Source organism: Nelumbo lutea, chromosome 7 (assembly GCF_056320005.1).
Source record: "Nelumbo lutea isolate HS-2025 chromosome 7, American lotus-T2T, whole genome shotgun sequence".
Classification (NCBI taxonomy): Eukaryota; Viridiplantae; Streptophyta; class Magnoliopsida; order Proteales; family Nelumbonaceae; genus Nelumbo; species Nelumbo lutea.
Window position 1 is genome coordinate 54,692,492 of NC_142690.1, and position 72,089 is coordinate 54,764,580.

General features: G+C 38.2%; 1 protein-coding gene across 3 annotated transcripts; it reads left to right on the top strand.

Annotated features, from left to right (window-relative positions):
* The first annotated feature begins 5,723 nt into the window (after positions 1-5,723).
* LOC148846451 (DEA(D/H)-box RNA helicase family protein) lies at positions 5,724-52,471 on the top strand. Of its 3 annotated transcripts, none has more exons than XM_088954650.1 (15): positions 5,724-5,901; positions 6,289-6,416; positions 9,826-9,971; positions 10,307-10,430; positions 10,597-10,666; positions 20,749-20,811; positions 33,561-33,635; positions 37,139-37,258; positions 46,304-46,345; positions 46,488-46,562; positions 47,196-47,342; positions 47,443-47,580; positions 51,204-51,315; positions 51,407-51,495; positions 52,181-52,471. In XM_088954650.1, exons 3-15 carry the CDS (start codon positions 9,836-9,838, stop codon positions 52,289-52,291), a joined length of 1,302 nt encoding a protein of 433 aa, XP_088810776.1. In that variant the 5' UTR covers positions 5,724-5,901; positions 6,289-6,416; positions 9,826-9,835; the 3' UTR covers positions 52,292-52,471. The 3 variants fall into 3 exon arrangements, with proteins under 3 accessions (XP_088810776.1, XP_088810775.1, XP_088810778.1); XM_088954649.1 differs by having other exon boundaries at positions 5,765-5,901; positions 6,276-6,416; XM_088954652.1 differs by having other exon boundaries at positions 5,789-5,901; positions 6,268-6,416.
* Positions 52,472-72,089: the final 19,618 nt, after the last annotated feature.

Consider the following 72,089-nt stretch of genomic DNA (forward strand, 5'->3'; position numbering starts at 1 on the left):
GTCACTCAAATGGTTCCAGATTTACCTTGAGCCATCATTTGATGAAAAACCATTGAAAAAGTCAAAAAACCGTCGACCCGTTTGACCCAGGCAACGGTTAGCAGTTCAGTATTTTATAAATTTTGTTTTTTTATTTAAAAATAAAAATAAAACAAAAATAAAATGCCAAATATATCATAACATTTAACCTTCGAAAGTCTTGAAAGGAAGCACCCGCTGGCGACTAAAGCTTCGACTTTCGAGTCTTTCACTCTTTATCAACCGCTTCTTGAAAGGAACGGCACAAGTGACTATCTTCGCTGCATCTGCCGGCAACCATTGTGGACTCCAACCTCCGGCAACTATCTTCACTATGGCTGCCGGTGGCCAACGTGATTTTTAAGGTAACTAAGTGAGTTGGCGACCACTTTCAGTTCAGAACCACCATTATTCGGCTCAGAACTTTAGATTTTAGTTCTTATCTCTCATTCAGCCATTTCAATGATTTTTAATTAACTCTTTTTTTTGAAATACTATGATTTTTCAAGGAACCGAACCATCATTTGCATAGTGACCACTCCATTGGAGCCGAGAGCCACTGCAGAATCTAAGGTTGAGGCATCCCTTGTTTTTCAATTTTGATTTGAAACTTGAACTGGTATATTTCTTTCTTATTTGAACTTTTGAAGCTTAAAGCCTTAAAATTTGGATTTTAATATTTTATATAATGCATCTTGCATTATTGGTACTTGGTAGTAATAATTCTAAAACAGCATAGAGAAACAAGATTTTTTTTTGCCACATTTAGTTGGCATACTTTGTAAAATTTCTCAGTCAAAAATGAAAAGAGACTCTTTAGCTAGTTTTCTGAAATCTGATAATGTTCTGTCAGGTATGACTGGGATGCTGCAACAACCGCTGGTTTTCTACGAAAATATAATCTTTCAGGTAACCCTCAACTTCCCCCTTTATTACCATTGTTTGTTCTGTTTTAATTAAGTTCAATTGGATTAACTGTTTTTATTTTCAGATCTAAAAGAGCTGTTTTTATTTTACTAGAATTGGCTAAAAATATTTGAATTTATATTTTCTTTTATGTCAGTCATTTTCAGATCTGTTCGTTCGGATAAGAGTTATGTTTCTGAATGAAGTATTTACTCTTTCTGTTGCCTAAAATTATAGCCTTGGTGTAATGACTGCCTGATGTGTTGGGTTGTAGACTTTATTAGGAAATGCTGAACCATTAACTTGTTTAAGCCTTTTGTTCCTCATTTTGTTTTTACCTCTTCTCTTCGTTGTATTAAAAGAAAAACGAGCAGCTCATACTTTTTTGATTGGAATTTTCTTTTTGTAAAGCAATAGAAATTTATATATGGGAATGAGTATAGGCTCAGATCTGGTTATCCTTGTACAGATCTTCGTTGTACAGGGCTATTGGGGAAAAATGGGGTCACTGTAACTTTGGAAGAGAATCTCTGAGGCGCGTCTAAAGACACTGTCTTTAGAACGTTATTTGCCCCCACTCAGTTTTATTGAATTTGTTGTTGGGTTGTAGGCAAATTTATTCTTAGGATACAACAGAGCCTTGGGTGAGAATCTGTAACCAACAAAGTTGAAGAATCTCCAAAGAAACCTTCTGTGAGACTGTAGCAGACCGGATTGAGAGAGAGTGTGTGTGAATTTTGAAAATTGTGTGTTTTAGAGTCTGATTCATGCTCCTTAAATAATTTGTGAAGAAGTATGAGGAAAATGTAGGTGTTGGTTTAGAAAAGGCACATTGAACAGTCACAATGTATTGTGACTGTTTAAAAAGTAGTTATCAGTTAGTTACTATTGATTTTGAATTGTGCCTCTTGATCACACCCGATCGAATCGTGACCGTTGATCTCATCAATGGTGATCAACGGTCAGCAACACACCAAAACCAAAACCGCCCATTGCGAGCCACGTGGGTGCGAGCAAAGTGCACCTCTAAAGCGCCGCACACATGTGCGTGCGTTGCGTGGTATCAAATCCCCATACTCTCCTCTACTAATACTAAGGAGTAAAATCAGCTCCTATTGAAATACTAAAAACGAAACTTGTAATTTTCCAATGTGGGACAAGTTCAAAACTATGTTTTGTAAGAAAAAAACCAATTTTTCAATCAAGTGTGCAAGTTCAATTTCTCATGTAATTCATTGATCAAACCCATTGGATTTAATCTCTTATGAGATTAAAATCCAACAATCTTTTTTTATTGGAATTTTCTTTTTGTAAAGCAATAGGAATTTATATATGGGAATGAGTATAGGCTTAGATCTGGTTATCCTTGTACAGATCTTCGTTGTACAGTGCTTTGTACTTTTTGAATATTTTTAATGAAAGAAAAAAAAAAGGATGCTATGTGGTGGAAGGTATGTTCATCTGGATGCTGGTATTTTCTGTATTTTTTCGACTTTTTTTCTATACTTTTTGGTATTTTTCTATATATTCTTTTTTATATTTTCAGTATTGTATTATTTTTATGTTTAGATATTTTTATTTTTTCATATATTATTCTTTTTCCTGTATTTTCTTTATTTTCTTTATTTTTTATGATACTTTTTATTATATATAAATATTTTTTTAATTTATTTATGACACCACGGATCAAATCATTCGACCCGAACAGTTGAACCATCGAACCGAAAAATGGTACCCAGAACAGTTTCGTTTTCAAATCGGTTTTTAAAACCTTGATAATGCAAGATGGATGAAGTGATGAACAACTTCGGTGAAGGGAGTAGTCCATTTGATTACGGAGGACGGAGGTAGAAATCTAGACGAGGTGGAAGATGGAGGAATCCTATTCCTAAACTCCATCGTTCCCAAGAGAGGAATCCTATTCAAAAATTTCATAAACGTCATCATCTCAACAATATAAAAACCCCAAATGTGGGCAACAATTTGAAAGGATTGAAGCTAGGGCTGTTCATAAGAATGCCCAACCCGACCAAACCGACCAATTCGGACCGACCCAACCCGAGTCGGCCGGGTTTTCATCAGTACCGATCGATTTCGGGTTGGACAAATATATAAACTGATATATCGGGTTGGTTTTGGTTTTCTTGTGTGAAAACCGAAACCAACCCGACCCGAACCGAACTAGTCTTCTACTAGTTCGGTAGTTCCTAGTTTGAGTAGTTTCCTATTTAACTATAACTAGTCTTCTACTAGAACTAGAAGGCCCATTAGGCAATTACAATTGGAATAGGCAATCTATCATAGTTTCTAACTTTCTATAATCTTTTACACCAAATAGGCAACTCATTAGGCAATTACAATTAGAACTCAATTAGGTGTCCTTTTGTACAAGAGCAAAACCGAAACCGACCCAAACCAACCCAACCCAACTCAAACCGACCAGGTCGGTTTGGCCTATCAGTGGGTTGGTTTCGGTTTCCACCTCAGGTAACCTGACTAGGTCGGGTCGGTTGGAAAAACCCCAATAAACCGACCCAACCCGACCTGTGAACACCCCTAATTGAAGCAATTGGACTGCCATAAACATCTACATCTCGTAATACGTTATTTCTTAAAAAACAAATGCAAGTGACCAGTAGGAATGGCAGCTTACCTATTTCCCAGATGGGATGGGGAAATTTTTCTTGTGGGGATGGGATGAGGAAATTTTCATTCTCATTAGCAGGGATGGGGCAAGGATGGGGAGAACATTCTCTGTCCCGTGAGATCCCCACTAATATATATGTATATATGTACACATACATCTATATATTAATATTTTTAAAAATATGATTGAATATGTTTGGATCTTTTCTAATAGGATTGTAAATTTTAATTATTTTTATTTTTAAAATAAAATTAAAAAGAAAAACAAAAATGATTAACATTACAAAAGATCACGGGGAATGGGATCCCCGCAGGGATGGGGTAACGTTGTCCTCGTTAGTGGGGATGGAAATTTTCACAGGAACAGGGCCCGCTCCATTGCCATTCCTAGCTAGTGACCAGCGAGGGAAAAGGTGGGGAGATGAAATGGGTTTGAACTTCAAACCAATGTGGACCTAGAAAACCACATTATCGTTCTAGAGCTAGACCCCGACATGGAGTTGCCAAACCAGTTCCCAAAAGAATATATCTCCGATCTCACCAAAATTGCCATCGACACAACAAAGCCACTATGGGAACTCCATCTCTTCAATGTGAAAACCTCGGAGGCGGAGGCCATGGGTTTTTTTTGAATCCATCACTGGTGATGGCATGACCCTCGTATCTTTACTGTTTATGTGCACCAAGGTTCAAAGTATTGACACAGGTCGATACGTCAATAGCGTATCGACCTGTATCGGTACTTTTTATTTAGGTTTTATTTTTTTTTTCAAAACCAGTTAAGAGAGGTCAGTTTAAGGTCCGACTACCCTCTAAACCAGTGTTTGACCCAATACAACCCCTGGAGGGGCATATCAAGAAGCTATTGGCACGATACATACTTTGAACCTTGATGTGCACTTGTAAGAACCCCGATCCAAGAGCATTGCCGACGATTCCAGTATAGAAAAGAGTAGCTACAAGGAGCTCGTAGTTCCTATGGGTCCTCTTTTCGGTATTGCCTATTTTGCACGAGACCGGATTTGCTCCTCACACAGGGCACATCACTCACGCCTCACACACACATTGTACCATGCATTGGAAACATCTCACGTATTTATATGTTATTCTTCACGGGAGATGTTCCCAATGCATGGTGGATGTGCATGTGAGGCACCCCCCGTGTGAGGAGCAGATCCCGTTTCATTTTGCACTTGCTCTAAAGTTGTCCATGTTGGTGTTCATAAAAAACATGGATATGGCTCACAAGCGATTCATGGAAAACATGGATATGGTTCGCAAGCGATTCATGCATCTGATTATGAGTCTTGATGATATTAACTTGGTGAAGAATGAATTGAAAATGGTGTGCTACTAGCCACATGAACATTGTTTGTTGGGATAAAACCACAATTCTTCATTCTCATTCTCCATTTAGCTCAGGCTACCGACCCTCAGGCTTCCAGCCCTTACGGCTATGCGCATTGTGAGTGAAGTGTTTAAATGATGCTTTAGGGGTAATTTCGTAAATGTATATATTTTCCGTCTTGGTCAGTGACAAAAGGGAGGTTTCTGTTGAGTTTCTAAAAAATTTAGGAGAGGTATTTTGGTATTTATTACAATGAAATTATAAGAGAAGTTTTTATGACTGTAAGAAACATTGGGCGAGCTTTTTGTATTTTACCCAAAAGAAAAAAAACCAAAATAAAAAATTTTCTTCCCGGCCCTTTTGCACTTATCTATATTTTTAAACATCTCAATCGTTATATTTAAATATTAATATAATTTTTACATGTTTTCTTCAATTTTATATATTTTATTTTCTTATTTAATAAAGTTTCTGTATAAGTTCACCATATTTTGATTAATTAATTAATTACTTGGTTGTCGAATAAATGAATCATGTTTGGGTTAATCCAAACTCATACTAAACCCGATCCATTTAACATCCCTACTTAAAATATGTTTGGAAGCTTTTTTTATTTTGTGGCTGTTATAACATTGAATTAATTTCATTGCCATTAACGTTTATTTTTGGAGAAAATTTCGGATAGATACTCTGTAATTTACACTGAGTACCAATTTAGTGTCCGAACTTTAAAACATAACAATCAAATATCCGAACTTTCATTTTGTGACAATTTAATACCGGCGTAACTCACCGTCAATCACTCCAATTTATTAATTCGAGGGTAAAATTGCCTTTTTCGAATAGTTTGTCAGAGCCGTTTATCCATACCGAAAACCCTCGATCTTCTATTCTTCTTCCTATTTTCTTTCGAACCTAAGTCCAGTCACCATCCCACCACCGAAGCCTCCATCTCCGCCGACTGCAAGTACCGTCTACGCCAGGTAGTCTCTCCCCTCCTCCTCTTTCTTCTTCCTCCCGCCGGTGGACTCTGTTCACAGCGTCCCTCCAACGCCGCCGACCAGTGTTCTCTGCTTTTTTTTTTTCTTCTTCTTCATCACTTTGGCGGCTGTGGCGGTGCTCTGTTCACCGCGCGACAGACTCTCGCCCTCTCCTGGTCTTCTTCCCTCTTTCTTTCTCCTCCTCCTCCTCCCACCACCTGAACCCTGAAAAATGTGAATCGACTAAATCACTAAATTCTTTCTACATTATGCAACATTTAACATTAATTCTTTGCGGTTTATTTTATTAAAATTTTTAACATTTAATTTTTTTAATTAATGAACTTGAAATTAATTAATAATTCATAGTTTTGTAGCTTCTGTTTACAGGTTTGCTCAAATTGAAATTCCAATTTGATATTCGCTTCAGGCTTGGAATTTGATCTTTGCTTAAAGCTTTCAGTCCACCAAATTCGGCCAAGATACAAGACAGTCCACATAGTTGTTCAGTCTTGCAGGTTAGCTTTAAGTCCTCTTGAAAGCTTGAAATAGAAATTTAAATTTTAAACTTGAATAAATTGATTTCATATCTTGAATTTAGGTGATATTGATACTCAAATAACTGAAAATTGGAATTGAATTTAAAACAGTGATAGTGATAGTGTGATACTAAAATAGCTGAAAATTGAAATCAATTTTAGTAAAATCAATTGAAAATTGCATTATAATATTTGAATTGATATTCTTGAAATGCCTTTGTGATGGTAATTTCAGTTAGATTTTGAAATAAAATAAAAGTTGTTAACTTTTTTAAATTAAAAATTTAAAATTGTGGGAAAATGGAACATATTGTATTAAACATTGAAAGTTTGAAGTGTTATTTCTATTTTGGATTATTTTTCTTTTTTTGATGAATAATTTTGGATTAGTTTTCCCTCATATTTGGTATTTTTTTTTGAATTTTATTTATTATTATATATTTCTATTTATTACATCAGCACAGTTTGACCTCCAATTCAACCCCGGTTGGACCTCTGACCCGTGAACCTCTGCCTTTACCAGGTCGATGCCCGGTCTGCTTCTCTGAACATTGGAACTGACTCAAACCCAATCTGAGCCAACAAATTTATTATATTCGGGTCCATCGGTTCTAATCTGATGGACCCAAGAACTAATGGTTCAATTATGGATCTAAAAGTACAAATCCTATAGACCCAATGGACCCGAGAACTATCGGTTCCATTATGGATCTAAAATTACAAATCCCATAGGGTCTGATTCGGTTCTGGGACTTTGACATTTCTTGTTGGTTTGGACCAATTCTACCCTGTCTTGACCCATTGATAGCCCCATGAATTGAAATCCCATTCCTGTTGGGATCAAACCCCCTCAAACCCTTCTCGTTACCAGATTCCTGCTTTCCAATCCTCTCTCCCTTTTCTTTCATCATTCCCTCCTTGGATGGCTAAAGTTTGAGGAACCAAACTAAACTGAAACTCCAATGAGGTAAGTCACGCCGGTTATCAAAGCAACAGTATCAAACTCGAGCAGAGGTATGGGAAGCACTTATAAGTTTAAGAAGGGTGGAAACACTGGACATGAAAGAAGAGGAAGTTGAAGGAGATTCAAGAACAATTATTGGGTAGCTAAGTGGCAAACAAGAGGTAGCTTGGAACTACAGACATGTTATAAGAGAGCTACAAAATATAATAGAGGAGCTACAAGCAAAAATGAAATGGGTTTTACAGGCTGCAAATGGACTGGCAGACAAATTATCAAAGCAACGGTATCAAGGGATCAATTATATCAGGGCCAAGTTGGTTAAGGGCTGATGTATTTTCTTTGTATGGAGGTTAGCTGATGCTAACCTTCCTATACAGGTCTTTTTTATTTTTTGGTCAATAACTGCAGATTCATTAAATTAGAAAATTATGTGTACAAAGTAAAATACAAAGATTGAGAGATAAACTCTCTTATCTCTGCCCAAATGTTAAATTTATACAATTGCACTCAAAACAAATTTTCTCTTCCCACCCCTTGCTTTGCCAACACATCTGCAAAAGAGTTTGCATTTCTCTTAACCCATTATGCTCTCACTTCCATATCCTTGATCAACCAATTGAACTTGTTCTTCTCACTGTTGGAGTTCCACAGCTTCATTTCTCCACTTGTTAACCACCCCACTACTAGCTTTTGCATGTTAAAGAATAAATAATACCTATTCAGGGACCTCTTCTAATAGCTTAAGCTTTTAGGCTAATAGTTCCTTGATATGGTATCTGAGCCTATTTGACCAAGTGGTCTAGTGTTCGATCATTGTTGCCTCCATTATAATTAAGGGCCCGTTTGGTTCACATTTGGAATCGGAATCAGAAACAGAATGGGAATCCTTCGGAGTTGGAATCGGAGTGGTCTATTCCCATAGTCCGTTTGGTTCAGACAAGAATGGGAATGAGAATTCGAATAAGCAGGAATAGGATTTCATTCCCAAGGGAGGGGTAGGGAATGACCATTCCCTCAAACGGGTGAATGCCATTCCAGTTGGAATGGGAATGGGATTCCAATTCCGCCTAACCATTCCAATTCCGTTTCCAGACCCCTATTCCCCGTGAACCAAATGGGTCCTAATTAAATTTCAGCACAAAGTATGGGTGGGCCTGTGCTTGTTCACGCTTCAAGTCTAGTGGACTTATGTGTTAGGGGGTGTGTTAAAGAATAAATAATTCACATTCAGGGACCTCTCCTAACAGCTTAAGATTTTAGGTTGAGCAGTTCCTTGGGATTGAGTTGTTGTACTCACTATTATATTATTAATAAAATACAATACTGTTAGTCATAAAAAGGGACATCATTCAATCTATTTCCCCCTTTCAAGTCATTGACTGGAAGTAATGTTTTTGAACTCGGTCTGTATTCATCTTTCTAAAATCTCACCCTAATGCCAACTTCCAATGCTATTTACCTAATAACGCTTTGTTAAAACCCCATATTCTTCTTAATTCTTATTGGTCTACACACTTTATCCCACTTAATCAAGCAATTGTTCTCTTTGCTACCTCCATTCATAAGAATTTACACTTTCCAGTTGTTCCACAACAACTGACAAAGGTTACGACCATACCTAGTCTACCCCTCCCAAGACCCCAGACAGCTGGGAGCAACATTGGTTAATGGCCTTTTAGAAAGGAGATGTTGAAATGCAAAGTATTGAATAAATAGATTCATGATTCAGTCTCCAATCTCCATTGAATGAAGAATTGTCAAAATGAAAATTGGAGACTTTGCAGCAAAGCATGGATACTTGGTTGCACTCTTGACTGTAGAATAAGGTGGAGTTGCTCTATGTTCTTACATACACTAGTTGAGTGGCACGTGCAAGAGGAGAGAGAGCAGAAAGGAAGAGAAAGAGAGAGAGATGAGTCGGGTGTGGAGGGAGGGAAATTAATGGAGAAAGAGAATGGGGATAGGAAAACAGATGGATTAGATTTTTCCCATGCTGTCTGGAGTCTGGACATGAAGCCAAGGCATGTATCAGCTTTATATGGTCAAGATGAATGAACAGGGTCAGAAATAGGGCATAGAGGAGGAGGAGGGAGAGATTAATAGGGTCAGATAGATGAAAATAAAGAGGGGGGGGGATCTAAATGGATTAGACTTTTCCCATGGTGGTCTGGAGGCAAAGCCATGGCTGTTATTTTATTTTATTTATTTATTTTTTGATAAGAAAAGCCATGGTAAGTATTGCCTTATATAGTAAAGATCAGTGAAAAGGGCCTGAAATGGGTGTTCACCCTCTCTCTCTTTTGTACCTTCTCAAGGTTTGTTGCTTCTATAAACTTTGTTCTTGAAAAGGTTCTAATTTTGTCCCTAATAGGCTAATACTTCTATATTCTGCTAATCTTGGTTCCACTTTTTATTTGGTTTCAGTAATTCTGAAATGGAGGAAAGCAACGAAGAAGTAAAGACATTCAAGGGTCTGGGTGTATGTGATGAACTGGTGGAGGCCTGTGAAAAATTGGGTTGGAGAACCCCTTCAAAGATCCAGGCTGAGGCAATTCCTCATGCTCTTGAAGGTTTGTCAAATGATTTTGGTTTTCTGCCCTCGTTATTTATTTGTATACATTTTTATCTTATTTTTTGCATTTTCCATGGGTTATGTAGCTGTTAAATTTTTTCTTCCTTTTTTTAACAAGTTTCCTTTCTGTTCTTTTGATGGGTTTCGGTTAGTATATTAAATTGGTATTAATGCATTGACTGGAAAGAAAGTGCATTGTGTTTGAATTCTTGTGTGAATAGCCAATTTAACTTTGCAGGCATTTTTATATCATTCAACAATCAACCCATCTAATGTGTTTGTTAATTTTATTCTAATTTGTGAATTCTGTGTTTGATTGGTTCTGTGTATTAGGAAAAGACTTGATTGGGCTTGCACAAACAGGTTCTGGTAAAACTGGAGCTTTTGCTCTCCCCATTGTCCAAGCCTTACTACAGGCTCCACAAGCATTCTTTGCCTGTGTGCTCTCCCCAACAAGGTTTGTTCTGCAGACAGCTTTGATTCCTCATAGAAATCTTGTCCCTTTGAGTTTGGTGTTTTTGATTAACAAATAGTCTTGTTTTTGTTTTTTTTTTTTTTTGATAGCAACAACAAATAGCCTTGTTGTTGTCTTAATTTGAATTTTCCTCTTCTTTTTACTCCAGGGAACTTGCAATTCAGATTGCTGAACAGTTTGAAGCTTTGGGATCTGGCATAGGTCTAAAGTGTGCAGTGGTTAGTCTTGTTTTCTTTCTTTTGTGCATGAACTTTGAAGTGATGAGCTTGACTCTTACATTATTCATTGCAGTTCAAACTACAGAGCATATGATTTTGGTTCCTCAACTTTTAAACTCATTTATTTAATTAATTATATTGTTACCTATTATGTTTTAGCTTTAACATAGTAGGAATGTGGCTTTACAAGCCTTTACTTATCAATGACAAGGACTTAAGGATATTGGCTAGGGTGTGGGTGGTTGGGACCATGGTTTGAAGTTTCAATTTTGTTAGGAATTTAAGCATATGCAATAGTTAAATTCTAGTTTCACTTAGATACCCCTCATAATTTCAAGAGTCAAATTGATGAGAATCTTGCAGTAATATCCCAACAAATAGTTACATATCTAATATGCAATCATATCAAAGAAAACAGAACAAAAAGAACTTGGAATGGTAAACAGTTTATGCAGTGAAGTGGTGGAAGTTGGCGAGACAGACAGAGAAGCTTGGTGAGAGACCGAAGGTTCTACACGCGAGTCTGCTTGGAAGATTCATTGGCCTGGATTTGGATGAAGAGAAGGTGGAAGCTTGGGTGGGATTTGAATTGGGGAAGGAAAGGGTTGTGGGTGCTAAAAAACTGAATGGAGGCTTGTTTTTGTTTATTCCATGACAGAAATCATGCAGAGTATATGCTGGAGCCAGAAGAGAGAAAGAACAGGGACTGCGATTTAAAATGAAGTTGGTGGTTTCCAGCAGCAGGGATGATTCAAAAAGGGAGAAGGAAAGCGATGTGGATTGGGTATTCCACTCCATGTGTGGTGTACCTTGACTTTTAAAGCAATCAGCGATTTGTGCAGTAAGTTCTTGAGCTTTGATGATGGAAACAGGAAGTGGGAAAAAATGACGTGGCAAGAATACTAGTGGAGATAGAACACATTTCAGATCTCCCAGTTTCTGTGGTGCTTTACTACGTAGGTGAAGAATACAAGCTGGGGATTTTTGCGGAAGGTGAAGAATATGCGTTCTTTAGGGCTGGAAAAGGAGGCAATAGGTGAGGTGAAGATTGGGATGTGGAAGAGAAAGGGAAGAGGGGAATAGAGCTCCAGGATCAAAGGCTTGAGATGAAGGGGAAGGTGAAAGGTCAGTCGGAGGTTGAAGACGATGGAGAAGGAAGACAAAAGGGTAGGGAAGTAATTTCGGGAGGGTTGTGCTTTAGTGGGACACATGGAAGCTGGAGGCAAGAAACAATTGAATTCAGGGGTTTCTAAGGTGGGAAGGCCAGACGTGAGTGGCAATGGTTGGTCTTCGGCCTCCTTAGCAAGTGGATTTGGAGGTTCTCAGCTGAAAGGGAGGCCTGGTGGAGATCCCTCATAGCAGATAAGTATGGGGTGGAGTGGGGTAACTGGAGAGCTAGGGATCCTCCCCTAAGTTGGGGTAGTTCCCCTCGGAAAGCTATCATGAAAAATTTTTCTGTGTTCATGGAAGGGATTTCTGTCAAGATTGGTAAAGGGGATAGAACAAAATTCTGGAAGGACCCCTGGTGTTTGGATGGGACTCTAGCTGAGTCTTTTCCTCTACTTTTTCAGTGTGCTTCTAACCAAGAAGCTTCTGTGGCTGAGTACTGCTGTTCGACTGGTGGGTCTCTTACTTGGACTCTTTAGGAGGGATCTATTTGATTGGGAATTAGGAGAGATTGTGGATCTGATGGCTCTTCTTCAGAAGCAGAAGATTGATCTGCAGTTGGAAGACAATGGTGTTGGAAATGGAATTCGGATGGTGAATTTACTGTCAAATCCCTTGCCTCTAAAATTTGCTATTTGGGTCTCACTGATTTTCCTTCTTCACAGATATGGAATCCTATAAGTCCATCAAAAGCCAACTTTCTGATTTGGATGATGGCCCTTGACAAATGTCTTTCCAGAGTTAATCTGGTGAGGCGGGGCATCCAGATTATGGATCTTTCCTGTATTCTTTGTGGGCACCATGCTGATTGACAGATCATTTGTGTATTCATTGTCCGTTTTCCTCTCAGATTTGGGGACACTTTCTCAAAGCCTTGGATTTCAGTTGGGTAATGCCTAGATCGGTTAAGGAGCTTCTCTGTTGTTGGAATGTGAAAGGCCTTAGCAAGAAAGAGAGCCTGGTGTGGAGGACTATTCCTGCTGCTGTCTTATGGTCCATTTGGGCTGAGAGGAATAGTAGAATTTTCTGTAATGAAGCTAAAAGTCCTGAAGATATCATTCAGAGAGCTATGGGCAAGCTGATTTCTTGGGTGTTTGTATCTGAGGAATTCAAAAGTCTGAAATTGTCTTCTTTCCCTTGCTCTAATTCCTGGTGGAGAATGTAACTGCTGTGGTTTTCAGGCTGCCCTTTTGGGTCTGAACCCAGCTTGTATGTGCTTTTGATTTGAATAAAATTACCTTACCTTTTCCAAAAAAAAAATGCTAAGTTCAAAGTTAGAGATGCTCGAAGGAAAAATTTAAGAACTTTAAAAAGATAAAGTTTAAGTTTTCAAAGTTTGGAAGAAGGGCCTGTTTCAAAGATCGAAGAAGGAAAACTGAGGAGTGGGTTTGGAAAATTGTTAGAGATGACTGCAGAGAAGGCAAATGTGCTTTCGATGCCAGAGATCTCTCGAAGCTACAAATTTGAGCATTGAAGCTTTGTTGGCTGTGAGTTGCCGCACGTGGCTAGTGATTCAAGTCCGCACAGTGTGGGTTTTTCTATGGCAGACAAGGAGGAGGGTGACCTGACCAGCAGTTAGGTACGTCTATAAACTTAAGTTTTGGCTCTATTTGGGTTGTGCTTCAAGGAGCGTTTCAGGGAGGGAGTTGGGATTAACTCTGTTGGCTGTAGGTTTAGAAGGGAGGAGAAAGGAAAATAGGATAGATTTGGTAGGAAAAGTGTAGGGAGATGTAAGGGGAGAAGGGACTGATAAAGAGGGAGTTGGGGAGATAGGTGAGAGGTTTGAGAAAGTTCGGATGGAAGTAAGTTGTGACCCTAAGGATGTTGGTAAGGAAGGAGAGAATGGTGCAGTAAGAGGCTGTGAGGACTTTTCAAGAGCTGAAGTGGTTGTAGGAGGTTGGGAGTTGATTTGGATCGGAAAAAGGAGTTTCGAAAATTCAGATGTTTTTGGGGAGAGTTGGAGGTGGTACCCTTGAGTTTCAAATAAATTTCATTCCGGTGCCATTCTTTTGCCGGTATCTCGCTTGGGGTAAGTTGGTCAACCAGGTAATTGACCGACTTTACTATGTTCTCGCGCCGCTATAATGGGTTCCTTGGAAAGCGAATTTTTCAGAGAGTATCGGTTACTTGGGTAACTAATACTCTCTTGGAGGGTGGGTAAGCTTACCCACCTGCCAAAAATGTTAATCCTCTCTCCTCTCTTTGCTCTGGTAAGTGAAAGCGTGTAAGAACGTTGACACCGATGTTACCTGGTGTTGGCTTGATGACTTTTAGGAGGTGCAAATTTTTTTCTCAATGATATCAAACTCCTCTAGGGCTGCAAGTCAGGCCAGGTTAGGTCAGGTTGAGGCCAACCCTAGCCCAACCCTAAGTTCTAAACCCCCAACCCTAACCCTAACCCAACCTGACCTACCCAACCCTAACTCTAACCCTAACTAAATTCCTTCAACCCTAATCCAACCCAACCTTCTTCCTGTCCCTTATAATCTCATAGAGCTTCTTAACCTCAGATCTTAACTCAACTTTCACTACATATATTAATCCTATGTTTTATTAGTATTTGTTTGTTGATATTTTTATTGGTTCTTCAAGTACAAAATTCAGAAAAAAAATGTTTGAAAAGACCATAGTTTATTATGAGTTATGACTTCATCTTTTATGGTTTTAGCATAAAACCATAAAATATGTTGTTAAGGTTTTAGCATTTCCAATTAGGATTAACCGAAGTGATTATCTTAAAGGAAATAAGTGATAGTATGTGGTAGGGGCTATACAACTATCATGCATCTAAACAAATCAATGTATGATATATCATATATATAATATTTATATATGACATGTACTAGAGATGGGTTCAGGTTGTGTTGGGTTTCCCGAGGGGTCAACCCTAACCCAACCTGAAGTAAAGTCGGGTTCATAAATTTCAACCCTAACCCTAACCTGAGCATCGACCCGATCCAACCCAACCCAGCCCCAAGTTGCAGCCTTACACTCCTCTGTGTTGGCTCGATGACTTTGAGGTGGAGTTTGGTAGAGGATGGTAGACAAAGGGCGCTGATTTGACTTAGGGGGAGTTGAAGAGTCAAGGGAGTGATTCTGTGGAGGTTGAAGATTGAGGGTTTTTTGGGAATGAAGAGAAATTGTGGTGATAAGCTGGTTGGGTTTTCTAATGCTTGTTTAAGGAGGGGGGCTAAAAGAAAGGAATGGTCTGTCAAGAGTTGATTATGGGGGTAAGTCTCTACAGTACAAAACCAATGTAAGGGGGGAAGTCAAGAGGTTGGGAGGGGGAGGCTTGAAAAAGGAAAGCAAGGGGTGATTGTGGAATTGAGGAGGAATGGTGTTTGTGTGGGGCCCATTTTCCCAAGAAGTCAAGGTTGAAAGATGGGTGGGGTGAGTTAAAGGTTTTTAAGAGGGATTATTTGGGGAATTTCAACTTGGGTCTCCAAAGGTTGGGCATTTCAATTTTTTTCTTTTGGGGGGGGTGGGGGGTGGGGGAGGTTTTGTCAAAAGGCAAAGTCTGTTAAGGGGGAGTGGGTTTGGGTTGTTACGGGGTTTGAGGGTGGAGAAATTCCAAACTTGAGTTTGAAGCATGTTGAGTTGGTGGAAGGTGGTTGTCTTGAGCAGTTGTCAGAGAATTGTGCTTCAGGAGCTTTTGCAGGTGAAGATGTTGGAGAAGGCTCAAATGAAGTCTCATGTGAGGTCATCTGGCATGGTCTGGGTGGTGCTGTTTAGACTAGAGGTTGATCTTTGGTTGATCCTTTGGGCCATTCTTAGGTTCTTGAGTTCTCGGAGCTTGATTTTAATTCAGTTTCTTCTCAAGCTGTGGTTCCACAACATTGTGAAGTCTCAGGAGGGGATCTTGAGCCTAATCCTGCTGGTACAGAGGAGATTAACTTGCCATCTCATTGGAGTTCAAATAATGTTGAAGTTGAAGAAGTGATTATAGGAAAGGTTGTAGTTGATTTGGGTAGAAAGAAGGATTTGTTGACTTCAGAGGTCCAAGGTGAAGGATTGGTGGTTGTGAAGAAACCCAGAGGTCTAAGTAAATTGCATCAGGTGCCGCGAAGGTCTTCTCGCATTTGAAAGTGGGGTGGTTGGGGCTGGTCCTAGCAATAAATACAAAAGAGTTAATAAGAGAAGAGGCACAAGCATGAAAGTCAGTAATCGGAAGGTTCTTGGTGGGGTTACTGATGATAGCCTGAGGGTTGCTGTGGTGCATTTGCATGAAGAGGAGGTGGAGATTGAATGTGAAGATATTAGGAAAGATGATCAGATGAATGAATTGCTGGAAGGAGAATGGGAAGGATGTCTGGATGTGAAGAATCTTGTGGATAGGGATGTGAAGATTGGTAAGGCTTTGGGTTTATTTTCTTGGGTGGAGAGGTGTTCACTAGAAATGTTTTTGAAGAGCCTGAGAAAAGTAGGGAGGAGAGGCATAAGAAGAACAATTTGAGGGAAGGGGGAGAGGCGTGGGATGAAGCAGGAAGAGGATCTTGTCGGGAAGGAATGATCTTATCTTTGGGGGCTTTGTTGGAGTTGTTTTTTCTGTTTTTGAGATGTTAAGAGTTGTCATGTATTGCTGTTGTTGTGAGGTTTTGATGCTTGGGGTCCTTTTAGGTTAAGTGGGTTGTTTTTGGTTGGCTGGGTTTGTTCTTTCTTCTGTTGGTTTATTGCTTATCACCTTCCTATTGTACTTCCATTTTTGCTATTAATGAATTTTCTTTTTATTACCAAATAAGTTTTACTTGTAGTTTCTTCCCTTCATCTGGCTTCAATATCCTCAAGCCATCAGTCTGAAATACTCTTCAAGAAAGAGGGATGAGATAACATATTTAGCTCAAGTGGGGCTGTTTTGGAAATTGATCCAGGTATATGTAGAGAAGATGGGTCGAATGGCCCATAGCCCACAGTTATCTTTATATTTCTGTTCTATTTTTGTTAATGAGCTTTCTCTTATGGGCCTGTTAAACTCTTTTTTTTATTATTTTGTTTAATTAGCTGGCCGCCCAATTAAGGGCCTACTTGTAATTTCAGAAATTAGTGATTAATTCTTAATGAAAGGTTAGGGAAAGGAGGGGCAGTACGAACAACTCTTCTCCTCAGCCTTCTCACAACCAAATTCTTCTTCTCCTTCTTGCTGCTGCTATCTCCTTTGATTTCTTCCTTCTTTTAATCAGTTTTCTTTTTCTTTGGGACTGTTTTTCTTCTGTATACTCTGCGTACTGACAATGGGGTGCAAATAAGGCTTGAGAGTTGGGAATTAATAAACAAATTGAATTTCCTCATGCTAGTGGAGATTGATTAGTTGGGGTTGGTTGTCTCATGTGTGAATCTAATAACTTTAAAATCCCCTCCCACCACCCATGGCTCATCCCACAAACCTTTAATGGCATACAATGTCTCCCAAAATTCTTCACTTCCTCTTTAAGTGTTTGGTCCATAGACATTTATAAGGATCCGTTCAAGACTCTCTTCCCCTTTGAGTTTCACTAAAACTGAATACCTCCTAATCAATTCTTCAACACCTTTAAACACCTTATTATAATACAGTGTAATTATTCTCCCCGATGCACCCCATGATGGTGCTATAATCCAGCTTATATTTCTTATTGAGTTATTGTCTAAATGCTCCAAACCCACCTAATGTCTTGGACAGTCACTTCAGATTCCTGAAGTTGGAAGAGTTCTGAGGGGAAGTTGGAAGCAGACGGTGGAGGATTAAATACTGTAAGAAGATTCAAAACTCAGAAGATTAAGAGAAGTCAACAACAGATACCAGTTCAAAGGTTTTCGCAAGAATAAAAGGAGGTTTGTTTGGCCTTGGACCTAACAAGACAGTAAGGAAAAACAAAAGCAGTCAGAAGAAACCAGGAAGATTGTAGTAAAAAAACTAACAATTAGTTTGGAATCCATTATGGGTCTGGTTTGTAGCTATGGGTCTTGGGCAGGGGTTCTGTTTTGTTTTGGGTGCTGTATGGTTTTCTTGTCTGGGTTTCTTTGCCGTGTCATGTTGGTGCTTTTTGCTTGTTTTGGGGTTAGGTTGTCGGGGTGATTGGATTTTTGGGAGATTGGCATACAAAGGTGTTAAGCTTTAGTTGGTTGTACTTTGGGTTTTTCATTTCTGTCAGGTGACTGCTTATCACCTTTCCTTGTATCCTGTTTTTTCCTGTTTTAATAAATTTTTATTTATCTTAAAAAAAAGTCACTTCAGATTCCTGAATTCATTGTAATGCATAGTTTTTGCCTCTTGAGGGACTCCTTTATTGATCTTCCCTTATTTTCACTGCTCAATCCTCTAAAGTTCTAATTGATTATCTTCACTCTACCTTTTCTGTAAACCCAAAACTTAACTGCACTTTGTTCACCTGCCCCTTCTCTTCCCTTTGCCCAAGGTCTCCTCCTCATACATACTCACTGAAGGATCTTTACTTCATTTCTTTTCCTTTTTCTACTTTTGTTTCTCTAGACTTCTCTTCCAATTGGTCCTTAGATTGTTCTAATTCTAGACCCATATTCATCATCCAAGCCTTGTCCCAACTATAAGGGTACTGTTAGAAACAATTAAAATAAGAGTGACCCATTGGGCATTAGGTGAAAACTTTGCCCTTGTTTGAAGATTTCACTATCAATGAAATTGTAAGGGAATAGAGGTGTATTGCTAATATGTTCACCTCAAGGTTCTTTATTTTCACTTTCTTTCTTTCCCTTCCCTTTCCTTTCATTTTTTCATTTTTTTTTCTTTCTGCCTTTTCTATATGAGGCGTGCATGAGTGCATATGCCACTAGCATGCCTCGTGCAAAAGGCGTATGAGGCGTGTGTCTCATGGACCTGACATGTACGCATTAGGGGCATCAGTGTCTCTCACATATGCCTTGGGCATTTTATGCTTCCTTAACGGGAGGCGAATGAGGATGAATAAGTAGGAGGAGGAAGAAGGGGACCTCTCTCTCTCTCTCTCTCTTTATTCAATGTCTTGTGTTAAGAAGAATGAACATGCATAACACCATCTGAAAGGGGGGGGGGATTGGAGGGAGTTCCCAACCAAGGGGGTCCAGGGTCTCCAGCCCTGCCCAAACTTTCTTTGCTTTCTCTTTCCTCCTGATCACTTTCCCTGTTTTTTCTTTATTTCATTTTCTTTCTTTCTTTCTTTTTTTTTCCCTTCCCTTTCCTTTTTTTTCTTTTTTTTTTTTTTTTCTTTCTGCCTTTTCTATATTAGGTGTGCATGAGACGCATCAGTGTGTAATGTGTACGCTTCTAGCCTGCCTCATGGACTTGAGACGTAGTTCCCTTCCTTTTCCTTCCTTTTTTTTCTTTTTTTTTTCTTTCTGCCTTTTCTACATGACATGTGCATAGATGCACCAGTGTGTAGTGTGTACGCCTCTAGCCTGCCTCATGTATGAGGTGTGTGCCTCATGGACCTGAGGCGTATGCCTCAGAGGTATCGGTGCCATTGGCATATGCCTTAGGGCATTTTGGGCGTGCCTTGCTTGGAAGTGCGATTCTAGGCATATACCTCCTATGCCTTTTAAAAGACTGGTCATGGGAGCACCCATTAGGTCATGGGAACTCACTAAGGGCAGAACGTTTTGCATTATATCAAGGATTTAATTTAGAATGAGTGAATGCCACTATAGGGATTTCTTGGTGGAAGGAGACACATCCATTGTGCTTAGCTACCTACTTAAAATCAGCCCAGTTCCAGTGTCAACAATTGTCAAGAAATGTATGGAAGCTGGGACAGTTTGCCAGACATAAAGCTGTATATAGTAATCTAAGGGGTATATGCGGTTTAGGTAGCAACGGCTGCCTGAGGGCTTTGGTTTTATTTTGGATCCTAAAACCTTGTAGGCTTAGCAGTTTTCACTATATCAATGAAGCTTTTGTTTCCAATAAAAAAAGAAAATAAATTTTACTGAAATTTATTAAAAGATTGTGCTGGTGGGGGAGTTAAGACAGTTTACCTCCCCTTATCTTATAATTAAAGCTTCATAGTCTTAATAAAATTTGCCGTTATTGATAAAAAAATTGTCCAGTAGGATAGATCTTGTTTTAGATGTTTGGAGCCCCAATGTCAGGACTGTTGGCCTTTGGTTTTTATTTTGGATCCTAACACCTTGTAGACTTAACAGTTCTCACTATACCAATGAAGCATTTGTTTCCAATAAAAAAGAAAATAAATTTTACTGAAATTTATTAAAAGATTGTGCTGGTGGGGGAGTTAAGACAGTTTACCTCCCCTTATCTTGTAATTAAAGCTTCATAGTCTTAATAAAATTTGCCGTTATTGATAAAAAAAAGTTGTCCAATAGGATAGATCTTGTTTTAGATGTTTGAAGCCCCAATGTCAGGACTGTTAGCCTTTGGTTTTTATTTTGGATCCTAACACCTTGTAGACTTGACAGTTCTCACTATATCAATGAAGCTTTTGTTTCCAATAAAAAAGAAAATAAATTTTACTGAAATTTATTAAAAGATTGTGCAATTGGATAGATCTTGTTTTAGATGTTTGGAGCCCCAATATCAGGACTTTTGGCCTTTTGTATTGTTACTCTAGGTAGTGAGCTTGTATCTTAGGCATCCTTCTTCATGTGTGGTGCAAGGAAATGCTAGAATCCCTTTAAAGTGTCGTAGGTGGTATCCTAGAATTTGGTTGGAAATCATTGTCTTGTATTTTTTTGGGAGCAACTGCCTTTTTTTGTTCATGCTTACATGGTGGTTTGGATATTAGGGTTTGTGACCCATTCTCCTTTATTTTTTGTTGGATCCTCTGGTTCCATTTTGTACACAATTTGTATACCTTCTATTTAATTGACACTTGTCTTGATAGTGATCAGATAATTATTTATTTGTCTATAAAAAATAAAAAAAATTGACTGATAAAAAAAAATGCTAAGCTGCAATGCAATGCCTGCAGGTTGTTGGAGGGGTAGATATGATGCAACAAGCTGTTGCCCTTGCTAAGAGGCCTCATATTGTTGTAAGTGCTTATGGAACCAATATGTTGTATTTTTCTAGCATGGTTTGGTCCAAATTATTACTGAAAATATACTGCTAGATGCATCAAATTTTTATGTTGATTTCTATGTTTTTGCTAGGCTGTTTTAATGCAATCATGAAGAAGTTTGATAATTTTATACTGCAAATCATTTTATTCTTTCAGCAATTCCATCCAAAAATTGCATCAAATATAGACTTTTGGGTTCATGTATTTATTTAGCTTTTTGATTGGTAACGATATCAAAGAGGTTTTAACAATGATTCAATAAAGTACTGATGAAAACAAAATCATTTCCCAACTCTTTGGGGTTAGCTACATGAATGTTGTTTCACCATTATGCTTGATTTGGTACCATTATGGGCCCTCAAATCGTTTTCACTACCTCAACCAACAATTTCCTTTTTGGTCTGCCTCTAGGCTTTCTAGGCCCTTCAACTTGCAACACACAGCTTCTTATTGCTTAGAGCTGTCAATGGGTTGGTTCTGGTTCGGGACAGTGTGTATGAGCCCCTCTGATTATTAACTGGTTTTTTATGATAGACATCCCAGGCCCAGAACCAAGCCAATTATTAATTGAGATAATTGGGTCTGACCTAATTAGACTTGACATCTATAATTAGCTATGATAATAACAACTTAAAACTAACTTTTTGATAATATATAGCAAGGATCAAGGTATCCGTATTGAGTATCGTATCAATAAGTTTGCATATGAACATAGATACATATATGTTAAATGCATGATTATGGTGGAAAGGTATAGATACACTTGGATAAATTCGGGACAGTGTGTATGAGCCCCTCTGATTATTAACTGGTTTTGTATGATAGACATCCCATGTCCAGAACCAAGCCAATTATTAATCGAGATAATTGGGTCTGACCTGGTTAGACTTGACATCTATAATTAGCTATGATAATAACAACTTAAAACTTCCTTTTTGATAATATATAGCAAGGGTCAAGGTATCCGTATTGAGTATTGTATCAATAAGTTTGCATACGAACATAGATACAGATATGTTAAATGCATGGTTATGGTGGAAAGATATAGATACACTTGGATAAATTAGGTAGGTTGCTTTAAATCCCACTAATACGTTAATAACATTAAATTTAAGGTTGGAATAGCCAAAAATAAGGCATAAATATGTAAGACATGCATATATTAATGGTACAAATGATGAAATACATCACAATTAGTATAGTGGGATACTTATTATAATGCAATTTTATTGATAAATACATTATTAAATCTCCAAGGAGGGAAGATGGTTGGTGAGAAGAGTTAACAAGGAGGTGGAGATAGATAAAGGGTTAGAAATAGAAGGGAGGGGTAATAAAGGAAAAGAGCTTCCCTCATTTATTAATCTCTTGTTCCTTTGTGACTTGTATTTGGGACTTTGTCTGTTCTCTCTTTGGCTGCCCCCCCCCCCCCCCCCCACACACACACTGTGGTAAGCCTATTTAACTCTGACTTCTTGTGGCAATAGAAAAAAGGGGAAGGATCATGTGGAGGACAGAAAAATCAGTTTTACTGTGGACTATTTGGGATAGAAACCAAAGGTTCTTCAACGAAAAAAGCTGAACCCAAGAAGAGCTGATTGAGGCTATAACAGTTAGAACTGCACATTAGATAAGAGGTGTGGGAGACCATGAAGTGGTTGGTGAAGCCCAGATGGCTTTTGTAGAGGGGAGACAGATACTGGATGGGGTCCTAGTGGCTAGTGAGTGCATTGATTCCCGTTTGAGGGGTGGGAGACCAGGTCTGATATGTAAGATTGACTTTGAGAAGGCGTATGATCATGTGGAGTGGGGCTTCTTAGAAGAAATTCAAAGCTTGATGGGGTTTGGGGAGAAATGAAGGGCTTGGGTATTTACGTGCATTTCCACTCTCTCCTTTTCAGTACTGCTGAATGGAATTTCCTCAGAGTTCTTTCTGGCTTCGAGGGGTTTGAGGCAAGGAGATCATATGTCTCCTTTGCTGTTTGTCATGGTGATGGAGATTCTGAACTTACCTCTTTAGAAAAGTGGTGAAATGGGCTTAATTGAGAGCTTCAAGGTAGGAGGAGATGGACCTTGCATCACTCGTCTGCAATATGAAGATGATACTCTAATCTTTTTGGACGCAAAGGTGGATCAGCTGCTGAATCTAAGGGCAATGCTAGCAACCTTCGAATTTTTATCAGGTCTGAAAATCAATCTGTCAAAGAGCACAGTAATTGCAGTTGGAGAAGTGGGGAGGGATTTGCTGATGGAATGTGGTGATGTCTTGGAATGCAGGACTGGAGAAATTCCTTTCACTTTTTTGGAATTGCCGGTTGGGGGTGCAGTGAATCTGTGGAAACCACCTTTTTGGAGAGAATAGAGAGAAGGCTGGATGGGTGGAAAGCCAAATATCTATCCATGGGGGGGGGGAGAGTGACTCTAAATCAGAAGTGTTTTTTATCTAGCCTCCCAACATACTACTTGTCCCTACTAAAGGTTCCACCTAAGGTTGTTGAAAGGACTGAGAGACTCCAGAGGGATTTTCTCTGGGAGGGTGTAGATGGAAGAGGGGGATAAGGTGTGTTTACCAAAGGAGAAAGGCGGGCTTGGGATAAGGAGAGTGGGAACTTTTAACAGAGCATTATTGGGAAAATGGTTGTGGAGGTTTTTCCTAGGAAGAGAGGAGAAGTCACTGTGGAGGTTTGTGGCTGGGAAATATGGGGTGGTGAGACTTGGCTGGGAAATGAGGGGGGCGAGAGCCTCATATGGAAAGATGATGCAATAAAATGTCTTGAACATTTGGTCGGTTGCTTTATGGTGTTTGTAAAATTGAAGAATGTTAATGATGGGTTTATATGGGTCTCGACTAATGTGTATGGCCCGAATTCTTATAGGGAAAGACATCTGATGTGCGATGAGTTAGTGGACATTAGGGGTTTGTGGGATGGATCTTGGTGTTTAGGTGGGGACTTTAATGCGATCAGGTTTGTAGACAAGACATTGAGATCAATAACTCAAGGCAAAGGATTACAACTAATATGAGGAAATTTAGTATGTTCATTGATTCCTTTGAGCATAGAGAAATTTCCTTAAGCAAACTAGATTCACTTGGTCCAATCTTCAAGAAAATAACTTCTAAATTGGATAGATTTCTGGTGTCTCTTGATTGGGAAGTTCATTGGATTGGATTATTGGGCAAATCTATGCTTAGAATTACTTATGATCACTAGCTTATTTGTTTATTCCAAGAAGGTAATGTGGGTAGCCCTTCTCCCAAGGTTCAAAATTTCGATACGTATCGGGCCATATCGGCCAATATGCCCCTACAGGGGGTGTTTCAAGGTCTGAGTCTGACCTGGTTCAGGGGGTAGACGGGCCTTAAACCAACCCCTCTGAACCAGTTTGAAAGAAAAACTGAAAAAAAAATAAATAAAAGGCGAGCCAAGATAGGGCGTATTGGCCTGTATTGATATTTTGAACCTTACGATTTGAAAAATATGTGGCTTACACATCCCAATCTAGGGTTTGTACAGAAGGTGAAGGAATGATGTGGTGAGCAACAACAACAAATTAAATGGGAAGCACAGAGATTCTTTAGGAAATTGCAAGATGAAGGCAAAAATCAAAGAGTGGAACAGAATGGACTTTGGGAGATTGGAGGAAAGAAAAGAAAATTTGATCAATCAAATAGAGGAAATTGATAGGAAGGAAGAAGGAGCCCATTAAATGAGGATTTTAGGAGGAAAGGACTGATCCTAAAGAGAGACTTGTAAGAAGCTTTATTAAGGGAAGAAATAAGTTGGAGGCAGAAGTCTAGGGTTAGATGAATTAAGGAGGGTGATGGAAACACTGGTTTTTTCAGGCTATTTCCATGGGTAGGAGGAAGAATTTTGTTTCATTGTTGGAGATGGAGGGTAGAATAGTTACAAATTAAGAGGATGCTGCAAAAGCCTTTGTGGATTATTTTAAATTGATTTATAGAAGGCCTTTGAATGGAAGATGGTTTGTAGAAGATTTAGACTGGCCTGTTTCAGATAGATCTCAAAATGAGTTTCTAAGAAAGAGGTTTGATGTGGAAGAAATCAAGGAGGTAATGTTTTCCATGGATAGATCTAAGGCTCCAGACCTTGATGGCTTTACAATGGCTTTCTATCAAGATTGTTACGATGTCATAAAAGATGATCTGTTCAAAGCCTTAAAAGAATTTAACAAACGTGGGATTATAAATCTGGGTATTAACTCTACCTTTATTGTTTTGATACCGAAGAAGATTGATGCTAGTCATCCAAAAGATTTCAGACCAATCTGTTTGGTTACTATAATTTATAAAATCATTGCAAAGGTTTTGTCTTTATGGATTAAGTAAGTGTTTCGTTTGATTATCACACAATTTCAAGGGGCTCTTATTTAGGAAAAGCAGTTCATGGGTCAGATTCTTATAGCCACTGAATGTGTGGAGGTGCAAAAAAGATCAGGGAGAAAGGGAGTTGCCATAAAGCTAGATTTGGAGAAAGTATACGATCTTGTGGATTGGGAGTTTTTACTTAACATCATGAGAAATTGCAGATTTTGGAAATTGTGGTATAAATGGGTTGAGGGGTGTTTGCAAACTTTTTACTTCTCAGTGATTGTTAATTGTATTGTGAGGGACTTTTTTAGGGCAATGATAGTACTCAGACAAGGTGATCCTTTATCCCCCTTACTTTTTACTTTGGTTGCAGATGTGTCAAGTAGACTGATTTTGATTGCTAATAGAATGCAATTGATTAATAGGTGCAGTGTGTGAATGAGATAGGGTGGTTTTAACCCATTTACAATTTGCAGATGACATATTTTTAATTTTATTTATTTATTTCTTTTGTGATGCGGGAGGATAGACAATGGTTTGAGAATTTTAAGTTTATGGTGAAACTGTTTGAAAGAATGCCTAACTTGAAGGTCAACTAGGGAAAGGTATGTTAGCAAGAATAAATTTAGAAGAAGAGTTGGGATCCATGGCAGCAGCCTTAGGTTTTGAGTGTGGTGAATGGCCTTTGAAGTATCTAGGTTTACTGTTTACCTTGGTAGCAATCCTAGTTCTAGTAGTTTCAGAATCTTATTCAAATCTTTCAAGCTATCATTGATCTTCTCTAACCCCAGGACTGCATTCTTCTCAAAAAGTTTGGTCTGCAACTGTCCATCTTTTTTATCATATTTCCCTATGTCTCCAGTTTCCCTTGAACTATCAAGAATATTCTACCCTTAAATTAAAACCATTCTCTTCTGAAACCACTTCATTTTTCTACTGACCAAAGCTTTGCTCCTCCAATTCTTTAAACACCCTCTTAGCAGACTCTTCTTCCCTAGAAGAACACAGTCCTTGTGTTTTGCTAACCTGCACATCTCTGTACAGGTTACCCAAGTAACCTGCACATCTCAGTAATTGCCTCTTTTTGCTTGGTCATTTTTTTCTCCTTTTTCATAATTTTCTTCCCTGTCATCTTCTAAAGGTTTCATTCTGTACTTCCCTTCCCTTTTGTAAATGTGGGTAAGTGAACCTTCCTACCCTCTCCTCTCTTCCCCCTTTAACTTCCTTTCTTCATTTTTTTTTGGTCAGCAAAAGTAAATTTATTATTATTAAATTAAACTGGAAAGTTGGAATTATTATTACAACTTGATCGATCATAGTGTCAATCTCAATCCCTTCATAACCCAAGTTACAAGGATGCCCATAACAGTTGCTGCCTCATAACCCCTTCTTTTGCCAAGGAGTAAGGAGTCAGCTAACTTCTTTTTTTTTTCACCACCCCTCCCTCCAAAGACCTATTTGGGCAAATCCAACCCCCTTCGGGGTTCCCTAGTAACTTGTTCAACTTCCCTAATCACCTTCCCTATTGAATCATGATATTCTTCTGCATCCCTAAGACCCGACCTACCTTGTAAAACTTTAAAATCACCTCAACTACTCTTCTCTTGCCCCTTCACTATCTAGAACCCCCAAAAGACCCAACAAACTTTCTACCACAGAAAAATACTTTCTTGCCACACTCAACTCCTCTTTTTTGCACTTCCATAGATGAACATCAATAATCCTGACATGATATGGGCAGGGAAGCAAGATATATGCAGTACTTCAAGCAAACAACGATAAACACAGCAATACTAAGCTGAAAACGACAAAAAAACTATATTTTTATAGATTTTAGAACTGACCTGAAATAGAACTCCTGGAACTGTTTTGTTATAGTAGTAATAGAATCAAGCTAGCCTCTTGCACGGACACATATCGATATAGTAATGAAATCAACCTCCCAGTTCTTGAAAACCCTTTCTGGGGGCTGATCTGGAGCTCAAACTAAAGAGAAAAAACGAAAAAACCTCCATAGAAACAATTCTTTTCTCTTTTATAAGACTTCATGGCTTGTTGGGGAAGCCAACTAAAATATTTACTCAGAAACTCCTAGAATGACCCACCTCCACAAACAGCCCCTTAAAAATAACTTCAAAACAACTCTCAATGGATAACTTTAGTTACAAAAGAACCCAGGGGGTCAAATCCCAATAGTGGTGTATCCAAACCTTCCCTGACCAGAATCTAAATTGTAAAATAATGAAATACTCCTAGACCTACCTCGCCTACAAAGCTACCCAAAACAACTCTTTGGATCCTACTACGAACAAATTCAGAACATATTTACATCACTTATTGTTCCTTTTCTTTATTCTTCTGTTCTTTTTTGGTCTCATCATGCTCACTAGGCTAAAAAGAGTCGACTCTGTCCGAGCAACGGTTTTAGCAGCCTTGCACATGTCTTCGTTCAGCTTCATAAATTCCTCTTCACTAATTTAAGAGTTCTCAGTTCTTGGCTTTCCCTTCACTTGACCGGTAACCTAAAATAGGCCCTATTTTGAGTGTTGGTGATTTACACATCTTCCACATCTATTTGCTCGAATTCATTAAAATTATTGGCCATCTGTACTTCTACTTCATCAACTTTTGTTACTAGTTCTAGATATCCATGATTGCTACTTTAAAGATGGGTGAAATGGACAAACTAGCAAGTAGTTCAATTTCATCTGTATTGTCCTTAAACTGTCTCAACTTTCACATAGGCCAACCTTTTAATCCTTCAGCTTGTGGTTAGTCCCAATAGGAAACCATTCGGGCCAAAATAGACCATGACTAGATCACTCTCATAAAACTCCTTCATCTTATGATGCTTGTTCTTCTTTCTATCTTTTGGTTGCTTTTTTTTTCTCAGCTTCTGTTGAACATTTTGTTGGACCTCTTCAATGGATAAGATCCCATTGCTTTTTTTTCTCAGCTTCTTCTTTGTAAATCTGTTCATCAAATAATTAAAGGCAAACTCAACTTGTGGTGGGATAAGATCCCATTGCTTCAAATAGTCGCCAACTAAACTCCTCAACAAGTTTCCTAAGCTTCAGTTAACCACTTTGGTTTGCCCATCTCTTTGTGAATGAAATGTACCATTGTTCTATAGGGTAGTACCCATACACTTTCATAAAGTGTAACTAGATGTGTGGCAACAAAAGTCTGAATAACTTGTTTAAAAAACAAGCTCAGTCGATGTGAAGCATCAAAAGTCTCTTGGTAACCAATAAAGTGAGCCATTTTAGAGAATGATTAACCACAGTAAAAATAGTCATTACCCCTAGTTGTTCTTAGTAGTCCTGACACAAAATCGATAGTAATATCAGTCCACGGGGCTTTTGGGATAGGGAAAGGAAGATACAAACTTGTATCCTGATAATGCCTCTTAAATGTTTGGCACTTGTGACACTTATCAACACAGTATAACATATCTTTTTGCACCATTGGCCAAAAGTCTAGTTTGGAGATCATTTCAAGTGTCTTGTTGCCACCAAAATGTCCCTTACAATGCAAATCAACAATAAGTAGCTCAATCAAAGACCCTATTGGAATATATAACCTATTGCGTGTGAATAAGTAGCTGATCATTCTTATTTATCAAAAAAAAAAAGTGGCCATCATTCCACATAGACTTGGATCCAGTATCCTTATCACTTGTTGAGTAGCTTAGACAAATAGAGCCATAATAGGATCATCATGGTGCTATTCTTTGATGGAGCTGAATCCGATAATATTAGTAGACATGGTGGTCACAAAATGAACTCTCCTACTAAGTTCATTGACTACTCGATTTTGCTGCCCAGCAGGCTTTTGATTCAAAACAAAGTTATACTCTTGTAGAAAATCAACCTATTTAGCAATGTCCCTTTAGTTTTTGTTGTGAGTTAAGATGCTTCAAAGCTTCATGGTCTGAATACAACACACAGTCTAGTTGAATGATGTGGTGTTTCAAATCTTTAAGGCATGTATAATGGCATAAATCTAAACATTATAAGTAGAATTGCTTTCTAGCATCTTTGAGTTTTTCACTAATGTATCTATGTAATTCCTTAATTTCTCAATTATTAATAAAATCTATTGTTAATGTAAACAATTGGACAACCTTCTTGACTAAAGACAACCCTAACCCCAACATGTGATGCATCACATTCAACTTCGAAAAGCTTATTGAAATTTGTTAAAGCTGGGGTCTTTGTCATCCTCTTGCGGATAGGGACGTCAAGGTTGTTAAGGCGCTGGGATTATTTTTTTAGGTGCAAAAGCTTTCGCTAGAAGAGCCCTTGAAGATTTTGAAAGAAGAAGAAGAAATAGTGAGGAGAATCGAAAGATGATCACTTTGCGTGAAGGAGAAAAGAGATGGGGATGAGTAATTTGGCTTAAGGTGGAGTTTCCTGTAGTGTGCCTTTGCTCTTTTGGTTTTAGGAAGTTCATCTTCTTTCTTTCTTTTTTTTTTTTTTGATCAGTAACAGTGAAATTTTATTAATGATAAAAGCAAGATTACAAAGGGATGGAGCTAAAAAGTCTTAACTCCAGTTACCCAAGAAACTTTCTGATCTTGTAGTGATTACAAAACAGCCCAGAATAATGTGTCTCTATTTATCCCTTGCCTAGCTAGACCATCAGCCAATGCATTTGCACTTCTCTTAATCCAATTACATTGAATTTCCATGTCCTTGGTTAACCACTTATACTTCCTCTTTTCATTGCTGTATTTCCACATTATAGCACTGTCCTCTGTTAGCCATTTCACTACCATTTCAGAATCACCTTCTATAACCACCTTTTTGATTTTCATTTCCTTGACCCTTTGAATCCCTTCAATAGTTTCAAGAATCTCAGCCCTCAATGAGTCTCCTACCCCAATCAACCCAGAGTACATGGCTAACAAGTTTCCTGTTCCATCCCTTATCACACCTCCAATTCCAGAAGGCCCTGGGTTGCCTATGCTGCTGCCATCAAAATTCAGTTTGGTGAATCCAATAGGTGGTGGAGTCCAGCAAGCTTTTTGTTAACTTTCTACATATGCCTGAATCTGCAATCTCCTTCCAATTCCTTAACAGCTCATCAACTGAGAAAACTTTGAACAGCTCCAATGTTCTCAACCATTGTATCATTCTAATGTGTATGATCTCCATAATTTCTTCCACACCTCTCTCTTTACTTGAGAAGATCCTTGATTTCCTCTCCTCCCACACTGTCCAACAGACTGCAGCTCTACCACACCTTCACATGATTTTGTCCCTTTTAGTTGGCCAATTAGGCATGGAAGAAAACAAGCTTGGAACATTGAACGGGGTGTCCACCTGCATCCTAACAAAGAAGTAAACCATACCCAAATAGCTTTAATAAACCAACAAGAAATTAGTAAGTGATATCCGGACTCACTGTCAGACTTACAGAGAACACACCAGTGAGGAGACAAGCAGCTGTTGGGTCTTTTCCTTTGGAGTAGATCCCCTGTATTAAATCTTCCTAGCAAGTCTTCCCAACAAAAACTCCCAACCTTGGGAGATATGGGTCGACACTACACTTCTTTAACAGGGAAGGAAAAGCCAGTGGGATGAAAGGGTAACAGTGCTTTGAAAAAGGAGGCACAAGTATAGGAACCTGAGGGAGTGAGTGTCTAGATTCTGCTATCTGCTTTAGATGGCTCAATAAAGACCCCTTCAAGGATAGATAGTAAGGTTATAGTACAGGCAAACTCTGTGTCCCTAACAACTCTTCTCAACCTTAGATTCCAACCGATCCTAGAGGATGAATTAGAAGGAACAATAAAGGAAGAAATTGGTTCGTTCTTGAGGGAAGACAAAGAAAAAAGGCCTGGAAATTGATCTTTCAGAGGGGTTTCTCCAACCCAAACTTGTTCCCAGAATTTGACAAGGTTACTAGAATGCAAAGTCATACCTGATCCATGGAGAGAATAAAGGCAGGATGGCTTGAATGACAAGGGGAAGCTCTTGTAGCCCTTGCTAGAATTCCTGAATCCCATCCATTATCTGCTAGTCTATGTATACTTCCCACCACCTTAACCCACAACCTATCTTTCTCTAGTGATAATCTCCATAACCATTTTCCTAGCAGTGCCAGATTCCTAGTCCCAATATTACCAATACCCAACCCTCCTCTTTAGCTCTACAGACCACCTCCCATTTGACCCTATGGTCCCTCTTCTCCTCCCTCGGCTCCCACAGAAAATCCCTCATTAGCTTCTCCAACCTATTGGCCACCTTCACCGGTATCCTCAAAATTGACAGAAAATATACAGGAAGGTTAGCCAACATAGACCTAATTAAGGTGATTATCCCTCCAAGGGACAAATAATTCCTTTTCCAGTTAGCCAGCCTCTTTTCAAATCTCTCCACAACAGGGGCCCAAAAATCCTCTCTCTGAGGATTATCTCCCAAAGGTAAGCCTAGGTAGTTTAATGGCCAATTAGACACTGCACATCCCAAAATATCTGCATACTCCCCCATCTCCCCTTCCCCCATGTTGACTCCAACTATACAACTTTTGTCAAAATTCACCCTAATATTTGACATCTGTTTGAAGAGTTGTTTAGAGAGTTTCAAATTTTTAATCCAATTGACATCCCCACCTTTGCAAAACAGAATTGTATCATCTGCAACTCTCCACCCTCCTATAAGCTCCCTAGAGTCTGCTTTAGATATCAAACCCCCCAACACTTCAGCTACCAATGTGAACAAAAAGGGGGATAGAGGGTCTCCTTGTCTGATCCCCCTCAAAGCTGGGAAATAGTCCACCACTGTCCCGTTCACCAAGATAGAATAATGACAATCCTTAATGTATCCAATAACCCAATTGCACCAGATGTCTCCAAACCCAAAGTTCATCATCACCTCCAATAAAAAGGACCAATCAACCATATCATAAGCCTTTTCCAGATCTAGTTTGCAGACCACTCCTCTTCTCTTGGATCTCTTGTAACCCTCTAAACTCTCATTTGCTACCGGTATCTGATCTGTTATTTGTCCCCCCCTCACAAATGCTCCTTGATTGTTCGAGATGATAGATGGTAGCACCTTTTTGATTCTAATTGACAGCACTGGTCTTGTTGTTTAGTTTGCGTTGGGGTTTTGTTGGCAATGAGTGAGTTATTTTTGATGTTGGACTGTCCTTATTCTCTTGAGCAATTTCTTATCAGTTATCACCTTTCTCTTGTATTCACCTTTTTCTTTTAATAATTTTTTTCTTTTATTATAAAAAAAGCTTTTCGTAGCTGTAGGAGTCTAAGTAAACTCACCTCCTTTCAAGCACTCAATAATGGGTACCACAATTGTGTTGAAGTTCTTTATAAATAGACGATAAAATGTTGCAAGCCCATGAAAGCTACGAATTTAGTTAAGGTCTTTAGTGTTAATCACTTTTGAAAAGCTTGAACCTTTTCTTGTTCCATTCCAATCCCCTTTATTGAAACAACATACCCCAAATACACCAACTGATTTGTCAAGAGTACACTTTTTCAAGTTTCTCTCAAGTGTTCCAAATGGATGTCATGAATTTCAAGACAATCCCCCAAAAATAACTTCAGTTACAAAAACACCAAATGGACCAATCCCAATAGTGGTGTCCCCAGAACCTAAATTATAAACATAACTATTTGGGATCCTACTACAAAAGCAAACAAATTCAAAACATATTTACATCATTTATTTTTATTTTTCTTTGTTCTATTCTTTTTTGGGCTTATCACAACTGATTCATCTACAGCAACTTCCCCTTCCACAGCAGAGTTCACTATTTTCCACAGATGAATTATCAGGTTCTGCCTGCCATCCTCAATTAACAATTATACTATAATGCCTCTAGATTCATCCTTCCTCAAGATCCAATGGGCTACTCTAATACTGATTGAGTCGGAGGTGATCTAATGGGACTGGAATTTAATCTAAAATTTTGGTATTCCTTCTCTTTCCAAATTCCCCACAGGGCTACTGCAAAGTACATCTATTACTGCCTGAAGCTGTTTTTCAATCATATGATAAAACTCCTATATATGCAAATCCATACATGTGGATTGTGGAGTCATGTACATCTTTGAAAATCATTTTAATTGGTCAGCTACAAGAAAGCAATATTTTACAATAACAAGCTTGAATTCCCTACAGGATTTTTTTTAAGAATTTTGTGCTTTTAACAGCCTGAAGGAGCAAGTTAATCTCATGAATGAAATATTCAGTTTCTAATGGATGTTTTTCAATTTAAATATTTGTTGTACCTTGTTACTTCGAAATGACGTTGTAGTTTATCCTTCTTTTGTGTCTAGTTTTATTTATTTATTTTGTCAACGTATTGCTGTGTGATTTATCAAGAAAAAAGTTGGCGTGATTTTCTTTTCTCTCTTTTATAGGTGGGAACTCCTGGGCGTCTTGTGGATCATCTGTCCAACACAAAGGGTTTTAGCCTTCGCACATTAAAGTACTTGGTATATTTATCCTTGCATTTGTATTGGTTTCAAATACTATTTGTTTTGATACTTGTTTGGTTATGATCATTAGTTAATAGTTTTTTGCAGTAACTTCAATGCTGGTTAGCTTTGATCAAATGAAAGAACATTATGAGTATGCTAATTTTTGTTGTAATTTTCTCATTCATTGAGTCCATTGTTTTTAAATAATTAGGATCAACTAAAATGATGCAAGTAGAAATCTGTGGGTTAGTAAAAGATACTGATAATGCCCATGTCTCATATTCTAATTAAGTCCATCCTTATTTTAAATTTTGAATATGTATTATTGTATTTAACGGGCAACATGGGAGATCAGCCAAACTCTTTTTGACTGATGAATGCTAATGGAATTCTAGTTCTCTTGTTATGTATTTGGTAGACTTCTATATTTTGATTTGCTTGGAAGTGCTTAGAAGCTCAATGTAGTTGGTAATTTATCTATAAGACTTAATTCTTGACTGCTTGCAAGTATTTTTTAAGGTTGAGGGATTGAGAAAGCTTAGATGTTGCTTGTTGCTGGACCTTCTTTCAGATGTTTTCCTTGATCAATTGGGTTTTGATACAAGAGTGAGATGCCTTAATTCACATTGGTGTTTCTCCCATGTTTCATTCTTTAAGGCCCTTGACCTCTCACTACATCCCATATAGAAATGGTTGAGGGTGACAGTCCTCTGTTCAGTTTGTTAATTAGCAATTACTATTGCTTGTCATTGACCTTGTCAGTGATAGGTGCCCTTTGAGTTGTCATCATAATGGAATGATGGCGTGATTAGAGGTTGGTACTGATGAGAAAAAAAAAGTTACGTGCTAACAGATCACTACAAATTTTCGGAGAATAAAGGTTATGGCATGACACAAGTTTATCAGAGAACTAATTTGGGTTTATGCAAAGGAGATCAACCATGGAAGCTATCTTTCTTTAGAGATCATTGATAGAAAAGTTTTGAGGGAATAAGAGAGATCTTCACATAGTGCTTAATTGATCAAGAGAAAGCACATGATAAGAGTCCCTAGAAAGATAATATGGTGGGTTTTGGAAAACAAAGGGAGTTCTAAATGAGTATGTCGACCTAATTGAAGATATGCATAAGGTTACAGCAGAAGGTGGGCCTTGGTGCAACGGTTGGGTTGCTCCATTCTACCTGGGTAACCAGGGTTCAAGTCTTGAAAACAACCTCTTTGTGTATTTCTGCAGGGGTAAGGCTGTGTACTTCTGACCCTCCCCAGATCCTGCATTGGCTGGAGTCTTGTGCACTGTGCTGCCCTGTGCCCTCTTTATAAGGGTGCTACAGCAAATGTTAGAACACGTGGGAGAGACACCAGATCCTAAAGTTACAGTGGGTCTTTCCCAAGGCTTAGCACTTGGTCCTTACTTATTTTCACTAATCATGGATGAAAACGGGAAAGGCTATGGGGTACAGTAATCTAATAATTGAAGGGGATTCCAAGGTTATATTAGGACTGCTGGGAAGCAATGAAGAGGGACCATGGAAACATGGATCTGAATTCAGAGAAGCTAAAGAGACAATAAAGGAATTGGGAGCAACATACAGTGAACACCTAGGACTACTAATGGTCTAGCAGATGGACTAGCAAAATAGGAAGTGACAAGGATACAATGTATTGGGGAATTGTAATTTATTTGATACTGAATGTTACACAGCTGGCCCCATTTATATTTATGGACAACAACCTTAGAAGCAAGAGGTTTTAAAATAAATAGGATTAAAAGAGAAAATATACTATATAAATTTAATAATAATAGGAGTGCTAATCAGCGTACACATCATTGTCATCATCATCTAACCCTGCCCAACTATGTAGGGTTTGACTATATGATTCCTATTTCACCATTCCATTCTATTAAGTGACATATCCATCGTTAAATTACGAGTGCTTAAATAATTTCTTGTTACTTGCACCGGAGTTCTTTTTGGTCTGCCCTTAGCTATTCTATTTCCAACTTGTTACAAATCACTTTTCCTATCAAGTGCTGTAGATGGTCTTCTATGCGTGTTATGAGTGCTTAAATAATTTCTTGTTACTTCCACCAGAGTTCTTTTTGGTCTGCCCTTGGCTATTCCATTTCCAACTTGTTACAAATCACTTTTCCTATCAAGTGCTGTAGATGGTCTTCTATGCGTGTGATACTTTCTCTCATTAGTCACCTATTGGAGCTACTTCTATGTTGCTTCATATGACTTCATTTCCATGTTAACATTAGCATTTCTGTACACTTATTTTGGACATGCTGCTTCTTAACTGCCCAGCACTTTGCTCCATTCAAACATAGCTGGCCTTACAACTACTTTATACAACTTTCATTTTGGCCGAAGTGGTATTTGCCTATCACACAAGACTCTGGATGCACCCCTTTGCTTGTTTTATCAATTAATTCTATGTTATCAGCAAACATTGAGTATGTTTAGTTGACTCATCTATGTTTAGTGGAAAGCAGTTGTAAGGCCAGCAATTCTGTATGGAGCAGGGTAGTTTGTATTGTTATTTAGCTTTTATTGTCGGTATGTTGGCTGTTTTGGCCTACTTTTGGGTCTTTCTACCTTCCTTTAAATTTTACAGGTAGGAGGCTTTATAGTTCCATTTCCCCCCTTTTTTCCTGCAATTCAGTATAATTGTTCTGATCCAGATTCCAGAAAAAAAATCCAAAATTGTTTATATGTTGGCTGTTTTGGCTTGCTTTTTTGTCTTTCTGCCTTTCCTTATATTTTACAGGGGGGAGGTTTATATCTCTATTTCCTCCTTTTGTCCTGCAATTCAATATAATTGTTATTGATCCGGATTATGGGAGAAAAAACTATATCCAAAGTAGGCTTTTCTAGGCAATGTAAGACTCCAAAAACCAAAGTTACATAAATACCCTGACATTGTAATATGACAGATATGATCTCTCTCTGAAAGTTTGAGTTTCCAGATGAGCATGAGAAATGCATAAATGTTATAATAGTATGCTCCAGAGATGCTGGGCGTTTGTGAATGTGGCATGTTGTTGCCACTGTTTCTGCATCTTCTTCCATTTTAGATTCTATACCATTAGTTAGGACTTAGGACTAGCTTGTACTTTCTATTTTTTTGTTTTTTCATTCATTTTTATTTTTAAGTGAAAATGGAGATTTTTTTTTAAGGACAAAGAAATTGGAATAAAAAGAAAAATTGCTATCTTTTCAGTTTAATGACTTTTTTGACTACATTGATTCCTTATTATGTTTGAAATTAATCAACTTGAAGTTATAAAGAAAAGGTCTCTGATGGCTACAATTATATATCGATTAAAACTATCAGAGCTTGAAAGGATATATCTAGCACTAAGCATAGATAGCAAGTTCATGTATGTGTTTCTGTTTTTATGTTTTCCTTGGATACAATAAATGGCATCTAGTTCTTGTTTATCAAACCTAGGAAACATGGTTTTCCACTGCATTGCTTTCAATTAGCTTTGTGGTTTGCCTATATTCTTGCAGGTCCTGGATGAGGCAGACAGACTGTTAAATGAGGACTTTGAGAAGCCAATTGATGAAATATTGAAAGCTATCCCTCGGGAACGAAAAACATATTTATTTTCAGCCACTATGACGAAAAAGGTTAGTTCACTCTAGCATGTCTACAGTTCTACATAAGTATATGCCTTTTGAATACTCCTATATAGTTGGGTTCGGATAATGGTTAAAAATGTCTAAATGTTTTTTTTTTAATATTACAACAATATATTTCCATTTCCAATGGTACTGGTACATACCAACGTGAGATATTAGAGGAATCTATCTTGATTTATTGCTTACTATATTTTTTTGATAAGAGAATCTTTTATATTATTCTCAGTAAGTTTTAATTTGTTAATCAAATCAGTATTAGGTTTTAATTACATGTACATATATATCTTCTAAATAATTTGTTTTAACATGATTCTTTCTCTTAAAATTTACTATTTTTTCAAGTTTATCATTATAGATGTCTCTTCCCTTATTTTTCTTTATGAAATCTCTCTTAACTATACATATTTTAATAAATAAAATATATTTGATGTTTTAATATTTTTAAAATTTTAGAATAACATTTACAGCTAAAATAACAAAATAGGTGCTACAAAGCAATTTTTTGAATTCTTGAATTTATTTGAAGTGGGGGAAGTGCGCATTTTGAAATGGTGTAATCACTTAAAAAGCATAATTTTTATTCCTTTGTAACGATATAGTTATTTAATAGAGTATGCCCTTTTCTAGTTTAAAAAAATATTAACAGATATTTTCTTGGATGAATATTTACAAAAGTTATAAAATGCTTACAAATAAATCTACGGAAAATTTCTGATATTTCTGACATATTGCTTATTTTTGAGTAATCAAAATTCCAACAAAACTGACATTTTAAAACTTGGATGGGACTGTTTAAGCTGCTCATTAATCAACTTTCTTTCTGAAATCTCTCGAGTGATTTCATATCCTGTTTCCTCACCATCCACACTTTCCAAACCAGAGAGGCCATGTTTCGTATTTATCTCGGGGAACAGGGTTGTATTTTTCAGAGGGATGAAGTCATGCCCCGATTGGTAGTTATGCAGATTCATGATTAAGACTTAAATACAATATTGTTTTTTTTTTTAATTCAATCTTGTAAATTGGATGGTTTTTGAAAATAATCATCTCAAAGTGATGAAATCTGCTGCAATGTAACTGCAAAGATCATCTCTTGGGCTAGCACGTCTAACATTACAGCTGACTCATTATTTTGTAACTAACAACTTTTGTAGTTTTGTGAATTCACAGTCACACACACACATATTTTGATGGGAAGAGGTGACTTTTCATTAATGTATATTAAACACAGAGGTACTTTCCCCAAGGGTGAAGAATCTGACCCTACAAACGAATACAAGATTATAACTCAGCCTAAAAAAATTCACCCCTAGATACCCCATGCTTGGCCAATGTATCGGCCAAACCATTTGCTGATCTTCTCACTTATCGAACAGTTACACTGCTCTCTAGATAGGCTCCCTTTCTCTCTCATGGTTTACCTGTGTGTCCAAATCCCTGTACTCCCTTTTACTAACCACCTTACCACCATTTTCGGGTCCCCCTCCACTTCCATTTTCTGAAAGCCCGGCTGTCTTGCCAATTCCAGGCCTTGTAGGAATGCTAACACTTAAGCTCTGAGAGAAGCACCATCTCCTATAAGCCCAGAGTATATAATCACAACTTTCACTTATTCTAGTAGTCCCTAGATTTGTTTATGAAGATAAATAAAAAATTTTGTTAAAACAAAAAAGAACAAGATACAAGGAAAGGTGATAAAGAATTACCCGAAAGAACACACCCAAAGTAGGCAAAACCCTCCCAACAAATCAAAAACATCAAAAACCAATCCCAAAGCAAGCAAAAAGAATCAACATGAAGACAACAAAACAGGCCACAAGCAAAAACCATACAAAACCCAAATCAAACAGAACCCCCACCTGACACCCATAGTGAAAAACCAGACCCACAATGAATTCCGAACTACTTCATTTTTTGACTACAATCTTCTTCATGTTGTCTTCTGGCTGCGCTTCTGTGTTTCCTTACTTTCTTGTTAGGTCCAAGGCCAAAGAAAACCTCCTCTTATTCTTGCAAAAACCTTTGAAACTGGAACCTGCTGTTGGCTTCTCTTAATCTTCTGAGTTTTGAATCTTCTTACTGTATTTAATGTTCCAGCAACTTCTTCCATCTTCCCCTCAGAATTCTGACCCCTATCTAGAACAAACTCCTCCCCCCCAAACCTCTTCCTTTTCCTTGCTGTTATTCTCACCGCCTCTGTCTAACTTTTCCAACCCTTGATTTGAGAAGTTACTTGACTTGCCATCAACCACTGTATCAATTTTAATTTCGTTCTCCCCATTCCTTTTTTTTTTTTTTGATTGGAAACGGTAACTTCATTAAATAACTTTAATTTTGTTCTCCCCATTCCTTTCCTCCACAGACCTAAAGGCTTCCTTCACAAACTCCTCCCCTCCTAGGACAAATAGACCTAGAATTTTGCTAACTTCCCACTTATTCACAACTGTTTCAATGCCATAACTAACCTCCACCTTATGTGTCTCATCTATCAACGGATCATCCTCACTTTCCTCCCTTGAGTCCAATTTCAGTGCCCTCTATTTTCTTCCGTTGTACAAGAGAAAGGGAGAGAGAAGAGGAGAGACGAGAGGACTAAGAGCCCAAAAGAATACTGCAGGCGTGCAGTATGCTATTATTTATACTAGGGCGACCGTACAATTTAAAAATAAGAAAGAAATTACAAAAGTACCCCTGCGTTACCATACATATATAAAATAACATTTGTTAACACTCCCCCTCAAGTTGGAGCATGGATATCAATCATGCCCAACTTGTCACAAAGATCATGATGTCTTGAGTGTAGTCCTTTTGTAAAGATGTCTGCAAGTTGGTTCTCAAAGCTGACATAGGGAGTACACACTTTGCCTGTGATGACTTTCTCTCTGATAAAATGCTTGTCGACTTTGATGTGTTTTGTTCTATCATGTAGCATTGGGTTAGTAACAATGTTTATGGCTACTTTGTTATCATAGAATAGGGTCATAGGCTTGTCCACTGGGAAACCCAACTCACCCAACAGATTCTTTATCCACATACTTTCAGCCACTCCATGAGCCATTGCACGATATTCAGTTTCAGCACTAGATCTAGCCACCACACTTTGCTTTTTACTTCTCCAGGTAATAAGGTTTCCTCCTATAAAGGTGTAGTAGCCACTAGTAGACTTTCTGTCATTTTGAGATCCAACCCAATCTGCACCAGTATACACTTCAACTTTCAAATGCCCATGTCTTTGAAATAACAAGCCAGCACCAGGAAACCTTTTAAGATATCGGAGGATTCTTTCTGCTGCTTCAAGATGAGTGGACCTAGGTGCATGCATGAACTGGCTAAGGACACCAACAACATACGCAATGTCTGGGCGGGTCATAGAGAGATATAACAATCTCCCTACAAGTCTCTGAAACTGTTTTACATCCTTGATAGGTTTACCTTGGCTGTCACCTAATTTATGGTTGGGATCAATGGGAGAGTCAGTTGGATTCACTCCCATCTTTCCAGTGTCCTGAAGTAAATCTAGGACATATTTCCTTTGGAAAATGAAGATGCCCCTTTTTGAGCGGGCAACTTCAATTCCAAGGAAGTATCTGGGAGGCCTTAGATCCTTTACTTCAAACTGTGTGGCAAGGAAACCCTTCAACCTCTGGATTTCATCCTTCCAGTCACCAGTAACAATTATATCATCAACATATACTATTAAAGCAACAATTTTACCTTCTCCTCTTTTCACAAACAGTGTGTGATCTGATTGACATTGCTTGTATCCTTTCTGTTGAACCGCAATATGGAATCTATTGAACCAAGCTCTTGGTGATTGTTTCAGCCCGTATAAAGACTTTTTCAACTTGCACACCTTCTGTTCATTGCCTTGAGCTTGGAAACCAGGGGGTTGTATCATGTAAACTTCCTCTTCAAGATCACCATTCAAGAATGCATTCTTGATATCAAGTTGATGTAGATCCCAATCAAGGTTAGCAGCAAGAGAGAATAGGACTTTAATGGAGTTCATCTTGGCAACAGGAGCAAAAGTTTCTGCATAATCAACTCTGTACACTTGTGTAAACCCCTTTGCCACTAAACGAGCTTTATACCTCTCCACCGTGGCATCAACCCTATGTTTGACGGTGAACACCCATTTACATCCAACTGGATCCTTTCCCTTAGGAAGATCTACAAGTTCCCATATGCCATTATTATGAAGGGCACTAATTTCTTCCTTCATGGCATCTGTCCATTCAGGTACTGAAAGAGCTTCTGCCACATTCTTGGGGATAGGGACACTGTCAATAGAAGTAAGAAAAGCACGAAAAGAGGGTGAAATGTTCTCATAAGAAACAAAGTTGGAAATGGGGTGTTTAGTGGTACACAATCTAACACCTTTCCTATGAGGAATAGGAAGGTCAAGGTCATTAGCAATAGGGGTATCAATTGCAATAGAATCAAGGGCATCATTGGGAGCCAAGTTACCTGAGTGAGTATGATCCGCCCCCGAGGAGTTTGATGGCACTGGAGGTACAACTTCTAGATTCTCCACAGCTCTTGAATTTGGTTGGCCTTTGCGACAACGGAAGAAGACATGAAAAGGCGGAGGATTAGGAAGAGGAGGGAGTTGAACCAGTTTCTCCTCATGTCTACACTTCCCTTGAGGAAAAACAGAAAAGAAAGGCTCATCCTCAAAGAAAGAGACATCCATGGAAATATAAAATTTCCGAGAAACAGGATCAAAACAACGGTATCCCTTCTAAGTGAAGGAGTACCCCAGGAATATGCAAGGAGTAGCACGAGAATCCAATTTCCCACGAGTGGGAGATAGATTTTGGACAAAGCACCGACAACCAAATACACGAGGAGGAATGGGAAGAAGGGGGGCCTTAGGGAAGAGAAGCTGATGTGGGGCTTTGTACTCCAACCACCGAGAGGGCATACAGATAATGAGGTAGGTAGAACAAAGAACAGCCTCAAGCCAAAAACACTTGGGGACATTCATATGGAGTAGTAAACCCCGAGCCACTTCAAGGAGATGTCGGTTCCGTGAGATCACTATGAAAATACTCTTTTGCATTATCTGACTGAAAGATTTGGATTTTAGTTTGAAATTGAGTGAAGACCATCCGTCGAAAATCTTGGATATTTTTTGTACTTCCTCCCTGGTTCGCATGGGATATACCCAAGTATATCTAGAATAATCATCAATGAGGGTAATAAAATACTTGTAACCACTCTCAGATGGTAAAGTAACAGGGCCCCACACATCAGAATGAACAGTGTGAAATGGAAATTCAGATTTACTATTTTTTGGAAGAAAATGAGTTCTACAATGTTTACTCAATTGACACGTTTGACGAGAAATTTGAAACGGACACCGACTTAAATAGTTTTGGAAACACAACTTTTAAAGACTCAAAAGACAAATGACCAAGGCGACAATGCCATAAATAAACATGACTCTTACAGGACTGGCTCGTAGACTCTGTAACACGAAGACCAACTTTATTCTCTAGCATGTAAAGTCCATCAACCATACGTCCTCTACCAATCGTCCTCCCCGAGTTTAGATCCTGGATCACATAGTAAGAAGGGAAAAAGGTCACTGAGCAGTTTAAGGAATTAGTAACACTACTAACAGAGAACAAATTAATGGGAAATTTTGGAACATGTAGAACATCAGAGAGGGTAAGTCCAAGGGGAAGAGAGATGGTTCCTTGACCAGTTATGGAAGCGTATGATCCATCAGCTAGTCTCACCTTGTCTCTTTTAGAAAGAAGGTGATAGGTTTGAAAGTAAGAGGACATACCAGTCATGTGTTTTGACGCTCCAAAATCAATGATCCAGGGAGAGTCAAGGGTATGAGAAGCAACATGGAAAGTTGTGGCAGAGTTACCTGATGTAGATGCGAATGAGGTTGAGGGAAGAGCATCCATCTGACGAATAGCTCTACCATAGAGCTCTAAATGGTCACAGAAGGATTTCATAATATCCTCCTTTCAGTCAGATCCAGAGGAATGTGTCCGAGTCACAGTATGGATGGGGGGTTGATTCTCTCGAGTAGCCATGTTGGCCATAGTGTGTTTCTTTGTACCTTGCTATCCTGACCTTTTATTCACATCTGAACTTTGTTTCGTATTCAAATCTTGAGTTCATTTCGGTTTCCCATGAAGATCCCAGCATGTATCTCTAGTGTGTCGAGGTTTCTGGCAATGAGTACACCACAATTTTTCTTTATCTTCCTTTTTTTCTGGAGATCTCCTTTCCTGGAAGAATTTCCCACACTAGTAGAGACACCCCCTTTTGCTTCCAATACAACTGCATCTCCACCAGGGTTCATCAAATTCCTTCTGCGTTTTTCAGATTGTACAAGAGCATAAACTTCCTGAACTGATGGAAGATCCTTAGAACTGAGAATCTAGACTCTGATAGATTCGTACATAGGGTTCAAACCATGTAAGAAGGCAAACACTCTCTGCTGGGAGACAAGTTTCTTGTACAGTTTTGCATCCTCGTCACCAGTCCACACTCTGATAATGGTCCAACTTCTTCCAGACAGAAGTCAAACCAGAGTAATATACCGGTAGACACCTCTCCCCCTGTTTACAAGTAGACGACTCTGCCTGTAGTTGATAGATCTTTGCATAGTGTCACAGTTATGAGTATGTTGATTTTGCTTGTTCCTAGATCTCATTTGCCGTTTCAGCCCACATGAAATTCTTCCTTATTTGAGGTTGCATAGAGACTAAGAGCCAAGACATAACCATGTTGTTTTCCTGATTCCATCTATCATATTCAGCACTCCCAGAGTGTGGTTCTTTAATTCTCCCATTAATATAACCTATCTTCCCCCTTGCAGTGATGTACAGCTTGATCCCTCTTGACCACTCTAAATAATTTAAACCATCAAGAGGGACAACAGCCATGGGAAAGGATAGGTCTACACCCCCACTCGTTCCATTCAGCATTGAGGAAACTCCAGATGTAGCAGAATCTTCACCACTCATGATTTCAGATTTAAAAACAACACCCAAAAAAAAAGGAACACAGCCACAAAGAGTTATTATAGAAGGTACCAGCCACTTTCAGACCTTCAGTCCACAAAAAAAACTGCTGTTGCAGCACACAAACAAGGTCCTTATGACCTACGGTTTCACAGGGTTCCAAAAAACAAAACTGCTGTTGCAGCACATAAACAGGTCCTTATGACCTACGGTTGCACAGGGATCAGACAACCCCACAACAGAAAGGAAAGGAAGAGGTGAAGCTCACTACACAGCTAATCGGTAGACCTGGAAGCCGAACAGCAGATGGACACAACTGGAAGATGAAGAGACTGATTGCTCGACTTCACCTTTCAAGCCTGGATGACCTGCTCTGATACCATGTTGTACAAGAGAAAGGGAGAGAGAAGATGAGAGACGAGAGGACTGAGAGCCCAAAAGAATACTGCAGGCGTGCAGTATGTTATTATTTATACTAGGGCAACCGTACAACTTAAAAATAAGAAAGAAATTACAAAAGTACCCCTGCGGTATCATACATGTATAAAATAACATCTTTTAACATCTTCCAAGGGAAAAGTTCTGTATCTTTTCCTTTTATATGTTCTTACTCCATCTCCACTCTTGTTTCCTACCCCCTCACTTCCCCTTCCCTCATTCCCTTCTCATCTCTCTCTTTCCTTCTCCACTAAACCATTACCCCCTTTCCTTCTTCTTCCCCAATTGTGTCTTGATTGCTCTCCCCCTCTTCCCCAATTGTGTCTCCATCTCATTCCCTCACAGCCCTCATCACCTCTTCACCTTTTCCTTCTTCCGTTGCCACTCTTTGCTCTTCTATATCTCCACTTTTCAATTCTTTCGTGACCTCTTCGTTACCACCAAAGCCTTCTTGTAAACCTTCATTGTCCTCTACTTTTTTATGTTGGTGAAAATTACCTTCAGAATCCTCTTGGACTTCTTCGCTTCCTCGCATCTCTTTTCTTCCTTGTCGAAATTCTCTGTAATCAATAACTCCTTATTTTTAGGGAACAACTCTACTTTTGTCCAAATGAATCCTTGGGCGTCATTAATTTTCTCTTCTATGATCTCCTCTATTGATCCCTCTTCATTTGTTATATTTCCTGCTTGATCACTTAATCCTTCGGTGCCTCCTGTTGTCCCTTGCATCAAACTTGAAAAACCAGGGCTAATGTCTTTGTAACCAGTAGTTTTAACGAAGGCTTGCCGGGATTATCTGACGAGTTGTTAAAAGACCTCACAATTCTGCCTGGTTCGGGGTGCTCCTCCTTGAAACCCAACCTTCTCTCTTTACCTGTAATATCACAAGACCTATTAGAATTCGGTTCAACCGGAGTACCCGAAGTTGAAGAGAACACACTCTTCCATTTCTCAAAATTCATTTCCCCTTTTCTCAAAATCATTTTATATTTCCATCCTTTCCTAGGAATGACAGCTTCCTTCAAAGTTTTATTTAAATTTTTGACAAGCTGTGGGGGTCCAAATCTCCTGAATAGTAAACCTTTTTTGTTGAGGAAGTCACCACTGCATTCCACTTTCTTATAAACAAATCTAAGGATTTTTGCCAATGTGCAACCCTGAAAGAGATGTTATCAATAAGCTCCTCCTTTGACTTTATCCGCTCTTGAAAGATGTGGTTATTTCTTTCCTCCAATGATGCCCAAACTATTGCTGCTCTTGCATCTCTCGACATTGACCTACCTCCGTTTTGATTGTCTGAAGAAGCTTGCATCAAAGAATCCTACAACACAAGAGAGGGGTGTCCACCTGTAAGCTGCAACCAAATAGAGAAGAAAATAAATCCCAAATGCCGGATTCAAATGAACAAGAGATTGTAAATTCACATTACAGTGACTGGATTGGGATTCTCTCCCATTTATACCTCAGCAATACTTTGCCTTTCCTCAAAAAAGAAAGGAAAAAATCTTGTTAATTTTGCAGTTATGAAAGTGGTGAGTTACTTATCAAAGATGAAAACTAAATGTAATTAGACAAAAATTTGAACATGTTTCTTTCATGATTACAGGTGCGCAAGCTCCAAAGAGCATGTTTGAGGAATCCTGTGAAGGTGGGTGGAACAGCGTTGTCCATTGGTATTCATTGATGAATCTCAATGTTTTGCATATTATATTCATGTCAGTTCCTATGTGTAATATTTAACTCACAGTTTTGTTGGAATGTGTAACTAATGTTAGTTCTATTGCATTCAGATAGAGGTGGCATCTAAATATTCCACTGTTGATACTTTGAAGCAGCAATACCGTTTTATTCCCCATAAGTATAAGGTAGTTTCCTTCCCAATGTTGATTCTGTATAAAATGTAAAATGTACAGTCTGAATATTATATTTATAGACAGAACTAAGGGTGTCTAGCATAGATAATGGATGTACAGTCTGAATATTATAAGGTAGTTTCCTTCCCAATGTTGATTCTGTATAAAATGTAAAATGTACAGTCTGAATATTATATTTATAGACAGAACTAAGGGTGTCTAGCATAGATAATGGATGGGCAGCAATACCCATAGTGCATGTAGTTGTGAGTTATCTTATAGGTAAAACTCAAATGTATATCGGAAGGTTTTGCTAGTCGACATCACTTTCTTTTATGTTTACTGTTTATTTTATTTTATTTTATTTTTACAGTGATCTGATACATCTTATGTTTGGATGATTGGGGAATAAATCTGGGCAATAATCACAATATCCCAAGTGGGGTATTCCAAGTGATAGGTCCTAAAATTGATTGTATGTTTCCAAATAATACATATACTTACCATGCTATATCAAACATTTGGGGCCCATTGTGGGTTGCATGAATCTTGTCTTTAAGAATTATTTAAATTATTAATAGATGTGTCAGTTCTTATCATTTTTATTCATAAATATGATATATTCTTTTTTGCCTATGTTTGTAGGAGTGCTATCTTGTATATATTCTTACTGAGATGTCTGGAAGTACATCAATGGTCTTTACCCGTACATGTGATTCCACTAGGCTTCTGGCATTGCTTCTTCGAAACCTTGGATTAAGGGCCATCCCTATTAGTGGTCAAATGAGTCAGGTATTTGCTTCCCTTTGTTGATGTACATTCCCACTCATGGTGTTCTTAATATTTAGTTATATCATGCCCATGAATTTCCTTGTGGAAATACATTCTACAGGCAAAGAGACTTGGAGCATTAAACAAGTTCAAGGCTGGTGAATGCAACATACTCATATGCACAGATGTGGCAAGTAGAGGGCTTGATATTCCTAGTGTTGATATGGTTATCAACTATGATATCCCCACCAATTCCAAGGTTAGGTTCCTACTTCTCCTTTGGACCCTGGCCTTGTTGCCGTCTGTGGCAGACAGGCGTAACAAATGAGAACAATCAATGGTATTAGATGTAGGTTTTGGCATGACAATAGTTATCAAGGTTGCAAGGTAAGACCAGATTATTGTGTGTTTAGGCAGGTGCCCGGATTATTGTGTGATTCATATTAGATGTGCCGAACATCAATTACTTATTTTTTGTATGGAAAAATACTAAAAGGAAGACATTAATAATGACATTTGTATATGAGGACACATTACATAAAAAATTCTTTTAGGTAATACTTCTTTCCTAAATGTCCGTACTTCTTACATAATATAATTAAATTCCAGTAGACAAAGTAGCAAATCATATTTTAAATCATGAATTTCCATATGACAAGAATTAAATGAAATAAGCAAATTAACAAGTTAATAGAATACTGAATCCAAGCAGACAACTATAACAACACATTGAGGCCAAGCAAGTTAAAAAAGTAACTGTACATTGAATACAGGCATGCAAATATTACAGCAAGAAGCCAAGCAAATAAGCAACGAAAGAAAATACTAATATAATGGTTTTGAGCATGTACTTCAGAAGGCTTCAAGCATGTGAAATTTCAAGGCATAATATAATGCTATGCTACCCTCTAAAAATTATTTTCACATCTAGACATTGCCTTCATAACCTTGGTCATGACAAACATTTTAGGCACTAAGGGTGTCAATTTCTGTTCCAACCCACTTGAACCATCAAACCCATCCACTTATATCCACCCATTTAAGATGTGGATTGAATGTGGGTTGTCATCCATTGGATCAAACAAAAATGGTTGGGTTATGTTGGGCCATGGGTCAACTGCATAGAAGAGCCTAAGTATGTCACTTTCTCATAAATTTTATTCTCTCTTCCCCCCAATTTCTTTACTCTTTCCTATTCTCTCTTCTTTACTCTCTCTTCTATCTCTCCCATCCAATATGTCTCCTCTGCTGCCTCATCTCTCCTCTAACCTCTCTTCTCTCTTTGTTCCTTATTGTCTCCCTATAGACTCTTTCTCTTGGTTCTCTCATATATCTCTGCTCTATATCCTTTCTCTCTGTCTTTTTTAATGAAGTCCATTTTTTGTATTTGGGTTGAACTATGGTTTAAAATGTCCATAAATTTCCTAACATTTCCAAAACATATTTTCATTTCCCTGCATAGAAAGACAAAATTTTACTGGAATAGACATGTTACTTAGAGCTGTAAAGTGAGTTGAGCTGCCCGTAGGTTGGCACAGGCTTGCACAATTTGGGTCATGCTAGGCCTGGCCCTAAAATGGGCTTGGGTTTTGAGGCCCACAGACCAGCATGGCATGACCACACACACATGCGTATATATATGTATGTATATTTAATAATATGTATATATAATATATAATAAGTATTATTCATAAAAAAATATATAATTAGTATTATAATAATATATATATATATATATATATATATATATATATATAAATTTTTTTCTATATATAAACAATTGTATACATCAATATTCATGTGGAATAGAAATTTAACTTTTTTTGCAATTTATTGATTTTCTTTTAATTTATTTTAAAATTTACATTATTTTTTCAGTTTTTTTCTAAAAAAACCGTGCTACCCACAGCCTGGCCCAGCCTAGCACGGCATAGGCCCACATGGGCTTATGCCGTGGTTTGGGCCAAGCAGGCACAACCTGCAAAAGTGGGCCATGCTGGCCTGGCACAGTCCACGTTACTACATATATTTTCTCTTGAGCTCATTCCAACATGTGGTTTAGAATCTTCAAGGTTTACCGGACAACTTCACCACGTATTCTTTTAATACAATTTTAGTTTTTTATCTTTGTTTAATGATTTGTAACAAAAAAATAATTTAAAAGGATCTGCTCATGCTTCTTTTATCATTTCATAAAGTATATTTTTTTTTATATATATTTTTAAATGTTTCCACCATGTCTATAATGTTTACGATATTTCCAACATATTTCCAATATTTGGATGGTCCACATTTCCACCGATACTGACATTTTAAACCCTGAACCAATCAAGTAGGGACATATGGCATTACCGGAGAAACCCACAGATATTTTTTTTTTCTTTAATAAGGATGAGGTTACATGGTTTTAAATATTTAAATGGGTCAGGATCAATGGTTTAGGTCATGTTGCAACCTATATACATATTAAAAATATGAGTTATTTAATGGATGTGGGTGGTTGATGGATGCATTGGTCTTCAACCTGCATCCACCCAACCTAATCCATCCATTTTTCAGTTGGGCTGCAACTTGAGACGGGTTAGCCTGAACCCAGCCCAAAAAGTTGGGTTGGGTTGGGTTAGGGTTGAGCCTTGACCAACTTGAACCCGGCCTGACTTCATTTTTGCATGTATAAATATTATATAAATATGTATTTATGCATGGAAGCATGGTTTTCGAACTGCCGTTGACCCGGACGGTTGGACCGTTTGGCCCGGGAACCATCCAGGAAACTGGCTCCATTTTACCCCAAACCCTGTCCCTGAAAAAAAACTGTTGAATCAGTCAACGACCCGTTGACTGGGCAGTCAAACCGTCGACCCGTTCAATTGTTTTTCCATTTTGGCCTTTTTTTTATTTTTATTGTCAGAACGGGCTGTTCGTTTGAACCGGATGGTCGAACCGTCAACCAGGTAACCAGTGGCCAGAAAGGTTCCGTTTCTGGGTCATTTTTTAAACCATGCATGTAAGTACTTACGTATGTATTATTATTCAACTATGCATTCACAAATGTTTATATCTACATATTTATGTATTTATTCACTGCAAGTATTTATGTATTTATGTATATACGTATTCTATACATGTATGCGTGCATATTGTATATAAAAAATTTTATACATGTATGCGTGTATATTGTATATATGTATTCTATACATGTATGTGTGTATGTTCTTTTACACATAATAATGCTAATATTGAATTAACATGGACCCTTAGAACCTAGACATTTGACAAAAGGAAGTAGAGAGGTTAGGCCTACCTGAGACTAACCCGATCCTAACCTAACCTGGAGTTTTAAGGTTGGGGCCTTGGGGGTCAACAACTCAGTTTGGGGTTGACCTCAACCTGACCTAACCTGGCCCAGTCTGCGCCCCTATTTTCCACCCCTACTGGTGACAACCAATTTCTGATAATGGAAGGATACTCCTTTACTCATCAAGAACTGTATGTTTTTAAAGACAACAGCATCCAAGCAGGGTTCTGCCTTTTAATTATGAATGAGTTCAAATCACCACCCAAATATGTTTATTTAATTTATGCATTAATCTGTTAATCTTGGACTGGTGCTGTAACAACATTTGAACCTTTTTTGCAGTCTTTTACTTGGGTTATGTTTGGATAAGCTTCAGGATTTGTGCTTCTAAAGCCCCAAAGCACAAAACCCCAGTTTTTGGCTTTATGCTTGGGGTTTAAAAATGCCTTGGCTTCGGAAAATGCTCAAAACATTTTTTACTTCAATTTTATTTTTCAAAGCCCAAAGCACAAGAACAAAATATTATCCAAAGAGAGCCTTAGAAAATCTTTGACAGTTCACTGACAAGAAAAAATGGTATACAGGACTACATTCATAGAGTGGGAAGAACTGCTCGTGCAGGACGATCTGGGCTTGCAATCTCATTAGTAGATCAGTATTCATTGGAATGGTATCTCTTGATAGAGAAGCTTATTGGTAGGTTATACTTGGTAATACTTTTACTGCCTGGGAAAATACTAACATAATGGAAGACATACCAAAATATATAACATTATTTGTATTTCAGGCAAAAAGCTTCCAGAGTTTCCTGCTCAAGAAGAGGAAGTTCTATTACTGCTGGAACGTGTGGCTGAGGCAAAGAGAATCTCTCAAATGGTAGTATTACTATTATTGTTGTAGCTGTTGCATAATCATCAATCATTTACATTATTGTTATGAATGGTTCTGTTAGGAAAACATGATTGAGCTTTTCTCTCTGCTTATGGTCCATAGTAGTGAATTATGAGGATGATCAAGGTCCATTATTGGATGGACTTGATTAGGATGATGCTCTGAGTCGAATATTTGGATGTCATCTAATCTTCATCCTTTGTGGCTTTTAATGAGACAGGACATGAGCAATTCCAGCAAAGATTCTTAGATAGGATATCTCAGTTGTAGGGTGGTCATAATTACTGGGGAAAAATGTATCCTTTTTGAGCCCCAATCCCATTAATGTCCTAGATTTTCTGGACTATTGCCAACAACAATACGTATGATTTTAGTGATCATTGTGGAACCCGTGTGGTCATGCCATCATGATAAAGCTGGGCTGAGTTGTTGTGTTGTTACTGTTACTACAACATGATGCTGCACAGCATTTCTGAAAGGAACTGATATAGACTAAACAAATAAAGTTTTCAGGACAAAAATTTAAAGCAAGGAGTTCACTTGAGTTTTTAATGCTAATTTAGCTTTCTTATAGAAATCTGGAGCCCATAGTTCTCTGTGGCTCAAAAACCCTCTTGTTTTTGCTTCACATTTATTTTCATAACATGGTCCTTTTCATTTATTTCTGTAGAAAATCAAAGAGGAGGGACACAAAAGGAAAAGAAGAGGGGATGATGTTGAGGAAGAAGATAGATTTACTCTCAAAAATGCGAAATCATTAAAGAAGTCAAAGAAGCGGTGATCACTAACATCCTTGGCAATTTTGGTAAATTTTATATTTTTGTTCTTTATCATTGGAATTCCTACTTTATTTTGTTTGTAGTATTTTCAAGTACAATGGAGACACTTACCAAAATATAGTATAATGTAAGCACTGTACTGTGGTGTTGAATGAAATCCAACATCTGCCATTGGTCTTCGAGGTCTTGATTGCAAGGAATACTGTAGTGACAGTTAAATTTTTGCTTTTAACTTGCACAAGGAGTTAACTTGTGTAACAGTTCGAAGTTGATGTAGGGGATGGTGATGACATAGCTAGGTAAAGGCTTAATATTGATACCCTTGTAATTTAGCGGATCTAGAGTGTTAGAAATTGGTTGGCTTCATCTTCAAGTGTGAACTTGAGTATTCATTCGTTGGATATGGTGGCCGAAGCAGTCTGTTTGAACTGGACAGTCGAACTGTTGACCTGGAAACTGGCGGTCAAAGCAGTTTCGGTTCTGGGTCAGTTTTTTAAACATTTGTTTAAAGTATCGGTATACTTTATAGACAAAAGAGTTTTGATTTACTAAAAGTCTAAAACTATTCCTTTTCTTTTTGGTTTTTTGTCAGGGTCCTATCACGTTATCTTTTAGTGTTTCAAAACTTTCAAATCCCTAAACTCCCATTTCGGTGACCCCAAAATACAATACAAATATATTCGATATCAATACTTTGATCTTTGCCTATTTGAATACTCAACTGGATATAGGATGTATCATAATGATACTTTGGATACTCATCAACCAGGAAGGAGATGCTTCAATATCTCTAACATATTGTCAATCATGGTACTATCTTGTCAATTCAAAGCTGGGTTTAAGAGAAACTTCTTAAGGAATTTCACAAAATCTGTTTATCTGTTAATTTTTAACAAGCCAAACAAAGCGTTGGTTGCAAGTATGCAACCTGATTGGACTTGGGTTGAGCATGAAACAATGGAAAATCTTCAATCGGGTACCTGATGATCGTCATTTACAAGGAGGGTGTTGTATATATTTTGGTAAAAAATCTTGATATTTTGAATAAACAAAGTATTGTGTTAATGTCCCGCATTAAACCCAAATAAAGAAGCCTTGTCTCAGAAAATGCTTTTTTATTTAACCCTATTGTGTCAGCAAATGCTGATTTAACACGTGTTTAAATACTTCTATAATAACTTGGTATTCATTTGGTTGCTACCTTGCTACCCTTTCTTTTGGAAAATCCTATTTACAATGCCGGAACCAAGCATATCTAATTAGTATTCCGTTTTACTCAACAGAAGGTTGCTACTATATGTTTAGTTGTTTAGTTGTTTAGTTCCCACACGCTCAATATTAGATAGCTGATGTCCTTACAAAGTTGTTGCCTCATTTTGTTTTTCTTCTGAATAATCTCATTCTACTTCAACCCATTTCGCTTGAGGGGTTGTCAGAGATAAGTGCACATAGTTACCCTTTATGGACATCTTAAAGTGTGATAAAAAATCACTTAATAATTTAAGTTTTTTCCTTTGCATTTTACAATGACCATAGATTTAGATCGAGTTGTATCCTGTTTTATTTTTTATAGAAAATAGAAGGTAAACTAATAAAGATTTCTTTTAATGATTGACTATCACAAATTCTTGGAAAAGAAAAAATGAATAAAAAATATAAAAAAAAACCTAGCACAATTTCATACTTAAAAACAAGGTTCAAAGTATCGATATGTATCGACCCATATCGACCGATACGTATCATGCCGATGGCTTACCAATATGCTCCTCCAGGGTAGCCAGGCCTTAAACCGACCCTTCTGAACCAGTTTTGAAAAAAATAAATAAAACTTAAAAAAAATTGTACCGACACAAGCTGATACACCCTATTGGCGTATTGGCTCGTGTCGATATTTAGAACATTGACTTAAACATTACACTGATTATTAATACTTGACTGCCACAAATTATCAAAAACCTTCTATTGCTCTAGATAGCCAGCCCAAGAGGTGGGGTGAATTGGATATTTAAAAACTTTTCCCTCTTTTTGACATAAAGCCTTCTAATGAGTATGAGTGAAAGAACAATAAAAATGATAGTTGTGTTATGTGAATGCAACAGAATAAAATGTAATAAAACAAACAATAATAAACATGATGAAAGTAATGACAGCAAAAAAGAGTAAAACATATAGGTTCCGTTTGGTTGGTGGGATGGGGATGAGATTCCCTTTTCTCTTATTTGTTTTGAGGGAAATAGAGGGATGAGATGAGCAAAATATGGGACGCCAGATCCAAAAACATGGAATCCGGGTTGCACCAAAACAGTGCGACCCCGATGGAAAAACTCGAGAAACCACTGTTACCATTTACCATTGGCGACAAACAGGAGATGGATGGGCCGAGAAAAATGAACCAACGACGACGAATAGAGGAGGGAGAGAAACAATGCGACTCCGTCTTCCTCCCTTTCTCAGCGACCCCTCATCTCCCTCACCTTCTTCCTATTCTTCCTGTCTTCCCACTCCTATCTCTCTCTCTCTCATTCCCTCATTTTCCCTCTCTCTCTCTCTCTCACTTTGATCGCTGCTGCTTTCTCAACCCTACTTTCTTTACTTCAGATCCCAAATTCATCCTCTATTATAGAGAAAGTGCGAAGAAGGGGGGACCACTGTGTAGTGGTTGATTAAGCACCGGCGGAGGACCTCTTCGGAGCTTCAGTCATGGAGTTCTCTATCTCTTCCTCCATCTTCCTCTTCTCTCTTCTCCCTCCTAACAATGTTTTCCTATTATTTTCCCATATATAAAACCAAACCATGGAAAGCCAAATTTTTACACTTTCCCTTCCCATCCCACCCAAATCTTCCTACAAACAGAGCCATAAAGAATATTTATACAAGTTTGACCAATTCCGGCCTACATCCTCTACTTAGGACCCTTCTAAGATTTTCACTAAATCAAACCGATTGATCTTCCCAAGTGCCAATCAACCTTCACAACCCAACAGGACTTCCAGGTGCCTACTAAACCTGAATAGATTTTCTTAGTACTATTTTTACCAATACTGGTGTGCAACTCTTGAAACACCTTAAATTACAAATGATAACAATAAATGCACATATACAAATACAATGCCTCTCAATAAACAGATATATGGACAAGTACACAACAAATTAGTATCAAATGTAAGAAATGCAACATAATATTGGTCAACTCAAAAAGAGATAAATCCTTGTGAGAAACATATAAGCCACAATGACTACTCATTTTTTTTAACATAATACTGGTGTTGTTTAAAATTGTATATATACATGAATATATTCTCTAAAATTTCAACACAGGTCACCCAAGTAAAATGGAAAGATTCTTACTATTGGGCTATGTTGTTATAATTCGTTGAAACTACACGTGCTTTAAGTTAATATTTAATTGGCCACTGAAAATAGAAAAGTTTGCTAATTTATGCCATATTTTAATCCTTCTACCATTTTCCTTTCTTTGGTATATCTTAATAATTTATACTTCACTTGTACTATTGAGATACATTTAGTTTCATTGGTGTATTTTTAGGAATTTTCTTTTGAATTTCCCTAGTGCGTCTGTTTGTATCTTAATTTCTTTCATGATATCCATGTATTCCCTAAATGTATCTCGATGTGTTTCTAAAAATTGCCATCCCAATTCTATACATAATTTATGTATATATAAATATTATTTTATATTTTTATTAATAAAAGATGTTGAAATTTGAGATTTGAGCCTAAAAGGGTTATTTTTGGAAATAATGGTGGGCACAAAATAAGAAAGTAGACATATCAAATAAAAGTTGTTCGGCCCTTTAAGAAAGATTTGGGGTGGGATCCAATGTATTTGGCCCGTTAGCCCAAGGAAACATAGTGGGCCATAGGTTTAAGCTTCAAACTTTTGGAGAGAAAATCCTAAATTCAAATCTGTCATTCAGTGAACAGATTGGCCAAATCTTGGATTTGGATATAGTGAATCCAATTTAAAAAGAAACCAGCACATAATGGGGGTTGATTGATCAACCAAATTTAGAAACCATGGTCGTACAAATAAATTGAAGGTTGCATGGGCCCAACCCCTTTGCTAAGTGGCGCTTGGCCCTAAGTAATTGGGAGACAAATCTAACCCATTATCCTAATTTGCGTTTAAATGGGGTCATAGATTGATCACCGAACTATCAATTACACTAGCTGGCCGAATTCAAATTCCTAGTTAGATCTGTCTAAGGGAAAACATTATAAATAGATAAAGGAACAAGAGCAAGCTCTCCCTCTTTGGTTCTCCCTCTTCGGTTCCCTTCAACAGCTCCCAAGTTCTATTTCAACTTTTCTTGTTGCAGGAAGGAAGAACTAGAAATTCGGCTCCTCAACCGTTGAAGCTTCAAAATTGCTGTAGTCCCATGTCACGTGAATCAAAGAATTTGGTCATTTTAGTGCTACAAATCAAAGAAAGCTCCCATCAAATTACTGCAAATAAGAAATCTTTATCAAATTGTTGCAACCAAGAAGATATCTTTATCAAATCATTACAGCCAATGGACCTCTTACAACCAAAGTTGTCAAGCTTTACTGGTTGCGTCTGTGACAAGCTACAAATAAAAGCTCAAGTTGTGTTCATGACAAGAGAATCAGAGGGTGTTCTTAAAAAAAAAAAAGAATGAAAAAAAAGAGTCTGTATCCCACTTACATTTCTGCAAAAAAAAAAAAAAAAGAATTCTTTGAATCTATTTGCATTTTTTTGTGCTCCAAATTTATGCACTAAATTTTTGTCAACAAATTTCTGGCATGCCAGGTGGGGCATCTCTTTCCTCTTATCTCTCAAGTCGACACATCAAGATTTTACAAGCGGTTTGGACACATGGCTCCAAAGAAACTCGTTTCAAGTGTTGTCGGGAACAAGAAAAACACCACATATAGCTCAAGTTCATCTAGTTCAAGTACATTTCTAGCCTCCAGCTACGAGAGGACAAGCGCCTACCTTATGATTAAGTCCAGGGATTCACAATTGGTTGCAGCTCTTGCCTTTTATGGAACTGAAGGGGTCCATTCAAAAGTCAAAAATGCCAAAAAGTAACCTTCAAAGTTGCTGACGGTAAAGGATGCTAGTACAAAAGGGGTAGCCCCGATGAAAGAGTTCGTCATAACAACTCCACTTGAGAATCCAAGTGGAGGAATGCCCATGTCTGACACAAAAACTACTACCGGCTCAAGGTCCAACTCCCATCCCAATTCCCCTAAGACTGGATGGTCTAATTACATGTAGACTCACTCCTACACTTCATAGCACTTGTGGAAGCGAAGGACCTTCAAATTGCTTCTCTCATGAACCGAATGAAACAAATACAAACAACAACATCTAGCTAAGGGCCTTCACACCCACCATGGCTCACCTTGTAAGTAGACCCTCCCTGAGCGGAGTTTCCAAAATGTACTAATATATGTGACACCCAGCATGCTTCGATTGCCTCCCTCTCAGTACAACTCTAAAACATGATATATAACACAATACATGTTCAGTATGGGGGTGTTCCATAGTCATCCTCGATGTATACTAAGTCATACACTGGGCACATTGATCATATGCCTATGCCATTAGGGTACCAACCCTTAAAGTTTCAACAATTTGACGGGAAAGGTAACCCCAAACAACATATTGTACACTTCATAGAGACATGCAACAGTGATGGGACCTACAACGATTTGACGCTAACACAATTTGTGCAATCTTTATGAGGAACACATTTGATTGATACACTAACCTCCCTTGAGTCAAATGATAGTGGGGACCAATTAGAAAGAGAGTTCTTGGATCACTTCTATAGTACTTGACATACTATAAGCATGTATGAAATCACTACCACAAAACAAAATAAAGGTGAACCAACTGTTGATTATATCGACAGGTGGAGAAGTCTCAAACTTAACTATTGAGACAAGCTCACTGAGGCATCAAACATAGAGGGAGGTAAAGGCATTTAATCCAAAGGAAGTTTTGACAACTTCAGTGGCCCCTCTTTGGGCTTCTGGGAGAAAAAGGGGTAAGGAAGAGATAAAGTCAATCACTCGTCAAAGTGTACATGTTCCTAAACTCTGATGTGCCAGGGATGCTAGATGGTCTACTAGCCCAAAAGTTAATATGCTTCTTGATTGCAAGCACCCAAAAGAAGAGGGGTAGACTGACCACCCCAAGTATTGCCGCTACCATTGGATAATCAATCACCTAGTCAAAAAGTGTCTTGTTCTCAAAGACAAAATAATGCAGTTAGCTAAATTAGGAATGATTGAATCGGATATAAATGAGGATACAATAGCTACCAACATGACAATTGTCACATTTGGGTCCACTGATCCTAAGTCTCCCTTGGGAACTTACCGGTCATTAGTCGTACCGCCATATAAAATCATGTTTGGTACTTTTGACCCCGTCATAAGTGATCCCACATCAGGGGCACTATTAAGCCAAATACAAGTGCAAGTTCTTAGTTATGAAGAAATTCCTTCCCCTGTTCTACCATATCACTCTTAGATGATGAGGGTTGGATTTTCGTCACTCGATAAAAGCGTCGTGTTACACGTCTGCCCAATCTACTTTTTGAGCAACCTAAGCAAGTCAAAAGGATTCAATCAAATATACCACCCAAGAATAAGAAAATGAGGGGAAAAGGCATCTTTGCTCAACCAGCATGCGAGGCAACAAATAAAAGTTTGCAACAAACCCCTCGCTTCCCAATCACTCTTCAAGAGTATATGCCAAGAAGTTTCTTTTCTAGTGAGTATGCAGAGGTGCATACAGTAACATGCTATGCCATGCTTGAGGAAGATGTGTCTCCAAAAGAGAATGAATCACCAAAGTTGGGATCAAGAAAATATAGCAAAATTATGGATATTGATGTGGTCTTTGACCAACTTAATGAAATTCCAACACAATTTAGTTTACACGCAACACTACAATTGGTAGAAAGGGTTCGACATGCTCTCAGTTGTATCCTAACAAATCCTAATTATTATAAAGAAAAGATCTTCATTTAAAAGGAACCTGCCTCATGCATGACCACCATTACCTTTTCAAATGAAGATTTTCAACTAGGACCTCGTCCTCATAATAAGCCTTTGCATGTCATAGGGTATGTTCAAGATCAAAAGATACATCAGGTACTCCTTGACTGTGGATCAGCTGTTAATATCATGCCCATTCAAACAATGAAATAAATAGGCATCTCTCGTGATGAGCTAACCAGGAGAAGGCTCATGATTCAAGGTTTTAATCAAGGAGGACAACGGGCCGTTGGCATGATCCACCTTAAACTTACCATTGGAGACTTGACATCTTCAACGCCTTTTCATGTCATTGATGCTAGAACCCCATACCACCTACTCTTAGGATGTCCTTGGCTACATGAGGCATGAGTGGTTCCTTCTACATTACACTAGTGCTTTAAGTACTACCAAGATGGCATCCAAAAGTGTGTCATTATAGAAGATAAGCCATTCACAAGTTTTGATTTGTATTTTGTAGATGCCAAGTTATATTCAGAGGTTGAGGTGAATTCAGAGGCATTACCACTCTTTGTTCTCTTGTCTAATAGACCAACAAGTCCTAAAGGCATTAACTCACGCCGACCATTCCTAAAGGCCTTCCCTACATCAATGGTCAAGGAAAAATGATATCAATCCAATGGTGCCCTAGAAAAGGTAACTTTGGTACTTCATTATGTACCAAAATCTCGTAGAAAAGAGGGACAACCTCCATTTGCAATCGCTCATAAGAATATTGGTTCTATAATTTTGGAGAAAAATCTAGAGGTCTTAAAAGGCACCTTGGTCCTCCTAGTGCCTACATTGGAGAACCCTAGGACTATCAGTTCACCTCCTAGGGGTTTACAAAGGAGTCAACGCCATCATGAGGTAAAAGTAAATCTGCCCAGGTCGAGAAAATGGGTTAAGTTATTAATGAGCATGAGACATCATTGTCAAAGACTCAATGTAAACTGCTTGAAAATGGACACACCATAACCCAAGAGCTGGGCTAGGATTCACACCGAAAAATTCTTTGCAAAAGAAAACCAACACTTATCACATTATCATTAATTAGAGGAAAAACCCAAGAATCCTATCAACAAGCAAGTATTAGCATTTGACAGAATAAAAACATCGAACCCCCATACCTCAGCGTTTAAGCGATTGGGGGAATTAAGAAATAATCCAAGGGAGAAGAATGACCTGGAGGTAGAAAAAGGGAGAGATGAACCTCGCAATTTTGTCGCTTCGTGCATGAAGCGTCAGACATCATTGGAGATAACCCTTGGTGATGCCCTAACAATTATGAAATGGGTAGTGATACTCACAAATCAAGCCTCAACTTCTCATGGAGAGGAAGAACAATCTAAAGAGGAAGAAAGTGTCTCTTACAACCATGTGACAGTGAAACAACTCATAAATGATGACTCCTCTTCTCCTGATTCTAAAGTCAAACAAGCACCGCTTGCTTATGAGAAAGAGGGGCAGGTAACTGTAGATGAGTTGAAAGAGCTAAATCTTGAACAAGAAGATAATCCCCAACCTATTTATGTAGGCGCAATCTTAAGCCTCAAAAATGAATCTCAATATCTTGAGCTATTTAAAGATTTTAAAGATGTGTTTGCCTAGACCTATAAAGAGATGCTAAGGATAGACCCTAAGGTAGAAGTTCATCACCTCTCAGTGAAATGCAATGTTCATCCCGTAAAATAAGTATAATGTCATTTTCATTCTAAATTTATACCACTTATTGAAGTTGAGATTAATAAGCTCATTGAGGCTGGATTTATTTAGGAGGTGAAATTATCCCACATTGATATCCAATATTGTCCCGGTAAGAAAGAAAAATGGGCAAATAAGAGTTTGTGTTGATTTTTGGGACCTTAACAATGCTTGTCCAAAAGATGATTTTCCCTACCCATTACTAAGCTGATGGTTGATGCCACCACTGAATATGAAGCAATGTCCCTTTATGGATGGCTCATTGGGTTACAACCAAATTAGGATGGCCCCTAAAGATGAACTCATTGCATTATTTATTGTAATAAATTCATGCCCTTTGGGATGGAAAATGATAGCACGTTGAGTGTTATATTGATGATTTGGTCATGGAGTCAAGAAAGAGAGCTAAACATTTAAATAATTTACATAGAATCTTCAATATGTTATGGCAGTATCAACCAAAGATGAATCCCATAAAGTGTGATTTCGAAGTGGCATCTGGGATGTTTCTTGGATTCATCATATGCTATTGTGGCATTGAAATTGAACAATCTAAAATTGATTCCACTCAAAATATTCCTGAACCTAAGAACCTATGAGAACTAAAAAGTCTTCAAGGTTGCCTTGCCTACACTTAGGGGTTTATTTCTAACTTGGCTAGAAGATGTATTCCACTCAATAGGTTAATGAAGAAGTGGGTGCCCTTTGTCTAGGATGAGGCATATGGGAATGCTCTCAAAAGCATAAAAAATCATCTCCTTGAACCTCCAGTTTTGGCAACTCCAATCCCAAGGAAACCTCTAATTCTCTACATCGCCGCCCAAGAGCAATCATTAGGTGCTTTACTTGCTCAAGTAACTGAATAAGGCAAGAAAAATGCTTTGTATTATTTGAGTCTAACATTAGTGGGGGAAGAACTGAATTATTCCTCAATTAAAAAGACATGTCTTACTTTGATCTTTTCAATGAAAAAGTTGCACCATTACATGCTAGAACATACAATCCACTTGATCTCGCGAGTTGACCCACTTAAATACATTGTGTCTAAGCCAGTACTTATTGGTAGGCTAGAAAAGTGGGCTCTATTATTGTCCAAGTTTGAAGTTGAATACATCCCATGAAAGTTGATTAAGGGTTCAAACACTCACTGATTTTCTAGCCAAACACCCACCATAGCAAACTAGGAATTGCCTAAAGACCTCCCAAATGAAGAAGTCTTCTCCATTGAGCTTGCATTTCCTTTGGAGTTGTTCTTCGATGATGCTACTTGAAAGGATGGGGCTGGAGCAGGCGTGGTGTTTGTCTTCCCAGAACGGGTTTATGTTTGTCTTCTCCAAGTTTGTCTCTTTACCTTGACATGTTTATGTTCAAACAATGTAACAAAATATCAGACCCTAATTATTGGTTTAAAGATGGGTTTAGATATGGAAATCTATCATCTAGTTGTGTATAGAGATTCAAAATTGGTCATAAACCAACTTTTAGGGGAATACGATGTGCGTAAGTTGGATTAGTCCCATACTTTCGCTATGCAAGTAAGCTCATGAAACACTCCGATTACATAAGCATTGAGCATATACCCAGAAGTGAGAATAAGCAAGTAGATTCTCTAGCTAACCTTTCTACAACACTCTTACTATCTGAAAGAGACTCAGTATCAGTGCCCATTTGCAACAGTTGGGTCATACCTCCGGTTACCACCAATGAAGAAGAAAGTGAAAGCAATGCCATCTAAGTCTCTCCTAGTGAAGGTGAGGATTTGAAGCAACCTATAATCAATTACCTCCAAGATGGAAAGCTTCATGAAAATCCAAAACTTCGAATAAAGGTATGAGGATGAGCACCTGAATTTGTTTACCTAAATGATAAGTTATATCGAAGATCTTTTAATGATATCCTTTTAAGAGGTCTATGTAAAGATGATATACCAATTGCACTAGAAGTTTCCCATGTGGAGATCTATGGAGCTCACCAATCTGGACCTAAACTCTATGATTGGATCAAAAGAATGGGATATTATTAGCCAACCATGGTAATAGAGTTGATGGAATATGCAAAACGTTGCTAGCCATGCTATTTCACGGTGAGTTTATTTGACAACCACTTGAGCCTTTCCACCCCATGATTTCTTCTTGGCCCTTCAGTACTTGTTGAGACTGACTATTTCTTAAACTGGATTGGAGCCATAGCACTTAAAGAAGTCAAGAAGGAAATAATCGTGGAGTTCATTAGAAATTACATTGACTATTGCTATGGGGTTTTGTGCTACATTGTGATCAACAATGGGAAGCCATTTGGCAACCATTTAATGGACCAATATTGTGAGAAATTTGGTACTAAAGAAAGGTGCTTCAGTATGTATAATGCAATTACAAATGGCTTGGTTGAGGCCTTTAATAAAACCCTATGTAAATTATTGAAGAATGTTATTTCCAAAAGTAAATGAGATTGGCATGAGCATATGGATGAAGCATTATAGGCCTATCGTACTTCCTACTGTACAACCACATAGGCAAGCCCTTACTCACTAGTTTATGGGGTTGAGGTGGTGCTCCCACTTGAGGTACAAATTCCCTCATTGCGCATAAAAATCCAAGAAGGTCTTACAGACAATGAGAACACATGGCTTAGGCTTGTAGAGCTCAACATCTTGGATGACAAAAGATTAGAGGCATAACAACGCTTAGAATGCTACCAATCATAAATGGATCAAGCTTTTAATAAAAGGGTCCAACCTCACTCATTCCAAAAGGGAGATTTAGTACTTGCCATCTGTAGACCAATCATTTTGTCACATCGCTCTAGGAAAAAAATTAACCTCAAGTGGGATGACCCATGTTATGCAGGAGAGAAGAATGGAAGAAGAGAGAAGAGAGAACTGAGAGCCAAAAGTGTTGCTGGCAGTGCCAGCTTTTGATATATATACTAGGGCGACAAAACATAAAAAATAAAAGGAGGAAATTACAAGAGTACCCTTGTGGTACTATACTTAGATAAATAACAGTCTTTTAACCCCCCCCCCCTCAAGTTGGGACATAGATGTCAATCATGCCCAACTTGTCACATAAACCATGATGCCGTGAGTGGTGTAACCCTTTTGTAAAGATGTCTACAAGTTGATCTTCAGAGCTAACATAAGGAGTACACACTTCCCCTGTGACGACCTTTTCTCTAATAAAATGTTTTTCGAATTCGATGTGTTTAGTTCTATGATGCAATACTGGATTAGCAGCAATGTTTATGGCTGCTTTATTATCACAGAATAGTGTCATAGGTCCGTCAACTAGAAAACCCAACTCACTCAACAAATTTTCAGCTACATAATTTTAGCCATTCCATGAGACATTGCCTGGTATTCAGCTTTAGCACTAGATCTAGCTACCCCATTCTGCTTTTTGCTTCTCCAGGTAACTAAATTACCTCCTATGAAGGTACAGTAGCCACTAGTTGACTTTCTATCATTCAGGGATCTTACCCAATCTGCATCAGTATACACTTCAACTTTCAAATGTCCATGCTTTTGGAATAACGAGCCTACACCTGGGAACTTCTTAAGATATCTGAGAACTCTTTCTGCTGCTTCAAGATGGGTAGTCTTAGGGGCATGCATGAACTGGCTAATAACACCCACTGCATAAGCTATGTCTGGTCGAGTCATAGAAAGATATGACAGTCTTCCTACAAGTCTTTGGGACAGTTTCACATCCTTGATGGGTTCACCCTGACAGTCACTTAGTTTGTGGTTAGGATCAATAGGGGAATCAACTAGCTTCACTCCTAGTTTTCCTATATCCTAGAGTAGATCTAGGACACTACTTTCTTTGTGAAATGAAGATACCCCTTTATGAGTGGGCCACTTCAATCCCAAAGAAGTACATTAGAGGACCTAGATCTTTCACTTCAAACTGGGTAGCAAGAAAATTCTTGAACTTTTGAATTTCATCCTTCCAATCACCAGTGATAACTATATCATATACTATCAGTGTTGCAATCTTCCCTTCCCCTCTCTTTACAAACAAGGTGTGATTAGACTAACACTGCTTGTGTCCTCTTTGTTGTACTGCTACATGGAACCTGCTGAACCAGGCTCTTGGTGATTTCTTCAGTCCATATAATGGTTTCTTTAGCCTGCACGCTTTTTTCTCATTACCTTGAGCCTGAAAACCAAGGGGCTGTACCATGTATACTTCCTCTTCAAGGTCACCATTCAGGAAGGCATTCTTGATGTCAAGCTGATGTAGATCCCAATCAAGATTAGCAACTAGGGAGAAAAGGAATCTAATGGAGTTCATCTTAGCAACAAGTGCAAAAGTTTCTGCATAATCTACTCCATACACTTGTGTAAACCCCTTTGCAACTAAATGAGCTTTATACCATTCCATGGTGCCATTAGTCATGTGTTTAACCGTTAAAACCCATTTACATCCAACCGGATCTTTCCCCTCAGGAAGATCTCCAGGTTCCCATGTGCCATTTTTATGTAACTCATTAATTTCTTCCTTCATAGCATCTGTTCATTCAAGTATTGAAAGAGCTTCTGCCACATTTTTAAGGATAGGACACTGTCAATGGAAGAGAGAAAGGGTCGAAAAGAGTGAAATGTTTTCATAGGAAACAAAGTGGGAAATTTGGTGTTTAGTGGTGTAAGATCCAACACCTTTTCGATGAGTAATAGGAACATCAATAGGAACCAATGTACCTGAATTGGTATGATCCGCTTTCGGAGAATCTGATGGAATTGGTGGTATAGCTTCTAGGTGCCCCATAGCTCTTGAACACAATTGGCCTTTGTGACAATGAAAGAAGACACGGAAGGGAGGAGGATCAGGAAGAGGAGGGAGCTGAATTAGTTTCTCCTCTCAAAGAAAGAGACATCCATAGAGACAAAATTTTTGAGAGACTGGATCAAAGCACCGATATCCCTTATGAGTGAAGGAGTATCCCAAGTAAATTCAAGGAATGGCATGAGGATCTAATTTGCCACGAGTGGGTGACATACTTTGAACAAAACAACGACACCCAAACACACGAGGGGGAATAGAAAGAAGGGGAGCCTTAGGGAAAAGAAGCTGATGTGGTCTTTGCAATCTAACCAATGAGAGGGCATGCGATTGATGAGATAGGTAGCACAAAGGACAACCTCAAGCCAAAAATGTTTCAAGACATTCATATAGAATCTCTCGGGCCACTTCAAGAAGGTGTTGGTTCTTTCTTTCAGCAACACCATTTTGTTGTGGTGTTCAGGAGCAAGAGCTATGGTGAAGTGAGCTATGTTAAAGCAAAAAATTTCGTAAGATCACTATGAAAATATTCTTTGGCATTGTTCGATTGAAAATTTTGGATTTTAGTTTGAAATTGGGCGAAGATCATCTATTGAAAATCTTGGATAATTTTAGGTACTTCATCCCTATTTTGCATGGGATATACCCATGTATATTTGGAGTAATCATCAATAAGGGTAAAAGAATACTTGTAGCCACTCTCAAATGGTAAAGTAACAGGGCCCCAAACATCAGAATGAATAATGTGGAAAGGAAATTCAGATTTATTATTCTTTTAAGAGAAATGAGTTCTACATTGCTTACTCAATTGACAAGTAAATTTTGACACTGACACTGACTTAAACAATTCTAGAAACACAATTTTTAAAGACTCAAAAGATAAATGACCAAGACGATTGTGCCATAAATAGACCAGACTCTTACAAGACTAACTCTTAGACTTTGTGACTTGAAGACCAACCTTATTCTCTAGCATGTAAAGCCCATCCACCATACATCCTCTACCAATCATCTTCCCTGAGGCCAAATCTTGGATCACACAATGATAAGGGAAAAAAGTCACTAAGCAGTTTAAGGAATTAGTAATACTATCAACAAAGAACAAATTAATGAAAAATTTTAGGACATGTAAAACATTAGACAGAGTAAGGCCAAAAGAAAGAGAAATGGTTCATTGACCAGCTATGGTAGAGTATGATCCATCGGCTAGTCTCACATTGTCTCTTCTAAAAAGGAGGTGATAGGTTTGAAAGTAAGAGGAATTACCAATCATGTGTTTAGACGCTCCAAAATCAATGATCCAAGGAGTGTCAGGGGTATGAGATGCTACATGGAAAGTTGTGGCAGAGTTACCTAATGTAGACGCATACGAAGTTGAGGGAGGAGCATCCATTTGACGAATTGTTCTACCATAAAGCTCTAAATTGTCACAGAAGGGGTTTATAATATCCTTCCTTGGGTTAGATCTAGAGACATGTGTCTGAGTCATAGTTGTGATGGGGGGCTGATTCTCCTTTGTAGCCATATTTTCCATAGTGTGTTTTCTTGTACCTTGTTGTCCTAACTTTTTAATCATATTTGAACCTTGCTTCTTATTCAGATCTTGAGCCCATTTTGGCTTTCCATGAAGATCCCAGCATGTGTCTTGGGTGTGTTCAGATTCCTGGCAATGAGTACACCACAATTTGTCATTGTCATCCACCTTTTTCTAAAAATCCTCCATTTCTTAAAGGTATTTCCCCCACTAATAGTAACGCTTCCTTTCGCTGTCAACACAACTGCATCCCCTCCAGAATAGTTCATCGAATTTCTTCTACTTTCTTTTGATTGTACAAGAGCATAAACTTCCTGGATGGATGAAAGATCCTTGCTACTTAGGATCTAGACTCTAATAGATACATATATAGGGTTCAAACCATGTAGGAAAGCAAACACTCTCTGTTGGGAAACATGTTTTTTGTACAATTTTGCATCTTCATCACACTTCCAGTCCACACTCTGATAATGGTCTAACTCCTTCCTAACAAAGGTCAAGTCTAAGTAGTACACAAATTGACACCTCTCCCCCTATTTACAAGTGGACGATTCTACCTGTAACGGGTAGATTTTTGCATAGTGACGCAGTTCATAATAGGTTAATTTTGCTTGTTCTCATATCTCATTTGTCGTTTCAGCCCACATAAAATTACTTCTTATTTGAGGTTGCATAGACACAAAAAGCCAGGACATGACCATGCTGTTTTTTTGGTTCTATCTATCATATTCAGTACTCCCAGAATTGGGTTCTTTGATTCTCCCATTTATAAAACCTATCTTTCCCCTTGCAGTGATGCATAGCTTGATCCCTCTTGACCACTTAAAATAATTTAAGCTATCGAGAGGAATAACAACCATGGGAAAGGATAGGTCCACACCCCCACTCATTCCATTCGGCATTGAGGAAACATTGGATGTAGCAGAATTTTCACCACTCATGATTTCAGATTAAAAAAAAAAAAACTCTTAAAGGGGGTACATAACCTTAAAAAAATTCTAACACTGAGGGAGAAAGACCCTTTTTTCTTCAAAATCACACCTCTTTTTCGTAAAACATAGGTATTGTTATAGCACTAATAGGTCATCCCTTGACCTACAAAATCAACATAGGTGTTGCCACAGTGCATACATGTCATCTCTTGACCTACGCATCAACAGGAAAGCTATTACAGCAAGTACATGTCACTTTCTGACCTTCAGTTCACCATAGAAGTTGTTGTTGCAGCACACAAAAGCAGTTACAGCAAGTACATGTCACTTTTTGTCCTTCAGTTCACCATAAAGGTTGTTGTTGTAGCACACAAAAGGTCTTGACAACCTACAATTTTACAGGAATCATCCGACCCCACAAAAAAGGAAAGAAAGAGGTGTTGATCACCTCACATCCAATCAATAGACCTAGTACAGGTTCTACCCTGGCTCACGACAAGAAAAAAAAGGAGAGGGAGAAAAATTACTTTAGTGCGTGAGATCTTCAATCAGCCGAATAGTAGATGAGTGAGAGATCTGGAAATCTGGTGCAAAGAAAACTATTCACTCGACTTCTCCTTTTAGATGTGATATTCCTGCTCTGATATCATGTTATGCAGGAGAGAAGAGTGGAAGAAAAGAGAAGAGAAAACTAAGAGCCAAAAGTGCTACTAGCGGTGCCAGCTTTTGATATATATACTAGGGTGATAGAACATAAAAAATAAAAGGAGAAAATTACAAGAGTACCCCTGTGGTACTATACTTAGATAAATAACAGTCTTTTAACAACCCACATGTGGTCCAAGAAGTCTAGAGTAATGGTGCTTACTTACTTATTACTCATAATGGACTATGATTGGAATCTGTCAATAGGAAATACCTAAAAAATTATTATCCTTGAAGATTTATGGAATTGCTCCCAGACATGAGCCTAAACTATCCACTAGGTGCTCTTAGATATGAACTACGTCATGACTTGATCTCTCCAAAGGTACGTAGGCAACCTGAAAAGGTGTAGTTGCAAAATAAATTATTTGTATAACTCTTAGCCTGTACGAGTATAAACTGTGAACAATTAAATAAAAAAACATTTATGTAGTACTCCTAGCCCACACGAGTATAAACTGTGAATGGCTAAACCAAAACAAAAAAAAAGAGGGATAAAGAAATTGGTGAATGAAAATCCTACATCGCAAGAACATCATAGACGATTCAAAAGAAGTTAGATTAATAAAACATCAAGATATCTCTCAAATGTATCATAAAAAAGTTTGCAAAGATTCAATCAATTATCCTAGGCTACTCTAGGCAATTAAAGTTAATCCAGTCGAACACTCCGATGTCTAAAGCCTTCATCTTAAGTGCCTCTTGAAAGGCTCTGCAAGCCGCAAGCTTCTTTGTAGGAATATGGTGATTTCTTTGAGTTCTTGCTCTTTCAACTTAATTGCAGATAAATCAGCAATGGAATTTGCCTCTTGACTATGCAAATTGTGTAAGGTAGATTCCAACTCTTCCAATCCGTCCTCTTGGTGGGTCAAATCTTCTAACAGCTCACATCGACATTTCTTGAGGGTTTCTTCTTAGGTGCTAGCATCACTTAACTTCACTTGAATCTCGGTTTGTATTACTAATTGGTTTGCAATGCTTTTGGCGATTGATTCCATCCTAGAAGTCTTCTTTTCAAGGGAAATTCCCCCTTCAATGGCTTGTTGGTGGACTAGGTAATTATAAATGTGTTTCAGGAAAACTTCAACCTGCCTCTAAAAAGGGATAGGGTCCACATGGAATTGTTTCTTCGCAACTTGGGAAACTATTGGTAGCCTCTTGTCAATCCAAGTCCTCATCATACCATGAGGCTCCTTGAATATTGACTCATCCCCCATGCTAGTCTCCACTTAGTGATTACCAATAACTACCTGTGGAATCACCTTCTCCAGAGTTGCAATTCTCTTGCCTATGAAATAGGTTAACGAAGAAAACATACATTAAATAGATATAACTAAATAATAATTAATCGAAAAAAGAGGAGAGGGAAAGGGGAATTGTATCTTGTTGACCTATAGGCACAGATTGGCCATGGTGAGAAAAAGAACTACCATCATTAGAACCCATCAAGATAGGGATGTGTGTCCCTCTTGAAAGTAAATTTTGTGACCCCCTAGGCTTAGTGGCCAACATTTTCCTCGCATCTTTTGTAGGGGGTGTCAATGATGAGATTTTATTCAACCTATTGCACTTAGAGGCAGAGTCATTTTTATGCTAGCACTTTAAAGGGGCTGAAGGTAGAACAACATATATCCTTGATTGAGCATCATCCACTTTTGCCTCTTCCCTTGTCTTCACTTTTTTTATCATGAGCATTTTTCATGACAAGCTTGTGCTCTTGGGCCCCGGTGAGGTCAACACGATAAAAGTTTGTCTCATTAGCTAGCAAGAATTTCGATCCTAAGTTGTTGTAAAACTGGAAAAACCTCACTATACCACTAGCCTGAATAGGTTGTTGTGGTTGAACATTGGGGTCTCTAAGATGTGGTGGCACAATGAATTTAGACCTAGTGTCCTTTTTCAAGAGAGACCTCCAACAATGATAGGCTTTGACTGCATCAGGATTGACTTGTTGGTAGTTGGGAGATCCAAGTGTGGTTTGATAAAATCCAAATTTGCAAGCAAATGGTGCGGCTATACAATTTAGATTCCACCATGGAATTTCTCCCCCATTATAGAAATTCTGGACGTTGATAAAAAACTCTAATTCTTCAAATGGAAGATTTATGTCACACCTCTCCCTACTGTTTGCAAATGAAGGGACGTTGACATCCAATTGTCAATAAAAGTCCTGAAAAGTCCTAACCTTGTGATGAGCTTCTTTACTAGGGTGCTCTGAATGCATAAATGCATTGCCAATACCATGGAGGGTAATCATAGGAACAGATTGCTAGAAGTCAAACCTATGATACTTTCTTAAAATATAAGCTATGTATATAAGAAATGTGCTGGAAAGATATGTGCACACTAGCCTAATCGCCGACAAGAAAGATAAGTTGATGAGAAGCCTTGATAAATGGAGGCTAGTACGTGTGGGGCAAGACTGTAATGAACACCTTGAGCCATCTTTGATGCTGCTTTAAACACTGTGAGACAGATCGAATTCTTACTACATGAGGGAAGGAGAAAACGACATATCCATAATGATAAATAGGCAGTCGAGAATGTTTCTCTTTTAATAATAAGACAGCACTCAAAAGCTAAGCATTCAAAGGGTGTCTTCTCATTCTTCGTTCTATGAAAATGGCTACAATTCGTTGGCTCAATCAAAGGTAAGGGAAGGCTGGACCCATCTTTATTACACCATGAACCCAAAAGGCAATTCAATTCTTGACAAGAGGGGGGATCAGGATATTAGATAGTTTTTGTATGCCCTTAGCTTCAATCAAAATGATGTACTTTATGAGTTTATTGTAAATGAATAAAAGTGCATATTTGATTCATGTTCCCTTGGTATGTTTCTGTGTAATACCCTTAAACTGGACACTTAATGAGACTTGTGTTAGTTTAGAATGTTCACAGCTAGTGGGTCGGTCTGGGGAGACCTATCCTGACAACGCTGACACTGTGGTGCCACCAAGTCGGTTGGGGTGGCTTGTCTCAGTTGCCAGGGTGAGACCCTAGGCACATATAGTGTGGGATTAATTGAATCTTTGAACTTGACCAAAATTCCAGTATTGCCCTAGACCTTGGAGATTGATGGACAAAACTAGAAAGTTACACCCGACCC

Bases quoted from the DNA above. Each gene is read 5' to 3' on its own strand.
- LOC148846451 (XM_088954650.1), top strand. From the start codon at position 9,836: ATGGAGGAAAGCAACGAAGAAGTAAAGACATTCAAGGGTCTGGGTGTA. The intron at 46,563-47,195 runs GTAGTTTCCTTC...CTATGTTTGTAG, and splicing joins TTATTCCCCATAAGTATAAG to GAGTGCTATCTTGTATATAT. The intron at 47,343-47,442 runs GTATTTGCTTCC...TACATTCTACAG, and splicing joins TTAGTGGTCAAATGAGTCAG to GCAAAGAGACTTGGAGCATT.